This window comes from Drosophila miranda, assembly GCF_003369915.1.
Source record: "Drosophila miranda strain MSH22 chromosome Y unlocalized genomic scaffold, D.miranda_PacBio2.1 Contig_Y1_pilon, whole genome shotgun sequence".
Lineage (NCBI taxonomy): Eukaryota > Metazoa > Arthropoda > Insecta > Diptera > Drosophilidae > Drosophila > Drosophila miranda.
Genome location: NW_022881603.1, coordinates 32,803,488 through 32,866,960, shown reverse-complemented (window position 1 = coordinate 32,866,960; position 63,473 = coordinate 32,803,488). Strand labels below are relative to the sequence as shown.

General features: G+C 45.6%; 3 protein-coding genes, 1 long non-coding RNA gene and 6 pseudogenes across 6 annotated transcripts; 8 read left to right on the top strand and 2 right to left on the bottom strand.

Moving 5' to 3' along the window:
* The first annotated feature begins 17,376 nt into the window (after positions 1-17,376).
* LOC117190713 (troponin C-akin-1 protein-like) lies at positions 17,377-21,627 on the top strand. The gene is made up of 3 exons (XM_033395779.1): positions 17,377-17,598; positions 20,904-21,223; positions 21,293-21,627. Exons 1-3 carry the CDS (start codon positions 17,584-17,586, stop codon positions 21,459-21,461), a joined length of 504 nt encoding a protein of 167 aa, XP_033251670.1. The 5' UTR covers positions 17,377-17,583; the 3' UTR covers positions 21,462-21,627.
* Positions 21,628-21,733: 106 nt separating this feature from the next.
* Positions 21,734-22,644, top strand: LOC117190714 (putative gamma-glutamylcyclotransferase CG2811). 3 transcript variants are annotated; one of them, XM_033395782.1, is made up of 3 exons: positions 21,734-21,998; positions 22,166-22,300; positions 22,360-22,644. In XM_033395782.1, exons 2-3 carry the CDS (start codon positions 22,218-22,220, stop codon positions 22,514-22,516), a joined length of 240 nt encoding a protein of 79 aa, XP_033251673.1. In that variant the 5' UTR covers positions 21,734-21,998; positions 22,166-22,217; the 3' UTR covers positions 22,517-22,644. The 3 variants fall into 3 exon arrangements, with proteins under 3 accessions (XP_033251673.1, XP_033251672.1, XP_033251671.1); XM_033395781.1 differs by having other exon boundaries at positions 21,734-22,300; positions 22,360-22,467; positions 22,534-22,644; XM_033395780.1 differs by having other exon boundaries at positions 21,734-22,300.
* On the bottom strand, positions 22,598-24,120 carry LOC108159646 (protein CDV3 homolog). The gene is made up of 4 exons (XM_017293113.2): positions 23,814-24,120; positions 23,659-23,741; positions 23,237-23,486; positions 22,598-23,157 (listed from the first exon to the last, which is right to left on the bottom strand). The coding sequence occupies exons 1-4, from the start codon at positions 24,039-24,041 to the stop codon at positions 22,906-22,908; spliced, it is 813 nt and encodes a 270-aa protein (XP_017148602.2). The 5' UTR covers positions 24,042-24,120; the 3' UTR covers positions 22,598-22,905.
* Positions 24,121-25,289: 1,169 nt separating this feature from the next.
* Positions 25,290-25,884, bottom strand: LOC117190976. The gene is made up of 3 exons (XR_004473905.1): positions 25,511-25,884; positions 25,375-25,444; positions 25,290-25,307 (listed from the first exon to the last, which is right to left on the bottom strand). It is a non-coding gene; the product is annotated as an uncharacterized LOC117190976 (long non-coding RNA).
* A 1,078-nt stretch (positions 25,885-26,962) lies between these two features.
* LOC117190903 lies at positions 26,963-35,264 on the top strand (annotated as a pseudogene).
* A 6,180-nt stretch (positions 35,265-41,444) lies between these two features.
* LOC117190900 lies at positions 41,445-42,942 on the top strand (annotated as a pseudogene).
* Positions 42,943-44,633: 1,691 nt separating this feature from the next.
* LOC117190902 lies at positions 44,634-45,853 on the top strand (annotated as a pseudogene).
* Positions 45,854-54,734: 8,881 nt separating this feature from the next.
* On the top strand, positions 54,735-56,232 carry LOC117190901 (annotated as a pseudogene).
* A 1,912-nt stretch (positions 56,233-58,144) lies between these two features.
* LOC117191621 lies at positions 58,145-59,290 on the top strand (annotated as a pseudogene).
* A 157-nt stretch (positions 59,291-59,447) lies between these two features.
* LOC117192105 lies at positions 59,448-60,905 on the top strand (annotated as a pseudogene).
* The last annotated feature ends 2,568 nt before the right edge of the window (positions 60,906-63,473 follow it).

Below are 63,473 nucleotides of genomic sequence, written 5' to 3'. Positions count from 1 at the left end.
GCGAGGTCATGCAAAAGCAAAATGAGCGAAATCAACGGCAGTATGATAAAAGACCTCGGGAAGTGTCGTATAAAGTTGGACAAGAGGTATTTAGGAGAAATTTTAAGCAAAGCAGTTTCCCAGCTGGTTACAATGCAAAACTTGGCAAGGTATTTGTGAAGGCGAGAGTTCGGAAAAAGATAGGGAATTCTATCTATGAACTAGAAGATTTACAGGGTAAAAGTATTGGCAGGTATCATGCGAAGGACATGCGGCAGTAGTGGCACCTAGGCTACGGGTTGGATCAGCCTTGTGCTTTCGGCCGTGTAACCGCTCTGTCTCGCTACCCCAAGTCTGATTTTGGCAGGGGGGAATTTGTAAAGTACCCTGTAGCTTTGGGGAAATTCACTCAAGGACTGGATAGCTTCTCGGCAGACCAAAATTCAGGTACATCTGTGCGTCCTAACAGCACTGGGGGTGGAAGAAAAAGAAAAATAAACGCGCCACCTATAGGTCAAGGATCGTATCTGAGGAAAGAGTAATGGAAGTTGACAGTTGAAGGGTCGAGCAGAGAAAGTAGGGTCCGAGTGTCGAGGCAGAATAGCATTCGCTCTTTTTCGTCTTGGACACTGAGCCAACTGGTAGCTTCTAGTGAAGCTCAGGAAGTAGGTACGTTGATCAACCTAGCGGTTTGAAGTGAAGTGTGAAGAGTAAAGGAAAATTTTTGCTTAGATTCGGAAAAGTGCGCGAGCTTGCTAGAAAGAGAAAGAAAAGCAGTCAGCAAAGAAATTTGTAGTGGTCGCTTGTCGGGCGGATAGGAAAGCATATTTGTGTTCTTCGCCTGAAAGTATGCCCGATCGTATTTGTACAATTTATATATTTATCTATATTATATATATAAATATATTTATATATATTATATTATTTATACAAGTATATATCACACCTCACCGAGATACTTATTAATTAGTAAGTTTAGTCCCCATAGTTAGTGTATAGTTAGGTTGGCTTAATTTCTTGTTGTGGTGTTACATGTTAAATGTTCCTGGTCGTGTGGGGGCTAGCGCCACCTATGGTTGACATTAAGAATATGCTTAAAAACGAACAAAAATCTCCCCACCATGACCATAACCATTCAAGGTAAATGGCGAAGGATCGTGCAAAGGCAGATCCGGAGAACAAAATTTTTGTTGGTCAGTAGATCCGCCCAAATCTTTCTTTCTCCTCGTGGACGTACAAGCATTCAGTTGCGTGGTGAGAAAAAAAAACGAGGGGGAACGTTGTGATTTGCTGCGGACACCGCAACTCTACGGTTATACCCGATACTAAGTCAGTATGGCTCTCCTCCGGCAGACGCCGCTAATATTAAACGACACGACAAAGAGTGCGTGCGAGAGAGACAGGAAATCAGTCTGAGCGTGACGTCGGGCGCTGCGTAGCCACTGCAAATTGATTTGTTCCTGTTGGCTATAAAAATGATCTGATCTGATCCAGATTCAGCAATCTGATAGATATGGTCATTATCTATGATTCTGCGTTTTTAGTTTTCTCGAATGTGCAATATTGTGGATGCAACAGATTTTCGTTCTTTGTGTGGGCGGAAGGGGGTGGGGCGAAATTTTGAGATACACGTTTTATAGTAAGATCTAACAGGAGTGCGGATACCAAATTTGGTTACTCTAGCCTTAATAGTCTCTGAGATTTTTGAATATCCCCAGATTTTCGTCCTTTGCGGGGGCGGAAGGGGGTGTGGCGAAATTTTGAAACCAAAACTCGTCTCGGTCCGATATATTAGGAGTGTGGATACCAAATTTGGTTGCTCTAGCTTTTGGAGTCTCTGAGATCTAGGCGCTAATGTTTTACTCTAAGCAAAGCCGCCTTTGCTACGTGTGTGTTAGAGAGAGACAGGGCGAGAAAAAATGAAATTGTTTTCTTGATGCTGGCTATAATAATAATACGATCCAATTCAGATTCCGCAGTCTTAAAGATATGGTCATTCTCTACAACTCTACGTTTTTGGTTTTCTTATATCTTTAAAATTGTGGATGCCACAGATTTTCGTCCTTTGTGGGGCGGAAGTGGGCGGGGCAAAGTTTTGAAATATTTTTGTAGCAGTGACATATCACAGAAGTCTGGATCCAAAACAATGTGCTCTCGCTCTTATAGTCTTTGAGCACTAGGCGCTGAAGGGGACGGACAGACGGACAGACGGACGGACGGACAGACGGACAGACGGAGAGACAGACATGGCTCAATCGACTCGGCTATTGATGCTGATCAAGAATATATATACTTTATGGGGTCGGAAACGATTCCTTCTGGACGTTACACACATCCACTTTTACCACAAATCTAATATACCCCAATACTCATTTTGAGTATCGATTATAAAAAACCCACCAACACATGGAAAGTTTGAAAATGCATTTGATAAAAGTTTAAAAGTTTGAGCTTAAAAGCGTCCGCTCGGCCGGGCCCCATCCGCGAGCTAATGCCATGCAGCACGCGCTGTACGATTTTGTTTTTGGTTTGCAGGTAAAAGTTTAATGCACCCACACACAGCCACACGCCCAGCTACGAAAGATCTTTCGCCGCGGGAACACAAACAAAAACTGAGTGAGCTTTATAATATACCAACAACATTACATTTTATTGCCTCCCAAAATTCCGCGAGCGTGGCAAAAGCTTCGTTCTTTTTTGCTAGAGCTGTTTGTCGGTCGTTGACCTCACACTTTTAAAGTAGTCACAGCTGATTGGCCTTCTGCCTTTACAATACGCTTGGTAAAACGAATAGTATGTCCAACTACTCCCTGAAGCCGATGTGCTGTGACATGTGTACCTATATTGCGCTATAGTATTATCTTTCTATTTAAGGAAAAATCATTAGTTTATATCGCATTATAAAATATCGTATATGCACTTATAACTATTTACACTTATCGTATTTATTTATCTAAATATTCCCTAGTAATAATAGCTATATCTCTTGTGACGCTTTTCGTTCCTCCTTTTGTCCATTTAGCCTTGTCTTGGAGTTCTCGGTTAGTGTTTCTTTTTTCTTGTAACATGAATATAGTATCTGAATATAGTTTCTAATAAAATGATTGTTAAGATGAATATGTGCTAGACGTTACCGCATTTGGGGGAACCATGCCGCTCGTGAGCGAAATAGGATGACCAATACCGGACTCTCCAGGGATCCTGATATTATTATTGGCTCTTTCAGGATCACGGTAGGGTGGGCGTGGCACGACTCCGTGCCAGCAAAACAGAGATGTCCGCCGCGGTGGTAGATCCCTACTCCTTCTCTGCACTATCTTTGCCCCACTATACTTTCCGTACCCCTAACTATCCTTTCCTTGTCTGTCCCCCTCCCATTCCCAAAAAGAGTACGCGAATTTTAATAAAATAATACCAGCAGGAGCGAAGCAACCTAACTGGAGGGTTACCCCAAAGAACCCATCCCCATTTCCGACCAGAGACCAGCCGTGGAAGCGAGCGCGTACTCCTTCTCAGTTAGCCGACCACCAGCTTCATCGTGCGAAGATTCTCTTCGTTACTCGTTACAAATTCCACTGCTAAATTGGGGCAGATCCGCGGGTAAGTGGAGGAGAGCTTTGCAGCGCCGCAGCAGTACATGTATTCAAGCAGTCGGAACTTTTGGCTACCCCTTAGGTTTGGCACCCCAGCCGCAGTTAAATCTCAAGGCAAAGAGCACCGCTTCAACATAAATCCTCCTGGCAAGGGGAAGGCACAGCAGAGGGGAACCATAAACAAGGGGAACCTAGAGCGCAGCAGAGGCGATAATAATTCGGCTAAGGCTGGCCTACCCGAATCTCAGTTTAATCTCAAGGCAAAAGCGTTCATAAACAGCTGTTCGGTCAGCAAGTGCACCAAGTACCCGAATCGTTCGTTACGACCCCCATTAGCTCCAGTGAAGGAAACTCAACGAGTGTTTCAGAAGTTGTTTGTGGATTTCCTGGGTCCGTATCCACGAAGCAAATCCGGAAATATCGGTATCTTCGTTGTTTTGGACCATCTTTCAAAATATCCGTTTTTAAAACCCGTAAAGAAATTTACAGCGGAGGCGATAACTCGATTCATGGAAGAGGACCTATTCCATTGCTTCGGGGTACCCGAAGTGGTTGTGTCCGACAATGGAGTACAATTTAAGTCCCATCACTTTAATTCGCTGTTGAAAAAGTACAATGTGCAGCATTTTTATACGGCTGTGTACGCACCTCAAGCCAACGCATCGGAACGCGTTAACAGAATCATTATTGCCGCCATTAAAACTTACATCAAGCCAGATCAAACTAATTGGGATGAGCAGCTTAGTTCTATTAGTTGTGCCTTACGATCTAGTCTGCATTCAGCCCTAAACGACAGCCCCTATCGGGTTGCATTTGGACAGCACATGATCACCAATGGAGACACCTATCAGCTCTTACGAAATTTGCAGGTTTTAGAAGATCGTACCGTGAGTTTTGGTCGGGAAGAACCGTTTGATGATTCGAAAAACAGCCCAACGAACAATACAAAAACAACACCAACGAAACGAACAGCAGTACAACCTTCGAAGTCGTGAAGTGGCGTTCAAAGTTGGCCAGGAGGTCTACAGACGCAACTTTCATCAGAGCAATTTCGTTAAAGGTTTCAGCGCAAAACTAGCTCCTACTTTTGTAAAAGCTAGAATAAAACGTAGGCTTGGTCACAGTTATTACGAGTTGGAAGATCCCCAAGGTAGACTTATCGGAAAATACCACGCTAAAGACATAAAGCAGTGACCATCCTAATACAGGTTAACGGTTTTCCTCCAAGCGTCTATCACCCTTTGATGTGATTAACACCAAAGTGTGATCTTGGCCGGGGGATTTGTAGTGGTCGCTTGTCGGGCGGATAGGAAAGCATATTTGTGTTCTTCGCCTGAAAGTATGCCCGATGGTATTTGTACAATTTATATATTTATGTATATTATATATATAAATATATTTATATATATTATATTATTTATACAAGTATATATCACACCTCACCGAGAAACTTATTAATTAGTAAGTTTAGTGCCCATAGTTAGTGTATAGTTAGGTTGGGTTGGCTTAATTTCTTGTTGTGGTGTTACATGTTAAATGTTCCTGGTCGTGTGGGGGCTAGCGCCACCTAGGGTTGACATTAAGAATATGCTTAAAAACGAACAAAAATCTCCCCACCATGACCATAACCATTCAAGCTGAATGGCGAAGGATCGTGCACCTGAAGACGCCTACCACCCTACTTTCGAGGTGTCGCTAGATATAGGACCAACTGTATTGGATCGGTCGAGTAGGCTGCCCGAACGTGTCCGCTGCTTTCGTAAAGCCGAATTTGCGAAGCTTAATAACCTCATTAGGGATTTTGATTGGTCCGCTTTGTACTTGTGCACTGATATCATCAAAGGCACAAACATTTTTTACAATGCTCTTGGCACATTTTTCGATTCTTGTGTCCCGCTTTCTTGTCCGACTAGATCTGGAAAACCCCCTTGGTTTACCAAAGAGTTATCCAGTCTAAAAAACTTAAAATCAAGACTTTATAAAAAATTTCAAGAAGTGGGTTCTCCTACTTCTCACTCTCGCTATGTATTAGCTCGGTCAAACTTTTCAGTTCTTAATGCTCAATGCTATAAGAACTACCTATCTTGATGCAGGATACGTTTTTCTCAGGACCCTAAACAGTTTTACAGCTTCGTAAACAGTAAGCGTAGAACGTCCGCACACCCATCCTCGCTATCGTTTTGTAATACGTCGGCAAATAATGATCAGGCAATTGCCGATCTTTTTGCCCAATTCTTCCAAACCACCTATTCTGAGGAAAGCTACTCTGGTCATCCGTACCCATACGGTTTACCGAGGTCGAACGGCATTTTCAGTCCCTTGTTAAATGAATGTTCCCTACTTCATGATCTTCGACTAGTTAAGCCGGTGTTTTCACCGGGTCCAGACGGGGTTCCAGGTTGTGTACTCAGGTACTGCGCCGAGGCTCTGTGTGGACCTTTGCTTAAACTATTCACCCTATCCATTGATTCTTCTTGCTTCCCCCCGATCTGGAAGGAATCGTTTATAATTCCTCTCCATAAAAAAGGTAGCAAGTCTAATGCAAAAAATTATAGAGGTATAGCAAAGTTATCCGCTATTCCTAAAATGTTTGAGAAGGTTTTAACTACGCACTTGCAACATCTCTGCAAGTCACTTATATCTCCAACTCAGCATGGATTTATAAGGCGGCGATCAACCACCACGAACTTGTTAGAGTTTACCTCTTTCATTATTAAAGGCTTTCAATGTAACTTACAGACGGATGTTATTTACACCGACTTTAGTAAAGCATTCGACTCTGTAAACCATTCCCTTTTAGCGCATAAACTTGACCTTTTAGGGTTTCCGCCCAACCTCCTGAGATGGATTTCTAGCTATCTTTGTTCTAGGTCTCAAAGAGTCCTCTTCAAAAACTCCCTCTCTTTACCAGTAAAGGTTTCTTCGGGAGTACCACAAGGCAGCCATCTAGGCCCTTACTCTTCACACTCTTTATTAATGACTTACCTTCAGTATTAACATACTCTCGAGTACTTATGTATGCGGATGATGTTAAACTCTGTGTCCAGTACAAGGACATTTCATTTCATTCTCGCTTGCAATCCGATCTCAATAAGACGGGTGTAAGACTCCCATCTTACTCTAGTAGACTACTATTAGTAAGCCTCCCATCCTTAGTTAACCGTAGAAAAATGCTTGGTGTGATATTTATGCACAACTTGATCAGGGGTGACATAGACAGCCCTGATCTGTTGAGCCGCATAAACTTCACGATTCCTATTAGACTGACTAGAAATTTTATACCGTTGTTCCTTCCACTTTGTAGATCGAATTATTCCTTGCATGAACCGTTTAGGGTCTTATGCTCGGATTATAATTCCCTCTACCATATTATATCCACCACTAATTCTCTTCCTCTTATTAAATTATTAATCCTTACACACCTTTCTATTAATTAGTAACTGTAGTGGTATTTGTACTTTGATTGCATGCTTAGTTTCTTAGTAAGTTTAGTACTAATTTTCCTTGAATGTTAGTCTAATAGCTATCTTTCTTGCATGTTCGCGTTTGGTTCGGCTACGCACCGCGCGTCATGCGGCAGCGCCCCTCGGTCGGTTGGTCGGGAGGAGGGCTGCGTTTTGCCTGGGATACGCGCGTAACAGCCTTCTGCTGGTGTCACACGGGCCACTTGACGGTGCAGTAACTGCATCGCCTCTTGAAAGATGCAGTCATTGCATGTCAACGTCCACACAAAAGGCAGATCCGGAGAACAAAATTTTTGTTGGTCAGTAGATCCGCCCAAATCTTTCTTTCTCCTCGTGGCCGTACAAGCATTCAGTTGCGCGGTGAGAAAAAAAAACGAGGGGAACGTTGTGAGTTGCTGCGGACACCGCAACTCTACGGTTATACCCGATACTAAGTCAGTATGGCTCTCCTCCGGCAGACGCCGCTAATATTAAACGACACGACAAAGAGTGCGTGCGAGAGAGACAGAAATTCAGTCTGAGCGTGACGTCGGGCGCTGCGTAGCCACTGCAAATTGATTTGTTCCTATTGGCTATAAAAATGATTTGATCTGATCCAGATTCAGCAATCTGATAGATATGGTCATTATCTATGATTCTGCGTTTTTAGTTTTCTCGAATGTGCAATATTGTGGATGCAACAGATTTTCGTCCTTTGTGTGGGCGGAAAGGGGTGGGGTGAAATTTTGAGATACACGTTTTATAGTAAGATCTAACAGGAGTGCGGATACCAAATTTGGTTACTCTAGCCTTAATAGTCTCTGAGATTTTTGAATATCCCCAGATTTTCGTCCTTTGCGGGGGCGGAAGGGGTGTGGCGAAATTTTGAAACAAACTCGTCTCGGTCCGATATATTAGGAGTGTGGATACCAAATTTGGTTGCTCTAGCTTTTGTAGTCTCTGAGATCTAGGCGCTAATGTTTTACTCTAAGCAAAGCCGCCTATGCTACGTGTGTGTTAGAGAGAGACAGGGCGAGAAAAAATGAAATTGTTTTCTTGATGCTGGCTATAATAATGATACGATCCAATTCAGATTCCGCAGTCTTAAAAATATGGTCATTCTTTACAATTCTACGTTTCTGGTTTTCTCATATCTTTAAAATTGTAGATGCCACAGATTTTCGTCCTTTGTGGGGGCGGAAGTGGGCGGGGCAAAGTTTTGAAATATTTTTGTAGCAGTGACATATCACAGAAAACTGGATCCAAAACATCGTTGCTCTTGCTCTTATAGTCTTTGAGCACTAGGCGCTGAAGGGGACGGACAGACGGACAGACGGACGGACGGACAGACAGACATCAATCGACTCGGCTATTGATGCTGATCAAGAATATACATACTTTATGGGGTCGGAAACGATTCCTTCTGGACGTTACACACATCCACTTTTACCACAAAACTAATATACCCCAATACTCATTTTGAGTATCTGGTATAATAATAACGAGGGGGAACGTTGTGAGTTGCTGCGGAGACCGCAACTCTACAGTTATACCCGATACTAAGTCAGTATGGCTCTCCTCCGGCAGACGCCGCTAATATTAAACGACAGGACAAGGAGTGCGTGCGAGAGAGACAGAAAATCAGTCTGAGCGTGACGTCGGGCGCTGCGTAGCCACTGAAAATTGATTTCTTGCTTTTGGCTACAAAAATGATCCGATCTGATCCAGATTCAGCAGTCTGATAGATATGGTCATTATCTATGATTCTGCGTTTTTAGTTTTCTCGAATCTGCAATATTGTGGATGCAACAGATTTTCGTTCTTTGTGGGGGCGGAAGGGGGTGGGGCGAAATTCTGAGATATACGTTTTATAGTGAGATCTAACAGAAGTGCGGATACCAAATTTGGTTACTCTAGCCTTAATAGTCTCTGAGATTTGTGGATGCCCCAGATTTTCGTCCTTTGCGGGGGCGGAAGGGGGTGTGGCGAAATTTGGACACGAAACGGTCAAGGTCCGATATCACAGGAATGTGGATACCAAATTTGGTTGCTCTGGCTCTTATAGGTTCTGAGATCCTTGAACTCATATTTTGCAATTGGCAAAGCCGACCATGAAACCTGTGTGTTAGAGAGAGACAGAGCGAGAAAGAATGAAATTGTTTTCTTGATTCTGGCTATAATAATTATACGATCTGGTTGAGATTTTACACTTTAGAACATATAGTCATCCTCTATGATTCTGCGTTCTTAGTTTTCTCGATTCTGCAATATTGTGGATGCAACAGATTTTCGTTCTTTGTGGGGGCGGAAGGGGGTGGGGCGAAATTCTGAGATATACGTTTTATAGTGAGATCTAACAGAAGTGCGGATACCAAATTTGGTTACTCTAGCCTTAATAGTCTCTGAGATTTGTGGATGCCCCAGATTTTCGTCTTTTGTGGGGGCGGAAGTGGGCGGGGCGAAGTTTTGAAATATTTTTGTAGCAGTGACATATCACAGAAGTCTGGATCCAAAACATCGTTGCTCTAGCTCTTATAGTCTTTGAGCACTAGGCGCTGAAGGGGACGGACAGACGGACGGACGGACAGACGGACAGACGGACGGACGGACAGACGGACAGACAGACATGGCTCAATCGACTCGGCTATTGATGCTGATCAAGAATATATATACTTTATGGGGTCGGAAACGATTCCTTCTGGACGTTACACACATCCACTTTTACCACAAATCTAATATACCCCAATACTCATTTTGAGTATCGGGTATAAAAACTGAGTGAGCTTTATAATATACCAACTGTTCGGAGCAGAACCCAGCCGATTAGCTGCTTGCCAAATAGCACCTGATTCTTGGCCCTCAGCCGCTTATTTTGTTTGTTACTTATGTCTATGTCACTCATTTGTTTGTTAAAGCTTTGCGCTTGCTTGCCCTGCTAAACGCTCTCTGCCAGCTCGCTCTTCGCTATCTCCGCTTTGCGTCTGCCTACCGACGTCGGCCGAGCGAAGCTGCGCTTAGCGATCGGAGCGGCAATGTAAAGGGCAGGCACGCCACACTTGCAATTTGGATGTCACGCATTAAAGAACATATCGTAATTTTATTTCTGCGCCGAGTTTTATTTAAAAAACATTATCTCCACATAAAATTTGGTGACCCCGACGTGATCTCTGAGTTGCAGTGTCAATTAATAATCATTCGCGATCGACATTCGTTAGCCCTAGCAAATTTTCGGCGGTTAAGCACAATTCGGTGCTAAAACACACTTACATACACCTACATACACGCATTGCTGGCTATTAATTTCTCTGTCGCGACAATTCGGTCAGTGCAGTGCGGTAGGCAGTGCAGCGAACTCTCTAATACACCCAAGCGGAGTACAAAGCGGAATCGGACAGCTCGCACAGCAGCACAGCTAAAGGCATTAGCTGGAATCCCTTTGCTTTCGGTTCCCACGTTTATACGTATACAGGGTGTCTTTTTCGGTCGTGCTGAGTGACTCTTTTAAAACCTCAACATGGCAGCACCTGAGCCTACCAATGTCGCGAAGGCAGCAATGCCGAGTGATGTAGATTTCTACAAGCACAAGGCCGAGTCCATCGCGCGCCAACTAAAGGCCATGGATCGCTTTCTCACCAAGGAAGAGCTTGCCGAGTTAGATGAGGCAGAACTTCAAGCTCGCTTAGAGCAAATCGAGCGAATGAATGCGGATTTCGATGCCGCTCAAACGAGCCTTGAAAGGCTGGATTTCCTGCAGTTAGCCCAAGATGACAGACTGGACTTTTCGAATGTGTATGTCAAGGTTAGGTCCAGGCTGTCGCGGGAGTTGATGGCTGCTCGCACGGCATACTCTCGAGGGGAATTCGTCGTTGTTCGCCTATAATAGTATAGGCCGTTCTCGAATGCCCGAGTTGCAGCTTCCGCGATTCGGGGGAACTACATGGATTGGCCAGAATTCCACTCGATGTTCTCGACAATGGTGCACAAAGACCATCGTATACCAATCATCGAAAAATTCCAATATCTTCGTGGATGTCTAGATGGTGCTGCGCTGGATACGATTCGTTCCTTGGAACTTTCTGAGGAGAATTACGACAAGGCGTTGAATTTGCTAATGTTGCGATTCGATAATAAACTGTTACATTTTCAGGCACACGTCAAGGCTATCTTCGGGCTGCAAGGGGTGGAGAAGGGCTCAGCTATCGGCTTGCGCGCGCTCAGCGACAAAATCAATTCGCACTTGCGTGCACTTCAGACCTTGGCGACCCCGCAGGAGATTTCGGATGGGTTGCTGATCTTCATCATAGGCACGAAACTGGAACACAAAACAAAGGAGAAATGGGAAGAGAACTTGCTGACGTCAGGATTGCCTCGGTGGTCAAGCATGGCCTCATTTTTGGAAGCGAGATGTCGGATGCTGGAGAATTTGGGATCAGCCATGGCAACAAGTCCTAGTCAACAGGTGGGAGAAGACAAACCTGTCACCCTTATCACCTCCAGTAACGACCATCCTAACCCCATATGTAACCATTGCAATTCCTCCGAGCATTACATATCTAGATGTCAGGCATTCCTGAATCTCTCTGCGTTTGAACGATACAAAGAAGCAAAGAAGAACCGCTTGTGTTTGAACTGCCTCAACAAAGGCCATGAATTGCAGAGGTGCAGGTCAGGACTTTGCAGGCATTGCCAGGCTAAACATCACACGCTACTCCACATTCCATCGGGAACTGGTGCTTCATCTTCCTCTTCACAAGCCGAGGAATCGATCCAGCAAGAGGCCGCGACTGTGCTTCTAGCAAGCGGGTGTTCTAGCCCTCCCCCCTCGATCCAGAAACCTCAGCCTAGCCAGAACGTGTTGCTACCTACTGCCCTCGTCCATGTAACAGATCGTTATGGAGTACTTATCCCATGTCGTGCCATTTTGGATTCTGCATCACAGGCAAACTTTGTAACATCTAGACTTGCTGATCAGTTGCAGTTGGATCATCGCTCGTCTTATGTTCACATCTCTGGAATCGGAGATTCCATTCTACCTTCGAGCAAGTCTGTACATATAGTTGTACAATCCCAGGACGCAAGCTATCGAGCTTCCTTCGCTGCAATTGTCACCAACTCAATTACGGAAATGCAGCCTAACTTCGGCGTAGACGCAAAGGATTGGCCAATGCCGAATAATCTAAAACTAGCTGATCCTAATTTCTCCAAGCCCCAACGTATCGATCTGTTGCTAGGTTCTGGTTTGTTCTTCGATTTAATGTGCGTCGGACAGATTCGACTATCAGCCCAATTGCCAACATTGCAGGAGACAAAACTTGGTTGGATAGTATCAGGAAGCATTGATAGCTCGGAGAATAAGCGTGCAGCTTTAGCCGCTTTTGAAAATTCCTCGTGCATCTCTATTGACGATTTTCGACCCACAACGCTGGAGTACCAAAACTTAGAGCAGCAATGCAGGAAGCAGCTGCTCGAGTGCCAGGTGCAAGTGGAAAAACTGCGATCGGAGAATCAGGAACTGCAGCGCGAACTTTGCCATATATTAAAAACCTACATATCCACGCCAAATGAAATTCAACTTTCAACAGTTTCTACATTGCCAAATTTCCTGCCATTCTATGCAATTACAGAGGTTCCCGATGATCAAGACGGAGTCACGACAAGCCGCCTTCGTAAAGAAGCGCCGATTGCTGCGTTCGACGATCATCCCAGCGTAGCCGCCAGCTGCGCCCAAGCAAGCATCTTCAAGAGGGCCGTTGGAAAATTAGCGGTTCTGCCCCTTCAGGATGGATCTGTTGAAAGCCTTTGCCTTCCAACGAGGGGTGAATGTTCGGAGCAGAACCCAGCCGATGCTGCTTGCCAAATAGCACCTAATTCTTGGCCCTCAGCCGCTTATTTTGTTTGTTACTTATGTCTATGTCACTCATTTGTTTGTTAAAGCTTTGCGCTTGCTTGCCCTGCTAAACGCTCTCTGCCAGCTCGCTCTTCGCTATCTCCGCTTTGCGTCTGCCTACCGACGTCGGCCGAGCGAAGCTGCGCTTAGCGATCGGAGCGGCAATGTAAAGGGCAGGCAAGCCACACTTGCAATTTGGATGTCACGCATTAAAGAACATATCGTAATTTTATTTCTGCGCCGAGTTTTATTTAATTCGAAATAATTAGTCGGCCGATTGGGGATAAAAAACATTATCTCCACACCAACAACATTACATTTTATTGCCTCCCAAGATTCCGCGAGCGTGGCAAAAGCTTCGTTCTTTTTTGCTAGAGCTGTTTGTCGGTCGTTGACCTCACACTTTTAAAGTAGTCACAGCTGATTGGCCTTCTGCCTTTACAATACGCTTGGTAAAACGAATAGTATGTCCAACTACTCCCTGAAGCCGATGTGCTGGGACATGTGTACCTATATTGCGCTATAGTATTATCTTTCTATTTAAGGAAAAATCATTAGTTTATATCGCATTATAAAATATCGTATATGCACTTATAACTATTTACACTTATCGTATTTATTTATCTAAATATTCCCTAGTAATAATAGCTATATCTCTTGTGACGCTTTTCGTTCCTCCTTTTGTCCATTTAGCCTTGTCTTGGAGTTCTCGGTTAGTGATTCTTTTTTCTTGTAACATGAATATAGTATCTGAATATAGTTTCTAATAAAATGATTGTTAAGATGAATATGTGCTAGACGTTACCGCATTTGGGGGAACCATGCCGCTCGTGAGCGAGATAGGATGACCAATACCGGACTCTCCAGGGATCCTGATATTATTATTGGCTCTTTCAGGATCACGGTAGGGTGGGCGTGGCACGACTCCGTGCCAGCAAAACAGAGATGTCCGCCGCGGTGGTAGATCCCTACTCCTTCTCTGCACTATCTTTGCCCCACTATACTTTCCGTACCCCTAACTATCCTTTCCTTGTCTGTCCCCCTCCCATTCCCAAAAAGAGCACGCGAATTTTAAGAAAATAATACCAGCAGGAGCGAAGCAACCTAACTGGAGGGTTACCCCAAAGAACCCATCCCCATTTCCGACCAGAGACCAGCCGTGGAAGCGAGCTCGTACTCCTTCTCAGTTAGCCGACCACCAGCTTCATCGTGCGAAGATTCTCTTCGTTACTCGTTACAAATTCCACTGCTAAATTGGGGCAGATCCGCGGGTAAGTGGAGGAGAGCTTTGCAGCGCCGCAGCAGTACATGTATTCAAGCAGTCGGAACTTTTGGCTACCCCTTAGGTTTGGCACTCCAGCCGCAGTTAAATCTCAAGGCAAAGAGCACCGCTTCAACATAAATCCACCTGGCAAGGGGAAGGCACAGCAGAGGGGAACCATAAACAAGGGGAACCTAGAGCGCAGCAGAGGCGATAATAATTCGGCTAAGGCTGGCCTACCCGAATCTCAGTTTAATCTCAAGGCAAAAAGAGCACCGCTTCAACATAAATGCACCTGGCAAGGGGAATGCAAAGCAGAGGGGAACCATAAACAAGGGGAAGCTAGAGCGAAGCAGAGACGAGAATAATTCGACCAAGGCTGGCCTAACTAGCTGAAGAAAGAGACAGTTGCCGTTGGGAAGCAGCAAGTCGTGTATCGCGAGCAGATCAAAAGAAAACGAAAACCAATTTTCGATCAAACTTTTTTGTAAACGGAAGAACCCTTCGTCTCAGTGCCGCAGTGTCATAGAACTCCAGTGGTTGAACGGAAACCGAAAAGCCAGAGCGAGTTAACGGAAAGGTAGCGGGATCGGCTCAAATTTTCGGTCGAACGCAGAAGGAGAGAGAGTGCGAGTAGACGGGAAAGGAGAAAAGAATAGGAAGAGGAAGTAGAGCAAATGAGTAAAATAATGAATTTATAATAAGCTAAAGATAAAAAAAAACATACCTATTAATTCCACTGCAAAGGTGTAAGGGGGATTTCGTTGTGCTCTCCTAGGGCGAGTGTGAGTGCAAGTGCCAGTTTACACATACAGGTACAACAACAAAAATAAATAAATAAAAAACTCTTGATCCCTTACGAAGATTTATCAGCTGGCATCGAGAAAGCGCTTTCGCCGATGGACCGCAACACTACAAAAGAAACAGTGAGTAAATAAAACCATAAAGCGAAGTCATTTTAATAATCGGTTCTGCCGATGATGACAATTGGCTAAAACACACTTGTTCTATTGGGGAGAAACGAAAAAGAAATGCGGTTACTTTGTAAGTCTGTCGAGCCGTCAATCGAGCGTTTAAGTTTGAGAGAGGGGATCAGCTGCTGACGCAGCAAGGCCAATCTTTGAGTTTCGAAGAATAAAAATAAAACCAAGTTTAAGCGCAGGGAAGTTAAGTTAAGGGAAATTGAAAATATTTGGAGAGGGTAAACTAAGTGCTAGTAATGTATTTAAATTTTAGCTATTAATGAATAAATTTATAATGTCTCCTTAAACGTTATCTTGATTTCCGATACCCAGCCCCTGTGGTAGCGAGCCCTAAAGAAAAGGAGTCATAAAGAATAGAGGAAAATGGCAGATTATGACCAAGGAAGGGTGGGCGTGGTCCTTCATTCCAGCTGAGGACGACTTTTGATCCGTTCGTGTCGCGTGCGTGTGCATATGTGTAAGTGAAGTCTAATGGCCAAAAGTTTTGTTTCTCTCCGGTTCTGGAATTGTACTTGTACATGTCGTTAAGTTTCTTGCACGCTCTTTTAATATAAAAACAAATATCGTAGGTCTCAGAATAGACAAATAACGAGGGGGAACGATGTGAGTTGCTGCGGACACCGCAACTCTACGGTTATACCCGATACTAAGTCAGTATGGCTCTCCTCCGGCAGACGCCGCTAATATTAAACGACACGACAAAGAGTACGTGCAAGAGAGACAGAAAATCAGTCTGAGCGTGACGTCGGGCGCTGCGTAGCCACTGCAAATTGATTTGTTCCTATTGGCTATAAAAATTATCTGATCTGATCCAGATTCAGCAATCTGATAGATATGGTGATTATCTATGATTCTGCGTTTTTAGTTTTCTCGAATGTGCAATATTGTGGATGCAACAGATTTTCGACTTTTGTGTGGGCGGAAGGGGGTGGGGCGAAATTTTGAGATACACGTTTTATAGTAAGATCTAACAGGAGTGCGGATACCAAATTTGGTTACTCTAGCCTTAATAGTCTCTGAGATTTTTGAATATCCCCAGATTTTCGTCCTTTGCGGGGGCGGAAGGGGGTGTGGCGAAATTTTGAAACAAACTCGTCTCGGTCCGATATATTAGGAGTGTGGATACCAAATTTGGTTGCTCTAGCTTTTGTAGTCTCTGAGATCTAGGCGCTAATGTTTTACTCTAAGCAAAGCCGCCTATGCTACGTGTGTGTTAGAGAGACACGGCGAGAAAATATGAAATTGTTTTCTTGATGCTGGCTATAAAAATAATACGATCCAATTCAGATTCCGCAGTCTTAAATATATGGTCATTCTCTACAATTCTATGTTTTTGGTTTTCTCATATCTTTAAAATTGTGGATGCCACAGATTTTCGTCCTTTGTGGGGGCGGAAGTGGGCGGGGCGAAGTTTTGAAATATTTTTGTAGCAGTGACATATCACAGAAGTCTGGATCCAAAACATCGTTGCTCTAGCTCTTATAGTCTTTGAGCACTAGGCGCTGAAGGCGACGGACAGACGGACAGACGGACGGACGGACAGACAGACAGGGCTCAATCGACTCGGCTATTGATGCTGATCAAGAAAATATATACTTTATGGGGTCGGAAACGATTCCTTCTGGACGTTACACACATCCACTTTTACCACAAATCTAATATACCCCAACACTCATTTTGAGTATCGGGTATAAAAAGAACACCACCCTTTTGCCGACGAGACAGTAGCCGGAATGATAGCGTGCTGGTCGACCTCTGAGGAAAACATCAGTCCTACTAACCGTTGTCCACTACATGATCGACAGAAGAAACAAGAGCAAAGCTGAGAAAATTAAAACATGCGTACGTGCGCTCCAGAGGCGTAGCTGTGTAAATAATATTCGTTGCGCTTTAATAAAGGGGGCTAGACTTCCATGGAAGCCCCTACGCTTGGGCAGAGTGAAAGGGATAGCTACACATGTACCTTCTTGCCTGTAGGCGTTTGTCTTGTTTATCCGATAAGACCAATTTATAAAACACACAAAAAAGTGAAATGTGTATTAAAATAGAACTAGTTTTGAACTGAATCACAGGGTATTTGTTAGATAAAGACTAAAGCTAAGAATTGACATCAGCAGCGACGTCGACGGCGGCGTTGGCGTCTTTAAAGGCGCGCGTGTGGCGTGTTTTCATATTTTTTGTTGTTGGAAGGGGACCGACCGGGCCACAACGTCGACGACAGCAGCAACACAAAAAGCGGCAGCACCACTCGTGTTCCGTTTGTTCTCCGTCGCGTTTTAGTTGGAGTTTTGCTTTCCAACGGCGCGGTCCAATTTTTTAGCTGGAGCTATTTCCCCATATCCTGAGGAGCGTATATTTTTTGTCTCTCTTGCAATTTGCAATTTTAATTAACTTAAGGCAGCCTACTGAAAAAGAAGAAACGCCATAAAAGCAAAAAATGGGCCAAGTCAAGGTACGTAAAAGAGAGAGCGCTGCACACACAACCCCACACAAAATTCACATGCTTCACATGTATGCGTATCCTGTTATCCTGTGGCAAGTTGGCAGCCCCAAAAGGATAAAAGCGTGGGAAAACTACAATTCAAGATGAAATTGTAATTCAATTCGTGAAAAGTGATATTTTTGGTGTTATCTGGGAATTTTATCGCCTTATATGTTAAAATACGTATGGGTGTATGTGTGCGTTTGTTCTGAGAGTTATGTAAGCAGATGCCTCAATGAAACGGTTCATTTAGTAATGACATTGATTGAAGGCCGGATAATAGGTTGTCTAGCGATAGCGTGTGGTTTCCATTTACAGAAATGATTAAACGATTTAAGAAACTATTTATGCACCTAATCACTCGCCCATATGTACATATACTATATACATATGTATGTTCTTTTTTGATGGTGGCGTAGCTGCTGCGCAGTTTTAGAGGAACGAACGCACGTCGGCCACCGAAAAAGCGCCTATTAGCCATAATAACAGAATGGGCAATAACAAACACAAAAAAAGTGTGAATGCACCAAACCGGTTTAAGTAATCATCCCCGCACGGTCTCTTCTCCCGGCAGCAGAACAACGCGGCAAAAATTTTATAAATAAATACGACCGAATATAACTGAGGAGACCGAGACGCAGACGTGTGGCTCGTGTGTCGCGCGTTATCAGCAAGTTAGTAGGGGGCAATTCATTAGTGGAAAATACTTAGATCAGTGATAAGATAGTCGAGTAGGCTGCCCGAACGTGTCCGCTGCTTTCGTAAAGCCGAGTTTGCGAAGCTTAATAACCTCATTAGGGATTTTGATTGGTCCGCTTTGTACTTGTGCACTGATATCATAAAATGCACAAACATTTTTTACAATTCTCTTGGCACATTTTTCGATTCTTGTGTCCCGCTTTCTTGTCCGACTAGATCTGGAAAACCCCCTTGGTTTACCAAAGAGTTATCCAGTCTAAAAAACTTAAAATCAAGACTTTATAAAAAATTTCAAGAAGTGGGTTCTCCTACTTCTCACTCTCGCTATGTATTAGCTCGGTCAAACTTTTCAGTTCTTAATGCTCAATGCTATAAGAACTACCTATCTCGATGCAGGATACGTTTTTCTCAGGACCCTAAACAGTTTTACAGCTTCGTAAACAGTAAGCGTAGAACGTCCGCACACCCATCCTCGCTATCATTTTGTATTACGTCGGCAAATAATGATCAGGCAATTGCCGATCTTTTTGCCCAATTCTTCCAAACCACCTATTCTGAGGAAAGCTACTCTGGTCATCCGTACCCATACGGTTTACCGAGGTCGAACGGCATTTTCAGTCCCTTGTTAAATGAATGTTCCCTACTTCATGATCTTCGACTCGTTAAGCCGGTGTTTTCACCGGGTCCAGACGGGGTTCCAGGTTGTGTACTCAGGTACTGCGCCGAGGCTCTGTGTGGACCTTTGCTTAAACTATTCACCCTATCCATTGATTCTTCTTGCTTCCCCCCGATCTGGAAGGAATCGTTTATAATTCCTCTCCATAAAAAAGGTAGCAAGTCTGATGCAAAAAATTATAGAGGTATAGCAAAGTTATCCGCTATTCCTAAAATGTTTGAGAGGGTTTTAACTCCGCACTTGCAACATCTCTGCAAGTCACTTATATCTCCAACTCAGCATGGATTTATAAGGCGGCGATCAACCACCACGAACTTGTTAGAGTTTACCTCTTTCATTATTAAAGGCTTTCAAGGTAACTTACAGACGGATGTTATTTACACCGACTTTAGTAAAGCATTCGACTCTGTAAACCATTCCCTTTTAGCTCATAAACTTGACCTTTTAGGGTTTCCGCCCAACCTCCTGAGATGGATTTCTAGCTATCTTTGTTCTAGGTCTCAAAGAGTCCTCTTCAAAAACTCCCTCTCTTTCCCAGTAAAGGTTTCTTCGGGAGTACCACAAGGCAGCCATCTAGGCCCCTTACTCTTCACACTCTTTATTAATGACTTACCTTCAGTATTAACATACTCTCGAGTACTTATGTATGCGGATGATGTTAAACTCTGTGTCCAGTACAAGGACATTTCATTTCATTCTCGCTTGCAATCCGATCTCAATAACTTTCAGTCATGGTGTTGTGCAAACTTGTTACACCTTAATGCCTCGAAATGCAAAGTTATGACATTTCATCGTTCTAGCCCTTTGTTGGCTCCTTACACCCTATTTGGTGGTTCTCTTGAGAGAATTACCCTGGTGGATGATCCCAAGTTAAAGTTTTCCGAACACATTTCTACCATGGTAAATAAGGCCATGAGCGTGCTTGGGTTTATAAAGAGGTGGTCAAAGGAATTTGACGACCCCTATATAACAAAGACTCTCTATACCTCGCTTGTTCGTCCGATCTTAGAATACGGCTCCTGTGTATGGTGCCCTCAGTACAAAGTACACCAGGACCGTATAGAATCAGTACAGAAAAACTTTTTACTCTTTGCTCTGCGGGGCCTTAACTGGGATGCGGGTGTAAGACTCCCATCTTACTCTAGTAGACTACTATTAGTAAACCTCCCATCCTTAGTTAACCGTAGAAAAATGCTTGGTGTGATATTTATGCACAACTTGATCAGGGGTGACATAGACAGCCCTGATCTGTTGAGCCGCATAAACTTCACGATTCCTATTAGACTGACTAGAAATTTTATACCGTTGTTCCTTCCACTTTGTAGATCGAATTATTCCTTGCATGAACCGTTTAGGGTCTTATGCTCGGATTATAATTCCCTCTACCATATTATATCCACCACTAATTCTCTTCCTCTTATTAAATTATTAATCCTTACACACCTTTCTATTAATAAGTAACTGTAGTGGTATTTGTACTTTGATTGCATGCTTAGTTTCTTAGTAAGTTTAGTACTAATTTTCCTCGAATGTTAGTCTAATAGCTATCTTTCTTGCATGTTCGCGTTTGGTTCGGCTACGCACCGCGCGTCATGCGGCAGCGCCCCTCGGTCGGTTGGGCGGGAGGAGGGCTGCGTTTTGCCTGGGATCCGCGCGTAACAGCCTTCTGCTGGTGTCACACGGGCCACTTGACGGTGCAGTAACTGCATCGCCTCTTGAAAGATGCAGTCATTGCATGTCAACGTCCACACAAGATAAGCCAGACAAAGTGTTCGATATTAATAAAGTGGAATATAGTCCCGGATAGGTACCACACCTGTATACACGCTGAATATCGGATCATTAACCTAACCTTACTTCTGCTCTGTCTATCTCTTCCGCCGCCGCCACACCCACACAGAAAGCATCAACTGCTCTGAGCAAACTTTTTGTCTACGGAGCTCTGAAGTACGGTCAGCCGAGCAACTCGATCCTCGCCAGTTCTAGCAACGGATTTGCCAAGTTCTGGTGCAAGGCCACCACCACAGAGAAGCTGCCGCTGGTCATTGCCACGCGCTACAACATTCCCTTCCTCCTCAACAAGCCCGGCATTGGCTATTATGTAACCGGTGAGATCTACGAAGTGGACGACCGTATGCTCAACTCCCTGGACAACCTGGAGGACTGCGAAGATATCTACACGCGTGAGAAGCAAGACATGAACATCGGCGTGGGGGAGGGGTGAGCATTGACGTCATCCTCTGATCGAAAAATGTATTTACGTACAAGAAATTTTTTTTATCTTTGCAGCACCATCCCGTGCTGGGTCTATCTGTTGCAAAAGTATCCAGAGAAGCTGCTTTCCCTTCAGTACTTGTCCAGCTACGAGAACAGCTCCACCCACCCATACATCATGCGCCATCGCCGCACCCCCAAGCATCCGGCTCAGGACGATCTCAGTTATGAGGCCCAAAACTAAACGGTTCTCCCCTTGGATGTGCTCTGGGAAGCCTGGCCAATTTGTTATATAATGTTACCGGTAGTTGCATTTGTAGTCCGTACAACATTGATTTCCCCTGAGGATGCAGACATAACAGATTGATATACACAAACATACATATACTATGGGAAATTGATATATACAATGATATATACACTGTACGCATTAAATTCATTAGATTTTAGCAACCGTAGTTTATAATATTATATTATATTTTTGACAAACAATAGCAAATAAAACTGAAGCAATTCAAAGTAAATTTAATGACCGATGTTATATAAACATATACAATATAGACATGATATGGGTCAACACAGTAATTTTCCACTTGCCACCCATTCGATTACGCCGATTTCTCCCAGTGCACGGCAACAAGTCGCGAGGTGAATTGCAAACGAATGCCAACAAGAAGAAGAGCGAACGGGTTGCGGCGACTTGACAAACTTTTGGTGCGAAATATATGAACAAGATAACCCGCGCAACTGATAAGCACAGCGGATAGGCGCACTTGTAATGGTAAGAATGTCCGCGAGAGTCTTTGACTATGGCACGCTAAAGAGCGGTGAGCCGAACCATCACTGGCTAACAAAAAAGGAGAACGGCCAGGCGCAATTTCTGGGGCGTGGGACAACGGCAGTGAAGTTTCCACTAGTTGTCGGTAACATTCCATTCCTTTTGGACAGGCCCGGCGATGGCCACAACATACACGGCGAGATCTATGAGGTGGACGAGTCCATGTTTTCAAAGTTGGACCAGCTGGAGGACTACCCAAACTACTACGATCGTGAGGAACAGACCATACGGACGGAGACAGAGGGGTAAGCATCTGGTCACACGAATGTTTCATTGACGTCATTCCTGTCTGTGTTTGTTGCAGAAATTTGCAGTGCTGGCTATACCTAATACGGAACTTTCCAGTGAAGATGCTGGCCAAGCCGCAACTGAGTGCGTACCACAATACACCCGAGCAGCCGTACAGTGAGAAGTCAGTGCGGGATCCCGCCATTTCGGCCAAAGACGACCTATCTTACTGATGTGCACTCTCTTGCAGCTATGCGGACAGCCGTCCGGAAGATCTTGTCGATGATGATTAACACAAAACGAGACCCGCGAGGTTATACAAAAGTAACGTTTATAAACGGATTTCAACGCATGGCTATTATTCATATTCTATTACACTGACTCCATACTTCAAAAATGCTAAACGAAATGAACAATAGTGTATGTGGTATAGGGATAGGAGTAGCAGTAGCAGGAGGTGGCAAAGATGAATCAAAAAGCCTAGAAAAAGTTGACATATGCGTGCGTACACTACAAACTTGTAAATGACTTGCGTCCGATTGCAGCGGCGAGCTCAGCAGTGGACACACAGTGGTAGAAAACGGTTTCTTGGGGTAGCAACAGCGTCGACTGGAGCTGGCACCTATCTATCCGCTTCATCGTCCAGCGACTGGAATCGATTGGTAGCCGCCACGGGTGCGGATGTCGGCTCCTGGACACGCTGAAAGCGTCCGCCGTGACGGACTTCTTCGAAGGCGGGTTCGTTTTTCTTCTTTCGCTGTTCCTCCGGGCGCGCTGCACTGAGCGTCGGGAAGAACTCCGTATTGGTGATGTCCGGAGCAGTGCGTCGTGCACGCGATCCGCCGCCAATACCACTTCCAAGTCCACTGATTTGCTGCATATTTCAATTGCAAAAGTAAAAGGTACAATGCTATATTGATTAATGATCAATGGGTCCGGTGATCGCTACTTACGCTGTAGCGTAACGCGGGTGAAACATAGGGCTTTGAGGATGACTTTTCAACCTCCACCGGCACTGGGATTTGCGTAACCTCCTCGGCTGGTATAAGTTTCTTCCACGGTTTCTTCCCGCCGCCACCGCCCTTTCCGCCCTGCACGTTTTCATAACCATTGCTATCATCATCGTCGTCTTCTTCGTAGTTGCCAGCGTCGTTTACGGCTGCAACTCGTGTTGCACGAGCCGCCTCGGACTCCCTGGCAGAGCTGTGACATGGAGAAAAGGGGTTAGCATGCAATTTTGACTGATTCAGCACTGTTCAAGCTGAGGAGAAGTTGGTTCACTGGTTGGAATCACGCGACTGCAGCTTGCAAAGATTGCCATTGTCCACTTAATCGGACGAATACGCATACATGCACAAGCAGAACAGAAACTCACTTTGCGCTCAGCTGGCCAATCTTCAGCCCGCTGTAATCCTTGCGCTGCTCAGGCTCGATCTCATTCCATTCCTCTTCGACGGGCTGCACACGAAAACAAACGACAGCAATTGTAATGTAATTAACTCTTTTCTTGAATGATTTCACCAGGCTTACCGCTACGGACTCTGGCACCTTGGTGTCGGTCTCGTTTTCGCCTACTACTGCCACGCCGCCATCGACTACTGCAGCTGCTGCTACTGGTTCGGGTTTTTTTGGCTTGACCATTTCCCGTTTCGTGTTGTCCTCCAAGTTCTTGACCAATTCGTCGGCGGTCACAAACTTGGTCTTGTTCTTGGACTTCTTCTTATCCTTTTTCGCGAAAAAATCATCGAGTTCGGCCATCTTTTGCAATTAAAATTTGGAACAAAAATTTAGCACGTTGAGTTGGGGACAGTGTGGCCGCGGATTTAATATACTGTCTGACTCTCACAAATACCGCGAAATATACCGTCTCATTTTCGAAATATAACGATGAAATAAAGAGCTTAGCCCACTTAAAATGAAACTGTATGTAAATTATTTTTGTAAATCCATCCTATCCTTCCTCTTTACTTATAAAAACACCTCGATATCTTTCAATTGAACTGCGCTAAAATTGTTTAAGTTTCATGATGTTCGTTAAATGTATTTTAATTCCCACTGGTCGGAAATGGGTTAATCAGTCTCTGTCCGTGGTCAGAAATGATATAGTCCTCGATTTTTATACTCGGTTAGATATTACTAGCTGGCTAGGTCTCTCAGCACTGAAAATAAAATTGTATCCCATACATGAATCATGACCAACTAGTTCTGAGTACTCCTTTTTACACATTTGCTAAAATCAACAATATATTATAAAGTATAAACATTTGTATTCCCTTTTTTTATTTAATATCTGTTACGAACCTTTGTTTTCTTCGGGGAAAGGCCGGCTAGCCAGTCATCCCAGGGCTGGGTACTTCCCAAGCCCTCAGGTCGCACAATATACCAACTAATTGGACATCTCGAACAATTTGAAACAACAAAAGTAACTGACAAAAAAAACTGAAAACGGACTCTACTCGACAAACAACATTACAGTAACTTCCTTCAACACAGACGTCGACCAGGTCGAGGTGTCGATGTTTTTACCCCTGACGTACCCTCCCTACCAGAGATCTGAATAACAACGTTTTGGATCTCCCTGCCATGTGCAGCAGCCTTACCCTCTCGTTGCTGTGGCTCCTCTTCCCCCCATATGAAACGCTTAGCAATTCATTTTCCTCGTTATAATTTTCACTTCAATTTCCTACTTTTACACGGTATCATCGCTACACTAAGCCTGCCTATTCATACCCCCCTCATCTTATCACTACGGGCGGTTAATAAATAAATAGATAAATAGAAATAATTAATATAATAAATATAAATAAGTTACATATAGATATAATATGGACGGACTTAAATTAGGGATTAACATATACATATAAATGGAGACGTCTAACAAAAATAAATAATGGGAGTAAATATGTTGATTGATGCTCTTTTTTTCTGTCCCTAAATGGGCGAGGGACCCGCTCTACGTGGCCAGGATTGTGTATTCGAGCCCAGCAAAAAGCAAGCCAGGATGGCAGAGCTGTGACCTATTCCCTATGGATTGGCCAACAAAAAAAATTAATTTGGGGTTTCTTTACTCCCCCCTCTGGAGCGGACTCACTCTTATGCTTCTTGGGTCTCTTTCCCGTCCCGCTAGTCCTGGTTCCTGGTCTCTCACTGATCTGGATCCCCTGGAATCACAGATTTATTTATCTTTTTTTTTCAGGGTGATGGCCACTACTCCATCCTCCCATCACTTTTTCTTTCAGAACAAAAAAAATCACTAGATCACTATGTCCGGCGCGCATGCTCCTCCGTTGCGGGAATTTCTTTCTCTGAACCCCCTCTTGGCTTAGCTGCTCTGTTTAATGCTCCCGGGCCGCTGATCCCCATCGCTCTCTCTTCTATCGCCCTTGAACTAGGTTCAAGGGCATGGCCTGATTCGGGCTGCTGGCGGCTCTCTTTTCTTTGGGGTATGGGTGAGTTGGCTTCGGGACTCCGTTATGGGATGAGATCGGATATCTTCTCTCATAACGGCTCCGGAGAGCGCGCGGAACTCTCACTCTCCAGGACCAGGTGGCGCCACTCTTCGCTAACCTTTTCCCCTTAAATTTTGGCCTTGCCCCTCTGTTCAAACTTCTTTCCTCCTCACCGCTTCTATGGGGTATCACCTATCGATATCTTCGCATGCAACATATCCATAATTAGTGACTAGTGATTTCCATATACCAATTTATCCATTATAGCTTTAGAAATCAGAAACAATGCATAAATAGCAAAGAGAGTAGTTTTACGCTCTCTCTACGAATTTCGCTGTAACATACCTCTAATATACCTTTAAAAATAAAATCTATTTATTTTTGTTTATTTTTTTAATGCTATCGAATGTAGTCGATATTACATTAAAGACAGTTCTGTGGAAATTTTGAGTGTTTGTTGTACTTCACCACGCACTAGGAAATTATGTGGATGTGGCGGTTTTTTTAAAAATTTAAATCAGCAGTGGTAACGGAATTTTTTTTCATATTTGAATGTATTTTAGTTTCTGCAACAATACTGACAATTTGCTGAATTTATGTTTTTGCCAATTTTAAAAAGCAGGGGAAAACGTAAGCACTGATTAAGTATATTCGCAATATTGGCAACTCCTAAGCAATTTGCTTAGGAGATTGATAACCACCTAATTAGTTTCAGCAAAATGGAAATCACAGCAGCAACAGTCGCCATTGCGTAATGGCGACCGAATCCGTCCATGGCTAATTTTCATCTATAATGGCCCGAATATGCATGCAAATTTATCTAGAGCCCGCGTCAGAGTTCAAGCAGTGCTGCAAAGCCAATAAAATCTCGGGCAAATTGCGCATCTAATTGTCCATCAAATATGTTTACGTTTGCCCTGGGATGTGGGCATGTATTAGCCGCGACTAAGTGCCAAAAGGCAACACTTTCCCAGCACTTGGACAGCCAAGACCTGAGACAGTTCCGCCTAAATTGGCCAAACTAATAGATATATAGGTTTCTGTACCAACAGACACCTTCCCCCAGGCCATGTTTTGCTTTGGTTTGCCACATCCCAGACCGAGTGCCTCAACTTTAACCAGTTGGGACAGAGCCGCCGAGCCGCAGAGTCTCCAGGCCAGCACACTCCGAGACCCATTCATATTGGCAAGCATTGGCCTGGCCGCGTTCAGTCTTCTGTCGAATGTCGTAGCGTGCACATCGTCTCCAGTCTCTTCCCCAGTCTCCATCTCAATCCAAATCCGATTCGATTGGACTTGATCCGAACTTTGTCACTCCGCTGCAGTCTCTATCCGCTAGTCTCGCACCGTTCGTGTGTGACGTGTTTGTTTCAACGATATTGCAAGCGTTTTAATTGAAGAGAAGAATCCCAACCACTTAAGGTAATTAAAACACTTGAATGCACCAAAAATATTCACCACCAAGCGACTTGGTGGTCACTTCTGTTCACTCTGCAGATTATCTGCAGATAATTTTGCTTGTTTTTCTTGGACCCTACCTCTCGTGGTACATAGTGGTCTTTTGATTGACGTATTGTCTTTCGCTTTTCGGGGCAATTGGTCTGCAATGACAGCAGCAGAAGTAGCAGCAGCAATTCGAAACATTTACCTGCCCAGCGAAGCGTTTAATTGGGGATAATATAAACATCTTTGTATAATCGAGCTGGCTGCTCTACTGAGACGGACTTGTAGAGATACTTGGTCATAATCGTGTGTGTGTGTGTATGTGTGTGTGTGTGTGTGTGTGTGTCAGGGTCATGCCATGAACTGTCGCACTGGCTGGCAAACAAATGTCTATAATATTTATTTTTTATACACATACACATTTGACAGGGTACTTCCGTGAGCGAGGGAGCCCTTTGCATAAATTTGATTTGGAGCTTACACGTTGCGTTGCGTTGTCGCTCTGTTAATTTTATGCCCGTCTTGGCTTCATCTCATTCGTATCAATGGCTGATCCGATACAAAAAGCAATTTACATATTCAGAGGGGGTTTTTTCTTTATTTGTGCCAGCCTTTTTGTGAGACCTGCCACCAAAGGCCAAATGGGGAATGGAATGGAAGAATTGCCAAACATTTAAAATTTGTTCGATTTCATGGCTTAATGCCAGAGTTTCAAGTGGATTTCTTAATGATCCTACACAAACTCACGATCTCTTGAGCTCTTCTGCTCAGGGCAGACGTACTTCGTGCCTGCAGTAAGTCATAGCCTTAGCCCAGAGGTCAATCAGTCAGCCATTCAGGCAGTCAATCATTCATTTAGCTGGGCTTATTAGCTGCAACATCACACGGATAGACAGACAAATTGGAGACCTGTAATGCACATTCGATCGTTTTAATGGACCCACTCCATCTATCATCGCCAGCCAGTTCTGAGGCCTCAATCGGGTTGCAGCAACAAATGCGACTTCAATTTCAACATATGCAATATGCAAACAAGAGGAAGCCAAGCCAGACCGACAACCACACTCTCTCACACACACACACCCAAAGCTAATCAAAGATTCGAAAATGTTTCTACTTACAAATGAATGCCTAACCTAACCGGTTTGGGAAGCTCTTATGAAAATATGACAAACTGGAGGAGGGAATCCAAATGGCATACATTTAAAATTATATTTTCGCTTTTAATAGGGTCAGCTGTTTTAAAAACATTACAAGATGTGTGTCAACTAAGTGGATCTTGAGATCCAAGGTTGCGAACAAAAATTCCTTTGGGATGTCTTAGCTGGAATATTGAAATATTAGAAAGATACCAAAAATTTCTTTACCTTCAAGTTTATCAAGTATTGTACAAACTTAAGCTACAAAAGATTTTCTGCATAATTTAAAATTCTTAAATATTGTCTGCTTCCAAGACTTTATAGCCCCAATGGGTTCTTGAGTTTTTCTCAATTAGCTGTCTGCTTTTCCCTTAGTCAAAGTGGAAATTTTCAATAAATTAACCATGTGTTTGTGCCAAAATGTGGCAAAAGTGGAAACTTCAGTTAAATATTGCTTCCTTCCGTGCTATTTCCGCTCCTTTTCGCGGCTTTCTTTCAAGTGTATCAGCATCGCTCTCAAGTTCGTTGCTCAAGTTATTTGTTTGCTGTCAGTTCGACGGAGCTTCGTTGTTTTAGCTAGAGCTTGTGTGTTATGCTTATGATTTCGGCTTTGTCAACTTGGACGACCTGGCTGGCTCTATTTGTGGGTCTCGAAATTTGGCTCAATGTGTGCTTCGATGCTTGCATAAGTTGCAGGCAACAGCATCTGCTGTTGGCTGGCTGCTCTTGCTGGCTTCACACATTCGGCAGACGCGTTTTAATTGGCAATAAACCCCGAAACTGAGGCTAGGTAACAAGCCCCCTAAAGGCGCTAAGTGATGAACCGCAATTTGCCGCTTAGCCAAGTTCCAGCGTCAGCCTCAACCACAGCTACAGCCGTTGTCGCAGCTCCATCTCCATCTCTAGCACCTGTCTCTCAGCCTCAGCCTCTGGCTGTGGCTCAGCCTTAGCTCTGCCTCGAGCACGTAGTTCAAGGTGTAGTAGTGCAGAGGTGCAGTGTCATGCTTTCATTGCAATTTTTGCTAAAGAGTTTCCCTAAACACTTAGCTTGAAGGGGATACAGATAAAGTTGGTGATACAGATTTGGATGTGGATATGGATATGGTTATGGGTTATGTTATGCTTGGGCGGATGGCAAACAAACAAGAGTCCGCTCGGTGTTGCTTAAAATGTCATGACATGGCCAAAGTGCAAGGCGTGCTCAGAGATCAGGCGGAGATCGCCCAGAGGCGGAGACACAGCCAGATGTGGCCAAGTGTAACGCGGCTGCAATCCTTGCCAAATTCAGATTGGGCAACGCCGACTTGCAACAGTTCCCGACTCCGTCGGAGCGGAGTGGAGTGGGGCCGATATGGAAACCACTGCCTGTTCCACCTGTCCATTGCATAATGCCGCAAAGAAATGCGAATCCACAGTGCAGGCGCAATCGAAAATCCAAATAGAAACCGAAAGTCCAATCCGAAACCCGTTTACAGCGTTTGCAGCAGGTTGTTTGTGGCAAGACAGGCACGCGTGCCGCAGTCGGGCACCGAATCACAGAACTAGCCCCAGTTTTTCCAGCTGCTGCTTGCGACACTCCGCGAGTCGATTGCGGGTTTCCTTTGACTGGTTTTTGCCTTCCCGGAATGCTTCTTGCAACAGCCTCATCGTCCACAAAATAATAGGCTATCCAGTGTGCTAATACCCGATCCTCTCTCTTTGTTGCAGCAAGATGACGGTGGATCTATCGCCCGTGCAGGAGTACTACAAGGATAAGACGATCTTCATTACTGGAGCGTCGGGGTTCATGGGCAAGGTGCTGCTGGAGAAGCTCCTCTACTCCTGCCACTCGCTCAAGGAGGTGATCATCGTCTGCCGTCCGAAGCGAGGCAAGACCGCAGAGACGCGTCTGGAGGAGATGTACAAGCTGCCCATCTTCCAGCGCATCAAGAATGAGCGCCCCCACATGCTCAAGAAGGTGACCATCTACCAGGGCGACGTTACCTAAGCTGCATCCTGCATCCTGCATCCACATCCACATTCACATCTTCTGTTTACTTGCAGTACTGGGTCTGAGCGGAGACAGCTTGAAGCATGTGACCGAGAACACCAACATCGTGTTCCATATGGCGGCCACCCTCAAGCTGGAGGGCAACCTGCGCGACGCCATCGACATGAATCTTGTGGGCACCAAGCGCGCCCTGGCAGTGGCCAAGCAAATGAAGAACCTGGAGGCCTTCATCCACCTGTCGACTGCCTTCTGCAACTGCGATCAGGAGGTGATGTACGAGAAGGTCTACGAGTTCCCCCACAAGCCCGAAGATCTCATTCGCATGGCCGAGTGGATGGATGTGAAGACCCTCGACACCATCACCCCTGATCTGCTCAAGCCGCACCCAAATACCTACACCTACTCGAAGCGCCTGGCCGAGATCCTGGTGCGCGACCACTACGAGAGCATGCCGGTGATTATCGCCCGCCCCAGCATCGGTAAGTGACCTTTTTGGCCAATACGGCTCCTTCCAGCTACATCTATCCGTGGTGGCCTCTCTATGTTGCTTTGGCTTCCAGCTTTATTAGATTTATTTATGTCATTAATTTCCCATGTCTATGGCTGTGCCTGCGGGCTGCCATCGAAATGGAAACTGGGAAACTGTAGTCTGGCCTCCGCCGCCACCGCTGCTCCTGCTGCTAACAAATAATGCGCCTCCGCTTAACTTGGCTTGTGTCTATGTTCATGTCTGGGTTCTATGTCTATGGCTATTGCTATGGAGCCCTGGCCATTTGCTTATGTATTTCTCTGGCCACCTGGTGATTTTTTGAATGCCTTTGCAAACTTTACGATTTTTGTCTGTCAATTACATTTTTCAATAACGAATTTTGGCAATCTTGATAGATAGTTGTTGTATATCCATGGGAGAAGCGACGACAAGGAAATGCATTATAGAGGAAAATCTTTAGTTTTGAAATACCCATTTGCGAATATATAATTATAAAATGCGTTACGTACAAATTCCTAGTAGTATTATTATCTTTAATCAAACGCATCAAACCATTATCTGCTAGATCTGTTACAAAACGTACAATAGTTTATTCATAGATCGATTTATATACATATATGTAGATGTATGCATGCATGTATGTCTCGTACATTTGTATATTCCGATTTGAGGTATGGAAAAACTATAAAACTACAAGCCAAAGTTCAACTAATCTACGGAAACGCGTTTCAATCACGTTTATGATCAACTTTAACTGGTTGAAAGACCCATTTCGATAGGAATTTTTTCTACGGAGTACCCTCTTTACAACGAGGTAATCAACGGCTATTGGCCCGCGATTGTTGGTATATGCCAAGCTGTTACGCCCCTGTCTAGAATCTGTCTCCATCTGTGAGTATGTCCGATTGGGTTCAAGGCATTGAAGACCGCCTTAGCTCGGCAGATACCCCATAAACATTGTCAATATTGTCTTCAATTGCTAATCAACTGGCCACATGGCAAAGTTCGTCGAAAATGACAGCTTTTTAGCGGATCCATGGTGATAAATGTCCGAGCAGATGAATGGATGGGGTGGGTGAGGGTGAGGGCGAAAAGGGAGTGGCCAGGGTTGGTCGGGCTATTTAGGGGCTACATCTAAGCTGCTTCTTGCTGCCTTCTGCTAATTGGTCAAGTGTTTTTTTAGGCTTTTCGTGTATGTGTTTGTTTTATAACAACCCAACCTCGTTCCGCTCCTGTCCTCCACTTGCTGCCTAATGTGCTTACGCCTCCTCCACCATCGCTGACAAGCTTCACTGTAAGAAAACTACAACAAAATCAGCAACAAATACCAATGTGTCTAAACGGCAACAAATACAGAAACAACAGCAAGCAACAGCGCTTAAACAAAAACCAAAAACAAAAGAAAAAGTTAAATTACATGGCATGGCATAAAACATTGCTTAAACAACAAAAACTACAGCACACAAACGCCGTCGTCATTGACCAAAAAGTTCAATGAGCATGCAATGCAAACAACAACTACAATCCGCCTCGCTTACCCCCCGCGTGATCACGCTGCCATCCCACAGCCATGCCTTTGGCTCAGTTCAAGACCCAGCCCAAGACTCTGCCTCCGCCTCCGCCTTCGGCTCCTGTTTTCTGAGCGATAAAACAACACAGCACGCATACAAATTGCTCGGAATCCCCGTATCCCAGTCCAGACTGATTACCACCGTTCACTGCATCAGTGTCGCCGTCGGCCTACGAGCCCGTACCCGGATGGGTGGACAATCTGAACGGACCAACCGGCCTGATAGTGGGCGCTGGCAAGGGCGTCATCCGCTCCATGCTGATCGACACGCGCTTTCTCTCGGAGGTGATACCGGTGGACTATGCCATCAATGGGCTATGCGTGATCCCCTACCAGTTCGCGGGGCTAAAGGAGAAGCCCGCGGAGGTGCCCGTCTACAACATCACGTGCGCCGACCACCGAAAGATGCAGTGGGGCGATGTGATCGAGATGAGCAAAGATATTGGCTACCGCTACCCAATTGAGGCGGGTCTCTGGTATCCGGACGGGTGCATCACCACCAACAAACTGCACCATAACATCAACGTGCTTCTCTTCCACTGGTTGCCCGCTTACTTCATCGACTTTGTGCTGCTCCTGCTTGGCCAGAAGAGATTGTAAGTTCCTCCGAAGCCGCAGACGTCGCCGAATCAAGCCTGGCCTAACAGTTTCTCCCTCCGCCTAGTATGGTCCGCCTCCAGACCCGCATCGCTGTGGGTCTCGAGGTGCTGCAGTTCTTTACGATGAGGGCCTGGTTCTTCAAATCGGACGCCTACTCGTCCCTCTGGAACATCATGAACGACGAGGACAAGAAAAAGTATGTACAGGAAGAGTACGGATTGAGAAGTGTTGGCTGAAGTTGACTAAATGTGATTCACACTCAAAAGCTTCAACATGGACATGGACCCCGTTGAGACTGTGCCCATGTACATCGAGTCGTGTGTCCAGGGCGGGCGGTAGTATCTGATGAAGGAGTCTCCCGACAGCCTGCCCCGTGCACGGCTCCAGCTTAAGCTGTAAGAGAGCCCGTCCCCCAAAAACCTACCCTAGAATCTAGTTCCCCAGAACTCTGATCTCTTTCAATTTTAGCATGTACATCTTGGACCGCTTGTGCAAGACGGTCATCGTGGGCTCCCTTTACTACTGGACCTACGGTGTGGTGGCACGTCTCTTGGGCATCTAAGGTGGTGGCCTCCGACTCCGACTTTGGCTCGGACTTGTACCGAACAATTCCCAATTCATTTGCGCGCATTCCTCAATCAAATCAATCTCAATCTTTGCTTAGGTTCGCTTTGGGGCACTACTTTCGAGGTACTCGAACCTCGAATCTGGTTTTCATTTCTAGTTTAAGTGATCTTTTATGTTTCATGTAAAATAAAACAAAAATCAAAAAAAAAAAAAAAAATACAACAAATTATACATATGTGTTATATGTGTGTGTGTGTGTGTTCCAAGTGTCCAAGTGTTGATCCAGTGCTGAGGACCATCCGCTCCAGAGACAACACAAACAACACAAAACGAACTACACGATCGATCCTCACAAAAACAGACTCACAGATCCCCACACAGTCTTTCCCAGTCCACACAATTATACATACGAACTATACATATCTATTCATCCACTCATTATTCGTTCATCCATTCATGGCATCCATTCACACTTACCCACAAACACAAACAAAAACTCACACACTTAATACGGCTTCGGTGACCATCATCCGGGGCTTTCGTGGTATGTAGAGTCAATCAATCACTTGGAATCTCCATCCTCCACTCGCCCTCTAATCGGACTCCTTCGCCTCTTCCCCCAGTCTCGCCCGCTGCCTATGAGCCAATTGCCGGTTGGGTGGACAATATGAATGGACCCACCGGTCTGATGATCGGCTGCGGCAATGGCGTCATCCGATCCGAGCTGGTCAATCAGGAGTACAAGGCAGAGATCATACCCGTCGACTATGCCATCAACGGCCTGATTGTGATCCCCTACGAGTTCAACAAGCAGGACAAGCGCCCGTCCCAGGTGCCCGTCTACAACATCACCAATGCGGATCACAGGAAGATGACCATGGGCACCATGGTGGAGCTGAGCAAGCGCATCAACAGGCAGATACCCCTGAACGCAGGCCTCTGGTATCCGGACCCCCAACAGATTTTATCACAATATTAATGTGGCGCTCTTCCACTGGCTGCCCGCCTACTTCCTCGACTTCCTTCTGCTCTTGTTTGGCCAGAAGAGATTGTAAGTAGTTGTATTTGCCATCTTCTGTAACAACTGACTGAATCTGTTCTTCCTTTAGCATGGTGAGAGTGCAGCAGAAAATCTCCACGGGCCTGGGCGCACTTCAGTTCTTCACCCTCACTGCCTGGTCCTTCCGCTCCGAATTATATTGCTCGTTGTGGAACAAACTCAACGAGGAGGACAAGGCGATGTAAGTACCTAAGGTTCCAAATCTAATTCGGTGCTAATCTTCATTCCTTTGCCAGATTCAACATGAAAATGAACGTCAAGGAGACCGAAGACGACTACATGGAGCAGTGTGCCCTCGGAGCTCGTAAATTCATACTGAAGGAGAAGAAGGAAGACATACCTTCTGCTCGTCTGCACATGAAAATGTGAGTGATCCTCCACAGACGGTAACCGCCATATAACTCTGACTTTTCTCTCCCTTCTCAGTCAATATGTAGTGGATGTCGTGTGCAAGACCCTCATTGTGGGCCTGTTCCTTTACTATGTCCTCAAGTGGACAGGGGTGCTGGCTCTGTTTTGAGACCAAGGATTCTGGATACTCATTGGTTTGGTGGTCACAGGCATTTACTTAGTCAAAAATCTTAGTCATAGTTACGCATATTCGAGGTTATGATTCCAAATAAAACGAGGTGGAACGTTGTGAGTTGCTGCGGACACCGCAACTGTACAGTTATACCCGATACTAAGTCAGTATGGCTCTCTCCGGCAGACGCCGCTAATATTGAACGACAAGACAAAGAGTGCGTGCGAGAGAGACAGAAAATCAGTCTGAACGTGACGTCGCGGGCTGCGTAGCCACTGCAAATTGATTTGTTCCTTTTGGCTACAAAAACGATCCGATCAGATCGAGATTCAGCAATCTGATAGATATGGTCATTATCTATGATTCTGCGTTTTTAGTTTTCTCGAATGTGCAATATTGTGGATGCACCAGATTTTCGTCCTTTGTGGGGGCGGAAGAGGGTGGGGCGAAATTCTGAGATAAACGTTTTATAGTGAGATCTAACAGAAGTGCGGATACCAAATTTGGTTACTCTAGCCTTAATAGTCTCTGAGATTTGTGGATGCCACAGATTTTCGTCCTTTGCGGGGGCTGAAGGGGGTGTGGCGAAATTTTGACACAAAACTGTCAAGGTCCGATATCACAGGAGTGTGGATACCAAATTTGGTTGCTCTGGCTCTTATAGGTTCTGAGATCCTTGAACTCATATTTTGCAATTGGCAAAACCGACTATGAAACCTGTGTGTTAGAGAGAGACAGAGCGAGAAAGAATGAAATTGTTTTCTTGATTCTGGCTATAATAATTATACGATTTGGTTCAGATTTTGCACTCTAGAACATATAGTCATCCTCTACGATTCTGCGTTTTTGGTTTTATCGTATCTTTAAAAATGGGGATGCCACAGATTTTCGTCGTTTGTGGGGGCGGATGTGGGCGGGGCAAAGTTTTGAAATATTTTTGTAGCAGTGACATATCACAGAAGTCTGGATCCAAAACATCGTTGCTCTAGCTCTTATAGTCTTTGAGCACTAGGCGCTGAAGGGGACGGACGGACGGACGGACGGACGGACAGACGGACAGAAAGACAGGGCTCAATCGACTCGGCTATTGATGCTGATCAAGAATATATATACTTTATGGGGTCGGAAACGATTCCTTTCGGACGTTACACACATCCACTTTTACCACAAATCTAATATACCCCAATACTAATTTTGAGTATCGGGTATAAAAAACGAGGGGGAACGTTGTGAGTTGCTGCGGACACCGCAATTCTACATTTATACCCGATACTTAGTCAGTATGGCTCTTTTCCGGCAGACGCCGCTAATATTAAACGACACGACAAAGAGTGCGTGCGAGAGAGACAGAAAATCAGTCTGAGCGTGACGTCGGGCGCTGCGTATCCACTGCAAATTGATATCTTGCTTTCGGCTACAAAAATGATCCGATCTGATCCAGATTCAGCAATCTGATAGATATAGTCATTATCTATGACTCTGAGTTTTTAGTTTTCTCGAATGTGCAATATTGTGGATGCAACAGATTTTCGTCCTTTGTGGGGGCGGAAGGGGGTGAGGCGAAATTCTGAGATATACGTTTTATAGTGAGATCTAGTAGAAGTGCGGATACCAAATTTGGTTACTCTAGCCTTAATAGTCTCTGAGATTTGTGGATGCCCCAGATTTTCGTCCTTTGCGGGGTCGGAAGGGGGTGTGGCGAAATTTGGACACGAAACGGTCAAGGTCCGATATCACAGGAGTGTGGATACCAAATTTGGTTGCTATTGCTCTTATAGGTGAAATTCTGAGATATACGTTTTATAGTGAGATCTAGCAGAAGTGCGGATACCAAATTTGGTTACTCTAGCCTTAATAGTCTCTGAGATTTGTGGAAGCCCCAGATTTTCGTCCTTTGCGGGGGCGGAAGGGGGTGTGGCGAAATTTGGACACGAAACGGTCAAGGTCCGATATCACAGGAGTGTGGATACCTAATTTGGTTGCTATGGCTCTTATAGGTTCTGAGATCCTTGAACTCATATTTTGCAATTGGCAAAACCGACCATGAAACCTGTGTGTTAGAGAGAGACAGAGCGAGAAAGAATGAAATGGTTTTCTTGATTCTGGCTATAATAATTATACGATCTGGTTGAGATTTTACAATCTAGAACATATAGTCATCCTCTACGATTCTGCGTTTTTGGTTTTATCGTATCTTTAAAAATGGGGATGCCACAGATTTTCGTCCTTTGTGGGGGCGGCAGTGGGCGGGGCGAAGTTTTGAAATATTTTTGTAGCAGTGACATATCACAGAAGTCTGGATCCAAAACATCGTTGCTCTAGCTCTTATAGTCTTTGAGCACTAGGCGCTGAAGGGGACGGACGGACGGACGGACAGACGGACAGACGGACAGACAGACAGGGCTCAATCGACTCGGCTATTGATGCTGATCAAGAATATATATACTTTATGGGGTCGGAAACGATTCCTTCTGGACGTTACACACATCCACTTTTACCACAAATCTAATATACCCCAATACTCATTTTGAGTATCGGGTATAATGATTCTAGGTTGTTGTACATACATCTATCTCCATTCAACGTTGTTTTGCTCTCCTTGCCCTTCTATCGATAATCTTAAGGTCCGAATTCTTTCGAATACTGGAAATATTTTCTGTTCTACCAGTAACGCCGGCTGTGGCTGAGCCCCTGCCAGGTTGGGTGGACAACATGAACCCACTGGTGGACCCACTGGTGTGCTCATAGGAGCCGGCAAGGGCGTTATCCGATCCATGATCTGCAATGGCGAACTGAGATCGGAGGTTATTCCAGTGGATATAGCCATAAACGGGTTGATTTTGCTGCCTTACCACAACAGTTTCGTGGAGAAGAGGTAAGTCTAAAGGAAATCCTGAAATACTAGACGGATCGGTTATTATACCCGATACTCAAAATGAGTATTGGGGTATATTAGATTTGTGGTAAAAGTGGATGTGTGCAACGTCCAGAAGGAATCGTTTCCGACCCCATAAAGTATATATATTCTTGATCAGCATCAATAGCCGAGTCGATTGAGCCCTGTCTGTCTGTCCGTCTGTCCGTCCGTCCGTCCGTCCGTCCGTCCGTCCGTCCGTCCGTCCGTCCGTCCGTCCCCTTCAGCGCCTAGTGCTCAAAGACTATAAGAGCTAGAGCAACGATGTTTTGGATCCAGACTTCTGTGATATGTCACTGCTACAAAAATATTTCAAAACTTCGCCCCGCCCACTTCCCCCCCCACAAAGGACGAAAATCTGTGGCATCCACATTTTTAAAGATACGAGAAAACCAGAAACGCAGAATCGTAGAGGATGACTATATGTTCTAGAGTGCAAAATCTGAACCAAATCGTATAATTATTATAGCCAGAATCAAGAAAACAATTTCATTCTTTCTCGCTCTGTCTCTCTCTAACACACAGGTTTCATGGTCGGTTTTGCCAATTCCAAAATATGAGTTCAAGGATCTCAGAACCCATAAGAGCTTGAGCAACCAAATTTGGTATCCACACTCCTGTGATATCGGACCTTGACCGTTTTGTGTCAAAATTTCGCCACACCCCCTTCCGCCCCCGCAAAGGACGAAAATCTGTGGCATCCACAAATCTCAGAGACTATTAAGGCTATCCGCACTTCTTTTAGATCTCACTATAAAACGTATATCTCAGAATTTCGCCCCACCCCCTTCCGCCCCCACAAAGGACGAAAATCTGTTGCATCCACAATATTGCACATTCGAGAAAACTAAAAACGCAGAATCATAGATAACGACCATATCTATCAGATTGCTGAATCTGGTTTAGATCAGATAATTTTTATAGCCAAAAGGAACAAATCAATTTGCACTGGCTACGCAGCACCCGACGTCACGCTCAGACTGATTTTCTGTCTCTCTCGCACGCACTCTTTGTCGTGTCGTTCAATATTAGCGGCGTCTGCCGGAGAGAGCCATACTGACTTAGTATCGGGTATAACTGTAGAGTTGCGGTGTCCGCAGCAACTCACAACGTTCCACCTCGTTTTTCTTTTAAAACTAGTAATAATGTCGTTGGACTCCCTTTCCTTTGTGACACACTTTATTCTCAAATTCCAGAGTGATACGAGTACTTTTTTTTTTACCAGTGTTATAGTATATACATATGTGAGCTCCAAGAGAAGGGGGAATAAAATTCCACTCAAGACTCCGTATACTCTGTGATTTCGACTGGTTTCCGTATATGAAGCAAATGTTTAAGAGTTTAAGGGCAATTTGTGTTTTCCGAAGCTTTTCGCAATAAGTATAGATTACCTTGACTACATCAATATTTCTGAAAGTAGTGCTCTTAATTGCTAGGGTCAGATGCGACTGAGAGAGGAGTTGCTCACTTTTGAAATCGTTTGCTGTTAAGTTTTCTGTTAATTATTGTGATATTACGCCATTCTGTCAACCGATGTCTTAGTAAGACTTTGGGTCGAGCTTCAGCTTGGACAAACAATGAAGTTATTTGTCAATTGCTTGGGCAAATACTCGTACTCAGGTGGAAAAACAAATACCAGAATGGGGAAGAGGTTAAGATGGGAGACAAGAAAATATCAAATAAAGGGCCAATTAAGGAAGGTGATTGTGCGAATCTGTTTATCTTATCAACGACAAATTTTGACCCCAGGGGCGTCATTTACTATCCTCAATTTGTTTGCATACTAAAGCAACATTAGCCGAAGAGCTACCTACAAAAGAGAAGACGATGTTTCCTGATTCCCAATTCGTAGGCTATTGATAAACAATCAGTGGGGGAATATTCAAATTAGCCAGGTCTCATGTGTGATTAGCCGATTTCTCACACATTTCAAGCATCAAAGCAGACAGCAGACAGAACGGAACAGAACAGAACAGAACACAACAGAGCGGAGAAGACGTTGAGCTGACGGCTGGAGGGATCAGATCCCACAGAAGAAACCGCCTTGAAATTTACGAAAAGAGCCGCCTATAAATCGCAAGATTTCAGCACTGCCCAGGGCTTTATCTAAAGCTCCATTCGGAACAGTATTCAAAGCATAAAGCGTAACCAATTGATTGCTAACTGATATTGATGTGTCGATTATTTTATGATTATTCTTTATGATCGTTAAATTTTGATATACCAAAAGGCGAGCGAGATCGAACACCAAACTTGATTCAAATTTGTAGATCACTTTGAACAATCAAGCCACTCCCTGAGTACTTCTCAGGCCTTGTCTTACCTTGTCTTCAGTTGGATTGTTATAATTTAATAACTACACGGGAGGGCAAATTAAGTCTGTAGTTCGGGTACCACAAAAACCACTTAAAGACGCTTTCTTTAAGTGCCGCCAAAACGAAGATTTGGTTTTTATTTTTCGAGAAACCTGTGGGTAGCTTTCGGCTGCGGATGTGGCTGTGACTGTGACTCTGACTGTGGCTCTGCCTCCAGCTGCTGGCCAGCTCCATGGACAGACAGTCATTTGTGTGAAAATCATCGTAGCATGAAGCGTTGTCAAATACCGTTTGTTGCGGGGGTCGGTCCACTCTCATGCTTTTGTTTCGGCCATTTCAAGGTCTGTACAGAAACCGTCTGTTGGGTCAGACCTCCCTCCATTTCATCGAAACGGCATTAGAAGTTACTCATACGCAGCGTGGGTTGGATAAGATTAACGAAAGCCCACATAGACATAGCTCATCCTCCCCATTCTCACTTGACTCTTTGCAGACAGCAGAATGAGCTCTAACAACTGCGGTTTCATCGATCCGCAGGGCCAGTTGAGCGCAGCCCTCGCTAATCGGGACATACGGGAATTCCACACTGCCCTGGACAGCGGTGCCCAGGCCAATCGCCAGGACGATCGAATGCCTCTCAGGTGGGCTCCTGCATTCAGCTGCTGCTCGAGTACGGAGCCTCTCCGAATTTGATGGATCAGGGCGAGTTCACGCCCCTCCACCATGTGCTGAAGAATAGAAAGATTGAGGCAGGCACTAAGCTGGTGCTGATCCGACTTTTCCTGAAACAACCACAGTTGGACATTGACAGCTATCGGAACGGGCAGGTACGCCAGATGCTGAGGGATCAGTATCCGGAACTGCCGACTGATCGACTGCGAGCGACTCCTCCGCACGCTGCGGGACGGAGACGAGAACCAGTTCGAGCAACAGTTCGCGGAGTACCACCAGAACGTCAGCGGAAACGCAGACAACCAATGCAATGCCAACCAGGAGGAGTATCAGTCCCTGCTGGCGGAGAGTATCAAGCGGGGCAAGCAGCGAGCCTTTGAGGCCATCCTCGAGACGGGCATCAACATTAATCATTCAAAATTGAGCGACATCAGCCCCGTGGAGTTGGCCGTAATCTGGGGCAACCACAGGGCGCTAGAGAAGCTGTTGAAGCATCCGCAGCTGAGGCTGACATCGCATTCCAAGCTGCTGAACGCGGTTATCAGTCGCCTGGGTGAGCAGCCGCTGGACGACTTCTGTGACCACCAGCGCTGCTTCCAGCTGCTGCTCGAGAGCGATCGTGTGGACATCAATGAGGCGGACAAGGCTGGCCTGGTGCCACTCTCCTATGCGGTCAAGTATCGCAACACAAAGGTGGCACAGGAGCTTCTACGGCAGGGAGCGTACATCGGGGCGAGAAGCGCGTTCGGAGATCTTCCCATACAGGAGATGGACCCGAAAGTGCTGGAGGAGCACTTCGATTCCTGCATCACAACCAACGGGGAGAAGCCCGGTGACCAGAGTTTCGAGATCATCATCAACTACAAGAATCTGATGAGACGCCAGCGAGAGCCCGGGCAGTCGGACAAGCGGAGCATTGGCCATCCTCACCAATTGGAGGACGAGATGACTCCAATCGCATACATCGCCGATTCCAAGGAGCTGCGTTACCTGCTGCAGCACCCGCTAATCTCGAGTTGAAGTTTCCTCTTCCTCAAGTGGCACCGCCTCTCGGTGATCTTCTATCTGAACTTTCTACTTTACTCTCTCTTCACTGCCTCCATTATCACGCATACGCTCCTTAAGTTCCACGAAAGCGACCACACGGGCCTGACTGCCCTCTTCGGCCAGTTCTCTTGGATAGGGATTGTGTATCTCATAATCCGAGAGGTCATACAGCTTGCCATGTCGCCGCTGCTGTACTTCAGGTCCATCACGAACCTGATGGAGGTGGCTCTCATTGTCTTGTCGATCCTAACCTGCATGGAAGCCAGCTACGACAGGGAGACGCAGCGCATACTGGCCGTCTTCACCATTCTGCTGGTGTCCGTGGAGTTCTGCCTGCTGGTTGGCTCCCTGCCAGTACTCTCAATTTCGACGCACATGCTCATGCTGCGCGCCGTCTCCAGCAGCTTCATCAAGAGCTTTGCTCTCTACTCGATCTTTGTGCTTACGTTTAGTCTGTGCTTCTACATACTGTTTGGCAAGCCCCAGGTGGATTCCTCCTCTCCGAAGGACAGCACGCCAGAGCCAGCAAAGGAGGGAGAAGATGATGGTCACTTCAACACATTCTCCGTGCCCATCGAGGCACTCATCAAGACGATTGTGATGCTCACGGGAGAATTTAATGACGGTGACATAAAGTTTGACAGCGTCTACACTTACCTGATCTTCCTGCTCTTTGTGTTCTTCATGACCATTGTGCTGTTCAATCTCCTGAATGGTCTGGCTGTCAGCGATACTCAGGTGGGTTTATATTTCCTTTTCTTCCTCGGCTTTATCCAACTGTTTTCTCCCCTCTCTTTTCCCACAGGCCATCAAGGCCCAGGCGGAACTGAACGGCGCCATTGTCCGCACCAATCTGCTGACCCGCTACGAGCAAGTTCTCACTGGCCGAGATGGACACGCTCAGACCTCATCGTCCCAGTTGAACAAAGGCAGTCGGTTCGCTCGAGGAAGACCATGAGCTAGTCACCGGTTCAATCGTAATTTTCTTCATGCTTTTCTTGAGTTTCACGCCCTCGTGGGCGAAAGGAGAGAAAATCTTCACTGATGAATCGCCTGATCGGATCGGATGGGCTGTTATATACTCACAACACATACTCATTGGCCGCATTTGCATTCAGGTCCTAAACGAGAGTCACACACCACACACATGCACATTATTATCATTATCATCATCATTATGATGACTGTGAGCGAACGAATGCTGATGAAGCCTCATTGTCAATGTCGAAAGTTATGGGATTGGTTAAGGAAACCCAAGGTGGGATATGAAAAGTATTGCGTTCTGCTCTGGCATAGGATCCCAGCTTTAATATTAGAGGGATTCCCCTTCCAAGCAACGATGCGACAATCAACGGACATTGATTAACAACTGTATGTACATATGCATCTACAGTGGGTACACAGCAAGGCAGGCGATTAGATACAGGCCAGCGCCGAGCAGCGTAGACACCCAGTACCCTGACACCCTCCGAGGGAAACAGAGAGCGATGAAGGGGGATCTGTGTGTGCGTATCCAATGAATTAATATTTCATTCTAGAACGCAGTTGTCTGCGTTAGTTGGGCACACACACACATAGTACATATATGCTGGCAGCGTTCCCATTCAATCTACTCGACGGCTGATGCACGCCAGTAGCCCCCGCTGGAAACTTCCGCAGATTCTGGAACGCAGAGGATGCGGGCTATCGGCGACAGGGGAATACTACTAAGCAGAAAGAGAAGGCGAGTTCATATTATTGCCAATTTAATGCAAGAAAATTAAAGAGAGTGGAGTGGGCCATGCCAAAGGCAGAAGAAAGAAAGGCCGTAAACCAAAAGAAGAAGGCCTGTCTCGCTCTCTCTCGTGGGAATTGACTTTGAATTTCGAATATTTCGGTATCTATTTTCATTGCGGCCAAAAACGGAGACGAAAATAGATGCCCAAATGGAAGTGCAAACATCTGAGGGGAGGGGTGGAGTGTCGGGCGTGTGGCCGTGTCTTCTGTCAGTGTGTGATTGGATACTGCTTGCTGCTTTCTGCTCGATGGCTGCCCCTAGAGCACGAGGTGCAGGCGTATCTGGAACACCAGCTGCTCGACGGTCTTCTTCAGGAGCGCCGCCAGGGACAGGATGAATCCCAGGAGGCTGAGGGAGAACAGCCAGGGCGTGGTCATGAGCACGGCAAAGAAGACGAGCGTCTCGTCGCCCCGGGCATTGGCCATGCGCCACAGCAACTGGCGCTGGATGGTGCGCAGCTTGAACTTGCTGTTCCACAATCGGTGGCGCTTCGAGCCGACGGTTTCGTTGAAGCCCACGGTCTTCTCGACCAGCCAGAACACCGCGCAGCACAGCAGTGGCAGCACCAGCAGCACGACCTTGACCACAGCGGTCTCCAAGACGAGGTGGTACAAGGCCACCATGCGCTGACGGTGCTCCGGCTGCATTGTGGAGAGCACGACTGCGCCGAGGGACTCCAGCGGGGAGACCCTGGGGGAAGGGCCGTCGGAGAGCTCCTCACACTCCGAGTCCGACTCGGTGCGCTCTATCGAGCTGAACTCGCTCTGGCTCTGACAGGTCTGGCTCTGACAGGAGCTTGAATAGTAGATATGGTATTTTTTCGTGGTATGTAGAGTCAATCAATCACTTGGAATCTCCATCCTCCACTCGCCCTCTAATCGGACTCCTTCGCCTCTTCCCCCAGTCTCGCCCGCTGCCTATGAGCCAATTGCCGGTTGGGTGGACAATATGAATGGACCCACCGGTCTGATGATCGGCTGCGGCAATGGCGTCATCCGATCCGAGCTGGTCAATCAGGAGTACAAGGCAGAGATCATACCCGTCGACTATGCCATCAACGGCCTGATTGTGATCCCCTACGAGTTCAACAAGCAGGCCAAGCGCCCGTCCCAGGTGCCCGTCTACAACATCACCAATGCGGATCACAGGAAGATGACCATGGGCACCATGGTGGAGCTGAGCAAGCGCATCAACAGGCAGATACCCCTGAACGCAGGCCTCTGGTATCCGGACCCCCAACAGATTTTATCACAATATTAATGTGGCGCTCTTCCAATGGCTGCCCGCCTACTTCCTCGACTTCCTTCTGCTCTTGTTTGGCCAGAAGAGATTGTAAGTAGTTGTATTTGCCATCTTCTGTAACAACTGACTGAATCTGTTCTTCCTTTAGCATGGTGAGAGTGCAGCAGAAAATCTCCACGGGCCTGGGCGCACTTCAGTTCTTCACCCTCACTGCCTGGTCCTTCCGCTCCGAATTATATTGCTCGTTGTGGAACAAACTCAACGAGGAGGACAAGGCGATGTAAGTACCTAAGGTTCCAAATCTAATTCGGTGCTAATCTTCATTCCTTTGCCAGATTCAACATGAACATGAACGTCAAGGAGACCGAAGACGACTACATGGAGCAGTGTGCCCTCGGAGCTCGTAAATTCATACTGAAGGAGAAGAAGGAAGACATACCTTCTGCTTGTCTGCACATGAAAATGTGAGTGATCCTCCACAGACGGTAACCGCCATATAACTCTGACTTTTCTCTCCCTTCTCAGTCAATATGTAGTGGATGTCGTGTGCAAGACCCTCATTGTGGGCCTGTTCCTTTACTATGTCCTCAAGTGGACAGGGGTGCTGGCTCTGTTTTGAGACCAAGGATTCTGGATACTCATTGGTTTGGTGGTCACAGGCATTTACTTAGTCAAAAATCTTAGTCATAGTTACGCATATTCGAGGTTATGATTCCAAATAAAACGAGGTGGAACGTTGTGAGTTGCTGCGGACACCGCAACTGTACAGTTATACCCGATACTAAGTCAGTATGGCTCTCTCCGGCAGACGCCGCTAATATTGAACGACAAGACAAAGAGTGCGTGCGAGAGAGACAGAAAATCAGTCTGAACGTGACGTCGCGGGCTGCGTAGCCACTGCAAATTGATTTGTTCCTTTTGGCTACAATACCGATCCGATCAGATCGAGATTCAGCAATCTGATAGATATGGTCATTATCTATGATTCTGCGTTTTTAGTTTTCTCGAATGTGCAATATTGTGGATGCAACAGATTTTCGTCCTTTGTGGGGGCGGAAGAGGGTGGGGCGAAATTCTGAGATAAACGTTTTATAGTGAGATCTAACAGAAGTGCGGATACCAAATTTGGTTACTCTAGCCTTAATAGTCTCTGAGATTTGTGGATGCCACAGATTTTCGTCCTTTGCGGGGGCGGAAGGGGGTGTGGCGAAATTTTGACACAAAACGGTCAAGGTCCGATATCACAGGAGTGTGGATACCAAATTTGGTTGCTCTGGCTCTTATAGGTTCTGAGAACCTTGAACTCATATTTTGCAATTGGCAAAACCGACTATGAAACCTGTGTGTTAGAGAGAGACAGAGCGAGAAAGAATGAAATTGTTTTCTTGATTCTGGCTATAATAATTATACGATCTGGTTCAGATTTTACACTCTAGAACATATAGTCATCCTCTACGATTCTGCGTTTTTGGTTTTATCGTATCTTTAAAAATGGGGATGCCACAGATTTTCGTCGTTTGTGGGGGCGGATGTGGGCGGGGCAAAGTTTTGAAATATTTTTGTAGCAGTGACATATCACAGAAGTCTGGATCCAAAACATCGTTGCTCTAGCTCTTATAGTCTTTGAGCACTAGGCGCTGAAGGGGACGGACGGACGGACGGACGGACGGACAGACGGACAGAAAGACAGGGCTCAATCGACTCGGCTATTGATGCTGATCAAGAATATATATACTTTATGGGGTCGGAAACGATTCCTTTCGGACGTTACACACATCCACTTTTACCACAAATCTAATATACCCCAATACTCATTTTGAGTGTCGGGTATAAAAAACGAGGGGGAACGTTGTGAGTTGCTGCGGACACCGCAATTCTACATTTATACCCGATACTTAGTCAGTATGGCTCTTTTCCGGAAGACGCCGCTAATATTAAACGACACGACAAAGAGTGCGTGCGAGAGAGACAGAAAATCAGTCTGAGCGTGACGTCGGGCGCTGCGTATCCACTGCAAATTGATATCTTGCTTTCGGCTACAAAAATGATCCGATCTGATCCAGATTCAGCAATCTGATAGATATAGTCATTATCTATGATTCTGAGTTTTTAGTTTTCTCGAATGTGCAATATTGTGGATGCAACAGATTTTCGTCCTTTATGGGTCGGAAGGGGGTGAGGCGAAATTCTGAGATATACGTTTTATAGTGAGATCTAGTAGAAGTGCGGATACCAAATTTGGTTACTCTAGCCTTAATAGTCTCTGAGATTTGTGGATGCCCCAGATTTTCGTCCTTTGCGGGGGCGGAAGGGGGTGTGGCGAAATTTGGACACGAAACGGTCAAGGTCCGATATCACAGGAGTGTGGATACCAAATTTGGTTGCTATGGCTCTTATAGGTGAAATTCTGAGATATACGTTTTATAGTGAGATCTAGCAGAAGTGCGGATACCAAATTTGGTTACTCTAGCCTTAATAGTCTCTGAGATTTGTGGAAGCCCCAGATTTTCGTCCTTTGCGGGGGCGGAAGGGGGTGTGGCGAAATTTGGACACGAAACGGTCAAGGTCCGATATCACAGGAGTGTGGATACCTAATTTGGTTGCTATGGCTCTTATAGGTTCTGAGATCCTTGAACTCATATTTTGCAATTGGCAAAACCGACCATGAAACCTGTGTGTTAGAGAGAGACAGAGCGAGAAAGAATGAAATGGTTTTCTTGATTCTGGCTATAATAATTATACGATCTGGTTGAGATTTTACACTCTAGAACATATAGTCATCCTCTACGATTCTGCGTTTTTGGTTTTATGGTATCTTTAAAAATGGGGATGCCACAGATTTTCGTTCTTTGTGGGGGCGGAAGTGGGCGGGGCGAAGTTTTGAAATATTTTTGTAGCAGTGACATATCACAGAAGTCTGGATCCAAAACATCGTTGCTCTAGCTCTTATAGTCTTTGAGCACTAGGCGCTGAAGGGGACGGACAGACGGACGGACGGACGGACAGACGGACAGACGGACAGACAGACAGGGCTCAATCGACTCGGCTATTGATGCTGATCAAGAATATATATACTTTATGGGGTCGGAAACGATTCCTTCTGGACGTTACACACATCCACTTTTACCACAAATCTAATATACCCCAATACTCATTTTGAGTATCGGGTATAATGATTCTAGGTTGTTGTACATACATCTATCTCCATTCAACGTTGTTTTGCTCTCCTTGCCCTTCTATCGATAATCTTAAGGTCCGAATTCTTTCGAATACTGGAAATATTTTCTGTTCTACCAGTAACGCCGGCTGTGGCTGAGCCCCTGCCAGGTTGGGTGGACAACATGAACCCACTGGTGGACCCACTGGTGTGCTCATAGGAGCCGGCAAGGGCGTTATCCGATCCATGATCTGCAATGGCGAACTGAGATCGGAGGTTATTCCAGTGGATATAGCCATAAACGGGTTGATTTTGCTGCCTTACCACAACAGTTTCGTGGAGAAGAGTTAAGTCTAAAGGAAATCTTTAAATACTAGACGGATCGGTTATTATACCCGATACTCAAAATGAGTATTGGGGTATATTAGATTTGTGGTAAAAGTGGATGTGTGCAACGTCCAGAAGGAATCGTTTCCGACCCCATAAAGTATATATATTCTTGATCAGCATCAATAGCCGAGTCGATTGAGCCCTGTCTGTCTGTCCGTCAGTCCGTCCGTCCGTCCGTCCGTCCGTCCGTCCGTCCGTCCCCTTCAGCGCCTAGTGCTCAAAGACTATAAGAGCTAGAGCAACGATGTTTTGGATCCAGACTTCTGTGATATGTCACTGCTACAAAAATATTTCAAAACTTCGCCCCGCCCACTTCCGCCCCGACAAAGGACGAAAATCTGTGGCATCCACATTTTTAAAGATACGATAAAACCAAAAACGCAGAATCGGTGAGGATGACCATATCTTCTACAGTGCAAAATCTGAACCAGATCGTATAATGATTATAGCCAGAATCAAGAAAACAATTTCATTCTTTCTCGCTCTGTCTCTCTCTAACACACAAGTTTCATGGTCGGTTTTGTCAATTGCAAAATATGAGTTCAAGGATCTCAGGATCTATAAGAGCCAGAGCAACCAAATTTGGTATCCACACTCCTGTGATATCGGACCTTGACCGTTTCGTGTCCAAATTTCGCCACACCGCCTTCCGCCCCCGCAAAAGACGAAAATCTGGGGCATCCACAAATCTCAGAGACTGTTAAGGCTAGAGTAACCAAATTTGGTATCCGCACTTCTGTTAGATCTCACTATAAAACGTTTATCTCAGAATTTCGCCCCACCCCCTTCCGCCCCAACAAAGGACGAAAATCTGTTGCATCCACAATATTGCACATTCGAGAAAACTAAAAACGCAGAATCATAGATAATGACCATATCTATCAGATTGCTGAATCTGGATCAGATCGGATCATTTTTGTAGCCAAAAGCAGGAAATCAATTTTCAGTGGCTACGCAGCGCCCGACGTCACGCTCAGACTGATTTTCTGTCTCTCTCGCACGCACTCTCTGTCGTGTGGTTCAATATTAGCGGCGTCTGCCGCAGGAGAGCCATACTGACTTAGTATCGGGTATAACTGTAGAGTTGCGGTGTCCGCAGCAACTCACAACGTTCCACCTCGTTTACTTTTCATTTTTTGAAAAATTTTTACTCGTTCTTGTAATTATTGTTTATATGTTAAGAATACAAGTATTTATATGGGGAAGAAATTTGGTTTCTTTGGCTTTATTCGTTTGCCTGTTATGGGAGGCTGAAGTCAGTGATTATGAGTATGTACTCACTTTTGCTCCCCACTGTATGTCCTGGATCGCATTTGCAAGACGCTAATCATGACGGGTTTGCTTTACTGGTCCTCCCAAAAGCTGGGACTCATCGAACTAGTTCGGAATGGCCTCTTTGTTTCCAAATGAAGTCTGCCAGCTATTCTGCAGCCTCAAAATACGTACATACTTATTCTATTAAAGAGCTAGCACTTCTTATTATTTTCGTCACCCCAATGTACCTTTAGAGATCTTTTAACCATAGTTTCTTCGGTACAAATATTCATGAGTTGTATACGTTACAATATACTTATTAAAGGACCCTGTTAGTACCTATGATATGGGTTTTTATGGTGCACAATTTATTTATCCACACTAAGGATATTTTTGTGGGATACTATATCACGGGAAGAGCTTTTCTGAACTTGGCTAAAATTTCTGTTATTTCCTTACTCCGCTGCAGAGAATTCAAATTATAGTTACCTTATACTCAAATATTAAGATTTTAAAAGTTTCAATAGCTTTTCCATCGCCTTTTTAATATAAACGAGGGGGAACGTTGTGAGTTGCTGCGGAGACCGCAACTCTACATTTATACCCGATACTTAGTCAGTATGGCTCTCCGACCAAGAGGGCGTACGAAAGAGACAGAAAATCAGTCTGAGCGTGACATCGGGCGCTGCGTAGTCACTGCAAATAGATTTGTTCTTTTTGGCTACAAAAATGATCCGATCTGATCCATATTCAGCAATCTGATAGATATTATTCGGAAACGATTCCTTCTGGATGTTACACACATCCACTTTTACCACAAATCTAATATACCCCAATACTCATTTTGAGTATCGGGTATAATAATGCCATAAATTGGATAAACAATCCAAGCACAGTTTTCCAAAAAACAGACTTTATGGACAAGCAATTTAGTTTAGTGTTTACTCTGCTCTCCTCCTCCCACGCAGCTAGAGGGTCTCTCGATCTGATCACATCACGTATTCGGGAAGGGTATGGTAAAATATCATGTGAGAATGTTATAGCAGTGTAAGACAGTACGTATATAGTATAAATTATTGACAGACGATCGGAGAAACTCGGCTGATCCTGTGCAGCTGGACATATACATATTCAGTTTATCGCGTTAAAAACTTTACATTAATCACGTCTGTCCCCCTTCTACTTACACTTTCCGAAGTGTTGTCATTTGCTGATTTCACTTTTGCAGCTGCATTAACACAAAGAACTTTAGTAGAGGATTCGGTGTGCAACTCAGAGCCAATTTTGTTGGGCAATTTCCTAGGCTCCAGCTCTCTCAGTCTCCAAATTCCAGATGTTCCCACAGAAAGAAAGAAGAACAGGGCTGAAAGGTTTATAAATATAAATTCACTCAAAGAAAAAATGAGAAGTCGAAACAGTTTTCGAATCGCGAATGAAGATAATCTCATTATTATTATACCCGATACTCAAAATGAGTATTGGGGTATATTAGATTTGTGGTAAAAGTGGATGTGTGTAACGTCCAGAAGGAATCGTTTCCGACCCCATAAAGTATATATATTCTTGATCAGCATCAATAGCCGAGTCGATTGAGCCCTGTCTGTCTGTCCGTCTGTCCGTCCGTCCGTCCGTCCGTCCGTCCGTCCGTCCGTCCCCTTCAGCGCCTAGTGCTCAAAGACTATAAGAGCTAGAGCAACGATGTTTTGGATCCAGACTTCTGTGATATGTCACTGCTACAAAAATATTTCAAAACTTCGCCCCGCCCACTTCCGCCCCCACAAAGGACGAAAATCTGTGGCATCCACATTTTTAAAGATACGAGAAAACCAGAAACGCAGAATCGTAGAGGATGACTATATGTTCTAGAGTGCAAAATCTGAACCAAATCGTATAATTATTATAGCCAGAATCAAGAAAACAATTTCATTCTTTCTCGCTCTGTCTCTCTCTAACACACAGGTTTCATGGTCGGTTTTGCCAATTGCAAAATATGAGTTCAAGGATCTCAGAACCCATAAGAGCTTGAGCAACCAAATTTGGTATCCACACTCCTGTGATATCGGACCTTGACCGTTTTGTGTCAAAATTTCGCCACACCCCCTTCCGCCCCCGCAAAGGACGAAAATCTGTGGCATCCACAAATCTCAGAGACTATTAAGGCTATCCGCACTTCTGTTAGATCTCACTATAAAACGTATATCTCAGAATTTCGCCCCACCCCCTTCCGCCCCCACAAAGGACGAAAATCTGTTGCATCCACAATATTGCACATTCGAGAAAACTAAAAACGCAGAATCATAGATAACGACCATATCTATCAGATTGCTGAATCTGGTTTAGATCAGATAATTTTTATAGCCAAAAGGAACAAATCAATTTGCACTGGCTACGCAGCACCCGACGTCACGCTCAGACTGATTTTCTGTCTCTCTCGCACGCACTCTTTGTCGTGTCGTTCAATATTAGCGGCGTCTGCCGGAGAGAGCCATACTGACTTAGTATCGGGTATAACTGTAGAGTTGCGGTGTCCGCAGCAACTCACAACGTTCCACCTCGTTTTTCTTTTAAAACTAGTAATAATGTCGTTGGACTCCCTTTCCTTTGTGACACACTTTATTCTCAAATTCCAGAGTGATACGAGTTCTTTTTTTTTTTACCAGTGTTATAGTATATACATATGTGAGCTCCAAGAGAAGGGGGAATAAAATTCCACTCAAGACTCCGTATACTCTGTGATTTCGACTGGTTTCCGTATATGAAGCAAATGTTTAAGAGTTTAAGGGCAATTTGTGTTTTCCGAAGCTTTTCGCAATAAGTATAGATTACCTTGACTACATCAATATTTCTGAAAGTAGTGCTCTTAATTGCTAGGGTCAGATGCGACTGAGAGAGGAGTTGCTCACTTTTGAAATCGTTTGCTGTTAAGTTTTCTGTTAATTATTGTGATATTACGCCATTCTGTCAACCGATGTCTTAGTAAGACTTTGGGTCGAGCTTCAGCTTGGACAAACAATGAAGTTATTTGTCAATTGCTTGGGCAAATACTCGTACTCAGGTGGAAAAACAAATACCAGAATGGGGAAGAGGTTAAGATGGGAGACAAGAAAATATCAAATAAAGGGCCAATTAAGGAAGGTGATTGTGCGAATCTGTTTATCTTATCAACGACAAATTTTGACCCCAGGGGCGTCATTTACTATCCTCAATTTGTTTGCATACTAAAGCAACATTAGCCGAAGAGCTACCTACAAAAGAGAAGACGATGTTTCCTGATTCCCAATTCGTAGGCTATTGATAAACAATCAGTGGGGGAATATTCAAATTAGCCAGGTCTCATGTGTGATTAGCCGATTTCTCACACATTTCAAGCATCAAAGCAGACAGCAGACAGAACGGAACAGAACAGAACAGAACACAACAGAGCGGAGAAGACGTTGAGCTGACGGCTGGAGGGATCAGATCCCACAGAAGAAACCGCCTTGAAATTTACGAAAAGAGCCGCCTATAAATCGCAAGATTTCAGCACTGCCCAGGGCTTTATCTAAAGCTCCATTCGGAACAGTATTCAAAGCATAAAGCGTAACCAATTGATTGCTAACTGATATTGATGTGTCGATTATTTTATGATTATTCTTTATGATCGTTAAATTTTGATATACCAAAAGGCGAGCGAGATCGAACACCAAACTTGATTCAAATTTGTAGATCACTTTGAACAATCAAGCCACTCCCTGAGTACTTCTCAGGCCTTGTCTTACCTTGTCTTCAGTTGGATTGTTATAATTTAATAACTACACGGGAGGGCAAATTAAGTCTGTAGTTCGGGTACCACAAAAACCACTTAAAGACGCTTTCTTTAAGTGCCGCCAAAACGAAGATTTGGTTTTTATTTTTCGAGAAACCTGTGGGGTAGCTTTCGGCTGCGGATGTGGCTGTGACTGTGACTCTGACTGTGGCTCTGCCTCCAGCTGCTGGCCAGCTCCATGGACAGACAGTCATTTGTGTGAAAATCATCGTAGCATGAAGCGTTGTCAAATACCGTTTGTTGCGGGGGTCGGTCCACTCTCATGCTTTTGTTTCGGCCATTTCAAGGTCTGTACAGAAACCGTCTGTTGGGTCAGACCTCCCTCCATTTCATCGAAACGGCATTAGAAGTTACTCATACGCAGCGTGGGTTGGATAAGATTAACGAAAGCCCACATAGACATAGCTCATCCTCCCCATTCTCACTTGACTCTTTGCAGACAGCAGAATGAGCTCTAACAACTGCGGTTTCATCGATCCGCAGGGCCAGTTGAGCGCAGCCCTCGCTAATCGGGACATACGGGAATTCCACACTGCCCTGGACAGCGGTGCCCAGGCCAATCGCCAGGACGATCGAATGCCTCTCAGGTGGGCTCCTGCATTCAGCTGCTGCTCGAGTACGGAGCCTCTCCGAATTTGATGGATCAGGGCGAGTTCACGCCCCTCCACCATGTGCTGAAGAATAGAAAGATTGAGGCAGGCACTAAGCTGGAGCTGATCCGACTTTTCCTGAAACAACCACAGTTGGACATTGACAGCTATCGGAACGGGCAGGTACGCCAGATGCTGAGGGATCAGTATCCGGAACTGCCGACTGATCGACTGCGAGCGACTCCTCCGCACGCTGCGGGACGGAGACGAGAACCAGTTCGAGCAACAGTTCGCGGAGTACCACCAGAACGTCAGCGGAAACGCAGACAACCAATGCAATGCCAACCAGGAGGAGTATCAGTCCCTGCTGGCGGAGAGTATCAAGCGGGGCAAGCAGCGAGCCTTTGAGGCCATCCTCGAGACGGGCATCAACATTAATCATTCAAAATTGAGCGACATCAGCCCCGTGGAGTTGGCCGTAATCTGGGGCAACCACAGGGCGCTAGAGAAGCTGTTGAAGCATCCGCAGCTGAGGCTGACATCGCATTCCAAGCTGCTGAACGCGGTTATCAGTCGCCTGGGTGAGCAGCCGCTGGACGACTTCTGTGACCACCAGCGCTGCTTCCAGCTGCTGCTCGAGAGCGATCGTGTGGACATCAATGAGGCGGACAAGGCTGGCCTGGTGCCACTCTCCTATGCGGTCAAGTATCGCAACACAAAGGTGGCACAGGAGCTTCTACGGCAGGGAGCGTACATCGGGGCGAGAAGCGCGTTCGGAGATCTTCCCATACAGGAGATGGACCCGAAAGTGCTGGAGGAGCACTTCGATTCCTGCATCACAACCAACGGGGAGAAGCCCGGTGACCAGAGTTTCGAGATCATCATCAACTACAAGAATCTGATGAGACGCCAGCGAGAGCCCGGGCAGTCGGACAAGCGGAGCATTGGCCATCCTCACCAATTGGAGGACGAGATGACTCCAATCGCATACATCGCCGATTCCAAGGAGCTGCGTTACCTGCTGCAGCACCCGCTAATCTCGAGTTGAAGTTTCCTCTTCCTCAAGTGGCACCGCCTCTCGGTGATCTTCTATCTGAACTTTCTACTTTACTCTCTCTTCACTGCCTCCATTATCACGCATACGCTCCTTAAGTTCCACGAAAGCGACCACACGGGCCTGACTGCCCTCTTCGGCCAGTTCTCTTGGATAGGGATTGTGTATCTCATGATCCGAGAGGTCATACAGCTTGCCATGTCGCCGCTGCTGTACTTCAGGTCCATCACGAACCTGATGGAGGTGGCTCTCATTGTCTTGTCGATCCTAACCTGCATGGAAGCCAGCTACGACAGGGAGACGCAGCGCATACTGGCCGTCTTCACCATTCTGCTGGTGTCCGTGGAGTTCTGCCTGCTGGTTGGCTCCCTGCCAGTACTCTCAATTTCGACGCACATGCTCATGCTGCGCGCCGTCTCCAGCAGCTTCATCAAGAGCTTTGCTCTCTACTCGATCTTTGTGCTTACGTTTAGTCTGTGCTTCTACATACTGTTTGGCAAGCCCCAGGTGGATTCCTCCTCTCCGAAGGACAGCACGCCAGAGCCAGCAAAGGAGGGAGAAGATGATGGTCACTTCAACACATTCTCCGTGCCCATCGAGGCACTCATCAAGACGATTGTGATGCTCACGGGAGAATTTAATGACGGTGACATAAAGTTTGACAGCGTCTACACTTACCTGATCTTCCTGCTCTTTGTGTTCTTCATGACCATTGTTCTGTTCAATCTCCTGAATGGTCTGGCTGTCAGCGATACTCAGGTGGGTTTATATTTCCTTTTCTTCCTCGGCTTTATCCAGCTGTTTTCTCCCATCTCTTTTCCCACAGGCCATCAAGGCCCAGGCGGAACTGAACGGCGCCATTGTCCGCACCAATCTGCTGACCCGCTACGAGCAAGTTCTCACTGGCCGAGATGGACACGCTCAGACCTCATCGTCCCAGTTGAACAAAGGCAGTCGGTTCGCTCGAGGAAGACCATGAGCTAGTCACCGGTTCAATCGTAATTTTCTTCATGCTTTTCTTGAGTTTCACGCCCTCGTGGGCGAAAGGAGAGAAAATCTTCACTGATGAATCGCCTGATCGGATCGGATGGGCTGTTATATACTCACAACACATACTCATTGGCCGCATTTGCATTCAGGTCCTAAACGAGAGTCACACACCACACACATGCACATTATTATCATTATCATCATCATTATGATGACTGTGAGCGAACGAATGCTGATGAAGCCTCATTGTCAATGTCGAAAGTTATGGGATTGGTTAAGGAAACCCAAGGTGGGATATGAAAAGTATTGCGTTCTGCTCTGGCATAGGATCCCAGCTTTAATATTAGAGGGATTCCCCTTCCAAGCAACGATGCGACAATCAACGGACATTGATTAACAACTGTATGTACATATGCATCTACAGTGGGTACACAGCAAGGCAGGCGCGATTAGATACAGGCCAGCGCCGAGCAGCGTAGACACCCAGTCCCCTGCCACCCTCCGAGGGAAACAGAGAGCGATGAAGGGGGATCTGTGTGTGCGTATCCAATGAATTAATATTTCATTCTAGAACGCAGTTGTCTGCGTTAGTTGGGCACACACACACATAGTACATATATGCTGGCAGCGTTCCCATTCAATCTACTTTCTTTAATCAAACGCATCAAACCATTATCTGCTAGATCTGTTACAAAACGTACAATAGTTTATTCATAGATCGATTTATATACATATATGTAGATGTATGCATGCATGTATGTCTCGTACATTTGTATATTCCGATTTGAGGTATGGAAAAACTATAAAACTACAAGCCAAAGTTCAACTAATCTACGGAAACGCGTTTCAATCACGTTTATGATCAACTTTAACTGGTTGAAAGACCCATTTCGATAGGAATTTTTTCTACGGAGTACCCTCTTTACAACGAGGTAATCAACGGCTATTGGCCCGCGATTGTTGGTATATTCCAAGCTGTTACGCCCCTGTCTAGAATCTGTCTCCATCTGTGAGTATGTCCGATTGGGTTCAAGGCATTGAAGACCGCCTTAGCTCGGCAGATACCCCATAAACATTGTCAATATTGTCTTCAATTGCTAATCAACTGGCCACATGGCAAAGTTCGTCGAAAATGACAGCTTTTTAGCGGATCCATGGTGATAAATGTCCGAGCAGATGAATGGATGGGGTGGGTGAGGGTGAGGGCGAAAAGGGAGTGGCCAGGGTTGGTCGGGCTATTTAGGGGCTACATCTAAGCTGCTTCTTGCTGCCTTCTGCTAATTGGTCAAGTGTTTTTTTAGGCTTTTCGTGTATGTGTTTGTTTTATAACAACCCAACCTCGTTCCGCTCCTGTCCTCCACTTGCTGCCTAATGTGCTTACGCCTCCTCCACCATCGCTGACAAGCTTCACTGTAAGAAAACTACAACAAAATCAGCAACAAATACCAATGTGTCTAAACGGCAACAAATACAGAAACAACAGCAAGCAACAGCGCTTAAACAAAAACCAAAAACAAAAGAAAAAGTTAAATTACATGGCATGGCATAAAACATTGCTTAAACAACAAAAACTACAGCACACAAACGCCGTCGTCATTGACCAAAAAGTTCAATGAGCATGCAATGCAAACAACAACTACAATCCGCCTCGCTTACCCCCCGCGTGATCACGCTGCCATCCCACAGCCATGCCTTTGGCTCAGTTCAAGACCCAGCCCAAGACTCTGCCTCCGCCTCCGCCTTCGGCTCCTGTTTTCTGAGCGATAAAACAACACAGCACGCATACAAATTGCTCGGAATCCCCGTATCCCAGTCCAGACTGATTACCACCGTTCACTGCATCAGTGTCGCCGTCGGCCTACGAGCCCGTACCCGGATGGGTGGACAATCTGAACGGACCAACCGGCCTGATAGTGGGCGCTGGCAAGGGCGTCATCCGCTCCATGCTGATCGACACGCGCTTTCTCTCGGAGGTGATACCGGTGGACTATGCCATCAATGGGCTATGCGTGATCCCTACCAGTTCGCGGGGCTAAAGGAGAAGCCCGCGGAGGTGCCCGTCTACAACATCACGTGCGCCGACCACCGAAAGATGCAGTGGGGCGATGTGATCGAGATGAGCAAAGATATTGGCTACCGCTACCCATTTGAGGCGGGTCTCTGGTATCCGGACGGGTGCATCACCACCAACAAACTGCACCATAACATCAACGTGCTTCTCTTCCACTGGTTGCCCGCTTACTTCATCGACTTTGTGCTGCTCCTGCTTGGCCAGAAGAGATTGTAAGTTCCTCCGAAGCCGCAGACGTCGCCGAATCAAGCCTGGCCTGACAGTTTCTCCCTCCGCCTAGTATGGTCCGCCTCCAGACCCGCATCGCTGTGGGTCTCGAGGTGCTGCAGTTCTTTACGATGAGGGCCTGGTTCTTCAAATCGGACGCCTACTCGTCCCTCTGGAACATCATGAACGACGAGGACAAGAAAAAGTATGTACAGGAAGAGTACGGATTGACAAGTGTTGGCTGAAGTTGACTAAATGTGATTCACACTCAAAAGCTTCAACATGGACATGGACCCCGTTGAGACTGTGCCCATGTACATCGAGTCGTGTGTCCAGGGCGGGCGGTAGTATCTGATGAAGGAGTCTCCCGACAGCCTGCCCGTGCACGGCTCCAGCTTAAGCTGTAAGAGAGCCCGTCCCCAAAAACCTACCCTAGAATCTAGTTCCACAGAACTCTGATCTCTTTCAATTTTAGCATGTACATCTTGGACCGCTTGTGCAAGACGGTCATCGTGGGCTCCCTTTACTACTGGACCTACGGTGTGGTGGCACGTCTCTTGGGCATCTAAGGTGGTGGCCTCCGACTCCGACTTTGGCTCGGACTTGTACCGAACAATTCCCAATTCATTTGCGCGCATTCCTCAATCAAATCAATCTCAATCTTTGCTTAGGTTCGCTTTGGGGCACTACTTTCGAGGTGCTCGAACCTCGAATCTGGTTTTCATTTCTAGTTTAAGTGATCTTTTATGTCTCATGTAAAATAAAACAAAAATCAAAAAAAAAAAAAAAATACAACAAATTATACATATGTGTTATATGTGTGTGTGTGTGTGTTCCAAGTGTCCAAGTGTTGATCTAGTGCTGAGGACCATCCGCTCCAGAGACAACACAAACAACACAAAACGAACTACACGATCGATCCCCACAAAAACAGACTCACAGATCCCCACACAGTCTTTCCCAGTCCACACAATTATACATACGAACTATACATATCTATTCATCCACTCATTATTCGTTCATCCATTCATGGCATCCATTCACACTTACCCACAAACACAAACAAAAACTCACACACTTAATACGGCTTCGGTGACCATCATCCGGGGCTTTCGTGGTATGTAGAGTCAATCAATCACTTGGAATCTCCATCCTCCACTCGCCCTCTAATCGGACTCCTTCGCCTCTTCCCCCAGTCTCGCCCGCTGCCTATGAGCCAATTGCCGGTTGGGTGGACAATATGAATGGACCCACCGGTCTGATGATCGGCTGCGGCAATGGCGTCATCCGATCCGAGCTGGTCAATCAGGAGTACAAGGCAGAGATCATACCCGTCGACTATGCCATCAACGGCCTGATTGTGATCCCCTACGAGTTCAACAAGCAGGCCAAGCGCCCGTCCCAGGTGCCCGTCTACAACATCACCAATGCGGATCACAGGAAGATGACCATGGGCACCATGGTGGAGCTGAGCAAGCGCATCAACAGGCAGATACCCCTGAACGCAGGCCTCTGGTATCCGGACCCCCAACAGATTTTATCACAATATTAATGTGGCGCTCTTCCACTGGCTGCCCGCCTACTTCCTCGACTTCCTTCTGCTCTTGTTTGGCCAGAAGAGATTGTAAGTAGTTGTATTTGCCATCTTCTGTAACAACTGACTGAATCTGTTCTTCCTTTAGCATGGTGAGAGTGCAGCAGAAAATCTCCACGGGCCTGGGCGCACTTCAGTTCTTCACCCTCACTGCCTGGTCCTTCCGCTCCGAATTATATTGCTCGTTGTGGAACAAACTCAACGAGGAGGACAAGGCGATGTAAGTACCTAAGGTTCCAAATCTAATTCGGTGCTAATCTTCATTCCTTTGCCAGATTCAACATGAACATGAACGTCAAGGAGACCGAAGACGACTACATGGAGCAGTGTGCCCTCGGAGCTCGTAAATTCATACTGAAGGAGAAGAAGGAAGACATACCTTCTGCTCGTCTGCACATGAAAATGTGAGTGATCCTCCACAGACGGTAACCGCCATATAACTCTGACTTTTCTCTCCCTTCTCAGTCAATATGTAGTGGATGTCGTGTGCAAGACCCTCATTGTGGGCCTGTTCCTTTACTATGTCCTCAAGTGGACAGGGGTGCTGGCTCTGTTTTGAGACCAAGGATTCTGGATACTCATTGGTTTGGTGGTCACAGGCATTTACTTAGTCAAAAATCTTAGTCATAGTTACGCATATTCGAGGTTATGATTCCAAATAAAACGAGGTGGAACGTTGTGAGTTGCTGCGGACACCGCAACTGTACAGTTATACCCGATACTAAGTCAGTATGGCTCTCTCCGGCAGACGCCGCTAATATTGAACGACAAGACAAAGAGTGCGTGCGAGAGAGACAGAAAATCAGTCTGAACGTGACGTCGCGGGCTGCGTAGCCACTGCAAATTGATTTGTTCCTTTTGGCTACAAAAACGATCCGATCAGATCGAGATTCAGCAATCTGATAGATATGGTCATTATCTATGATTCTGCGTTTTTAGTTTTCTCGAATGTGCAATATTGTGGATGCAACAGATTTTCGTCCTTTGTGGGGGCGGAAGAGGGTGGGGCGAAATTTTGAGATAAACGTTTTATAGTGAGATCTAACAGAAGTGCGGATACCAAATTTGGTTACTCTAGCCTTAATAGTCTCTGAGATTTGTGGATGCCACAGATTTTCGTCCTTTGCGGGGGCGGAAGGGGTGTGGCGAAATTTGGACACGAAACGGTCAAGGTCCGATATCACAGGAGTGTGGATACCAAAGTTGGTTGCTATGGCTCTTATAGGTGAAATTCTGAGATATACGTTTTATAGTGAGATCTAGCAGAAGTGCGGATACCAAATTTGGTTACTCTAGCCTTAATAGTCTCTGAGATTTGTGGAAGCCCCAGATTTTCGTCCTTTGCGGGGGCGGAAGGGGGTGTGGCGAAATTTGGACACGAAACGGTCAAGGTCCGATATCACAGGAGTGTGGATACCTAATTTGGTTGCTATGGCTCTTATAGGTTCTGAGATCCTTGAACTCATATTTTGCAATTGGCAAAACCGACCATGAAACCTGTGTGTTAGAGAGAGACAGAGCGAGAAAGAATGAAATGGTTTTCTTGATTCTGGCTATAATAATTATACGATCTGGTTGAGATTTTACACTCTAGAACATATAGTCATCCTCTACGATTCTGCGTTTTTGGTTTTATCGTATCTTTAAAAATGGGGATGCCACAGATTTTCGTCCTTTGTGGGGCGGAAGTGGGCGGGGCGAAGTTTTGAAATATTTTTGTAGCAGTGACATATCACAGAAGTCTGGATCCAAAACATCGTTGCTCTAGCTCTTATAGTCTTTGAGCACTAGGCGCTGAAGGGGACGGACAGACGGACGGACGGACGGACAGACGGACAGACGGACAGACAGACAGGGCTCAATCGACTCGGCTATTGATGCTGATCAAGAATATATATACTTTATGGGGTCGGAAACGATTCCTTCTGGACGTTACACACATCCACTTTTACCACAAATCTAATATACCCCAATACTCATTTTGAGTATCGGGTATAATGATTCTAGGTTGTTGTACATACATCTATCTCCATTCAACGTTGTTTTGCTCTCCTTGCCCTTCTATCGATAATCTTAAGGTCCGAATTCTTTCGAATACTGGAAATATTTTCTGTTCTACCAGTAACGCCGGCTGTGGCTGAGCCCCTGCCAGGTTGGGTGGACAACATGAACCCACTGGTGGACCCACTGGTGTGCTCATAGGAGCCGGCAAGGGCGTTATCCGATCCATGATCTGCAATGGCGAACTGAGATCGGAGGTTATTCCAGTGGATATAGCCATAAACGGGTTGATTTTGCTGCCTTACCACAACAGTTTCGTGGAGAAGAGGTAAGTCTAAAGGAAATCCTGAAATACTAGACGGATCGGTTATTATACCCGATACTCAAAATGAGTATTGGGGTATATTAGATTTGTGGTAAAAGTGGATGTGTGCAACGTCCAGAAGGAATCGTTTCCGACCCCATAAAGTATATATATTCTTGATCAGCATCAATAGCCGAGGCGATTGAGCCCTGTCTGTCTGTCCGTCAGTCCGTCCGTCCGTCCGTCCGTCCGTCCGTCCGTCCGTCCGTCCCCTTCAGCGCCTAGTGCTCAAAGACTATAAGAGCTAGAGCAACGATGGTTTGGATACAGACTTCTGTGATATGTCACTGCTACAAAAATATTTCAAAACTTCGCCCCGCCCACTTCCGCCCCCACAAAGGACGAAAATCTGTGGCATCCACATTTTTAAAGATACGATAAAACCAAAAACGCAGAATCGGTGAGGATGACCATATCTTCTACAGTGCAAAATCTGAACCAGATCGTATAATGATTATAGCCAGAATCAAGAAAACAATTTCATTCTTTCTCGCTCTGTCTCTCTCTAACACACAGGTTTCATGGTCGGTTTTGTCAATTGCAAAATATGAGTTCAAGGATCTCAGGATCTATAAGAGCCAGAGCAACCAAATTTGGTATCCACACTCCTGTGATATCGGACCTTGACCGTTTCGTGTCCAAATTTCGCCACACCGCCTTCCGCCCCCGCAAAAGACGAAAATCTGGGGCATCCACAAATCTCAGAGACTGTTAAGGCTAGAGTAACCAAATTTGGTATCCGCTCTTCTGTTAGATCTCACTATAAAACGTTTATCTCAGAATTTCGCCCCTCCCCCTTCCGCCCCAACAAAGGACGAAAATCTGTTGCATCCACAATATTGCACATTCGAGAAAACTAAAAACTCAGAATCATAGATAATGACTATATCTATCAGATTGCTGAATCTGGATCAG

Coding starts and splice junctions, on each gene's coding strand:
- LOC117190713 (XM_033395779.1), top strand. Junction 21,224..21,292: donor AACATCGGCGTGGGGGAGGG/GTGAGCATTGAC, acceptor TTATCTTTGCAG/CACCATCCCGTGCTGGGTCT.
- LOC117190714 (XM_033395780.1), top strand. CDS start 21,996: ATGGTAAGAATGTCCGCGAGAGTCTTTGACTATGGCACGCTAAAGAGC. Junction 22,301..22,359: donor ATACGGACGGAGACAGAGGG/GTAAGCATCTGG, acceptor TGTTTGTTGCAG/AAATTTGCAGTGCTGGCTAT.
- LOC108159646 (XM_017293113.2), bottom strand. CDS start 24,041: ATGGCCGAACTCGATGATTTTTTCGCGAAAAAGGATAAGAAGAAGTCC. Junction 23,487..23,658: donor ATTGGCCAGCTGAGCGCAAA/GTGAGTTTCTGT, acceptor TCCATGTCACAG/CTCTGCCAGGGAGTCCGAGG. Junction 23,158..23,236: donor CACCCGCGTTACGCTACAGC/GTAAGTAGCGAT, acceptor TGAAATATGCAG/CAAATCAGTGGACTTGGAAG.